We start from the raw sequence: 57,501 nt of genomic DNA, 5'->3' as shown, positions 1-57,501 counted from the left end.
AGGGGATAACATAAATAAAAGATTGTTATTAGAGGAATCGCTATGGATCGCTGCTGTCTTTGTTCACGTCCTATGAGCTAATTCTAGCCATATTAATGGGCCTTTCTCAGAAAACTAATGGAAAATTTAAAAAAAGAAATTACCTGTTTTCAAAGCCAATATGAAAACTAAAATAACCTTTTCAAAAATTCTTTATTGGATTTTGCAAAGATAAAATTATTGAAAAACAAAAAAACCATGAGATCTTCAAAAATGGCTTTTGTTGGGGATTACATTATTAACAACCTAATCATGTATGAAAGATATGGTGGACAAAATGCATACTCCTCTTCTGCTACAGAAGCATCTGAAAGGAAGGAATATCTCTTTCGTCTGTGACTCGACATGCCGCAGATAAGCAGCAGCCACTTCTTCATCCACTTCTGTGATGGGCACGTTGTGACCACCTGCAATACACAAAACCCAATTCTCCGCCTAAGAAGAAGTTTAAGTTTGGGGAAGTATCTTTTATATATATATATATATATATATATATATATATATATATATATATATATATATATATATATATATATGTGTGTGTGTGTGAGAGAGAGAGAGAGAGAGAGAGAGAGATTAATAGATGCTAGCCACTTAAATTTTAGATGGATGAGAAACAATCTCAGTCATTAATCTTTTGTAGATCGATGGTTGAGAGAAGTACAAGGATAAAAAGGACAATAATACTAGATAACTAAAATGGCCTATCACTTTTTTCTCATTGGTTTTCTCTTCATGGTTGATCCGCAAAAGATCAAGTACTGAAATTGTTCCTCATCCATCTAACATGTAAGTATATATATATATGTGTGTGTGCGTGTGTGTGTGTGCGCGCGTGTGCATGCATTGCTCATGCAATGTTTCTGCTGTAAGAGTGTGAATGAATCAGATTTAGATAGATATAAGTCTGGACATTTAAAATAAATGAACATCCAAATTAAGAAATCAGATCAAATTCGGATTTTAAGAATAGCATTGCATCACATTCGGATTCAGTTTTTATATAGATGCCTGGTCGATCTAAGAAACATCAATATAGCCAGTAAAACTTTCCTATATCTAGCATACACAAGTGTAGCTCTTGATATTTTCACATATCATAGTACGGTTCAGACTGCGTCGTGAAATTTAAAATTCGGTTTTAGATTAGATCAGATTGTGAAATTAAAAGTTTTGGATTCTTACATCGTACAAGATTGTGATTCATTGATATTTGTATCCAAACATGTGAGCATATGATAGATCAGATATAGCAAATGGTCCAGCGGGTTTTTCTTTTTTTTTTTTGCCTCTTAAACTTTAAGAGTATGACGTGCATATATTTTTAACAAGAAAACAAATTTTAGATTATGTGATGCTAACATCATCTTAAGATCTTTAAAAACTAACAACCCAGAATATGATCATTCTTAGGACTTAAAAAATGTATATTTTCACTTTCAGATCAATAAATCGTCATTTCACCATCAATGAATCATGTCGAACGCATGTGCAAAGCAACATGGACAACATGTTTTCTTGTTGATCGCTCTCATTGCTTGCCGATAGAGCGAGAGAGAAGGGAGGAGATTGGAGAGGGGGTCCTTACTGGGTGTAGGGATGGTCGTGACCTTCTTTCTGACGTGAACGAGGATGAAGGATTGCCCTTTTCCGATGATGTGGTCCGCCGCCCACTTGAGGGCGTGCTGACTGTTCTTGTCATTGTCAATCGCCACCGCCACCAGCTCTCCCCCTCCATCACCACCACCACCGCCGCCGCCGCCGCCGCCACCACCACCACCGCCGCGCCACATCTCCTCCTCCTCGTCCTGCTAGCACTCTGTCCCCTCCCCGCAAGGGCCTCAGAGAGAATGTACATGAAAGAAAGAAATAAATACGGAGGTTCTTGTGGTTAGGGGATTGAGGTTGAGAAGTTGGGTGAGAAGAGAGCTAAGTGTTTTTGTGGGGAGGCAGTCGACGGGGGATCCTGAGCCCCACATTTCAGGGCAAATTGAGAGAGAGATTCACCTCTGCTCTTTGGTGATCCTCATATTTTTCTGCTGGTTGCTATTTTTGCTCTCTCTTTCTCCATCTCTCCCTCCCACACATGCAGATTCAGTAACCTTTCCCTCTCATGCAGGGCCAAGCGCCTCGTATACCTAAAATGTCACATAATTCTAAGTCTGAACAAAGTATCATTTTGGCCCTACCGTCCCTCCTGTTGATCTATCTGACTAATGGTTTGTCGTTCTTTTTGGCCCTACCGTTGCTCCTCTTGATCCAACTCGTAAATCCGATCGGTGAATAGTTTGAATAGTTTGTCGCTCTTTTTGGCCCTACCATCGCTCCTCTTAATCCAACCCGTAAATGGTTTAGCTCGTTTCTGAAAAAAAAATCCTTACTCTACTCCTAAATAAATTCTGTTATTGAAGATAACTCTCATTTTTTTAGCTTTCAAATTAAAGCTTTCAGTGACTTTCTCTGGTGTCACAATTGACCGATCCTAAAGTTTAGCTGACATTTTTCTTGAACTGTGGCTGCTGGGATTTGGTAAATCAGGTAGACTGAATTCATTGTCCGTTGACCTTCACGTCGGAGTCGTCAGAAAAAAAATAGCCACGTATCCGAAAATGAAGAAGTTGAGTATCCTATCAGGGATTACGGAGAAAATTTTGGACTTTAAGAGAAACTATTCCTTACAAAAATAGGGAGGCTCCCGCCTTCGCTCTCTCTCTCTCTCCCTGAGAGTCGTTGCTTGGGCCATCAACAGTCGCCCTTCCGTCCCGTCCGGTGGAGAAACTCGTGGCCGCTCTTCTCTTCTTCCCCTCCTACAACTACTCCTCGCCTCTCCCTTCTGCAGTTTTCTTTCTTTCCCTTGTTCTTGATCGTCATCGATCATCATCATCTTTCTCATTCGGTCTGGAGGTATCCTCACTTCTGGTTTCTTCTCCGTCGATCCTCCCTGGCGACTCGCGTACAATGCCGATCTGAGTGGCTCCAGCAAGGTTTGCGCTCCCGTCTTTGGCTCGCTTTCTGCGCCATCGGATAATTGTCGGTGTCTCAGGATGCTCCCGTCCGGGACGCTCGACTCATTTCTCGGCGCGACCAGCGACGCCTTCTGCAGCCCCCTGGCGGTCTTCATCCAGATTCAGGTGCTTAGCTTTTTCGTTCTTCTTGTCGTTTTTTCGTCCTCAATATCAACCCTAGATGGCGATCTTGGAATTCTTTACTTCCAGTTGCAGATGCTTTATTTTTGCATGGTCATTTTGGATTGACCGTTAGTTTTCGAAGAAGATGGATGCTTGATTCGATCTTCCTGGCCGCGATGTTTATTGAGTGAAACGTTGTTTTAAAAGGCACGGATGAATTCTATCTAAGGATGGATCATTAATTTAATTAAGTGGAACGTGGCAAGGAAAGTGGTGGATGAATATTTTATACTTCCTTAATCGTTGTTTCGTCGAGTAGGACTTGTAAGGGATGAGCGCGTGTTCCGTTATCTTAGTGGAACATAGGAAGTGAACTGGCAGACTGTCTCGAGCCTTCTATTTTTTTATTATCTGAAGAATTCTCCAAAAAACGGGCCTATTCTTTAACCTTTATTTGGTTATTGTTGGTGAACTTTGCGTCGGTGGCTTTGAATATTCAAATGTTCTTTTATGAGATGGGATAGCCTTTGCAAAGAACTCAGGCAGTTTTTCCTGGTTGATTTGTCTGGCATGGAGAACACATTTGACGCTCATCCCCGGTTCTCTGAGGTAGGTTGAAGTAAAAAAAAAACAGCGGTTACGAAATCATGTTCATTTTGAACGTGAAGGTTCACTATAGACTAGGTAGGATTCATGGTTTAATAGTTTCTCACAGGGTTTGCAACTAGCTTTCTGGCAAACAAGGTAGGCTTTGCCTTGGCCGGTTGGTGTTGTTCTTTGCTGAAGAGATGTCCTAGTCATTGTGAATAGCAACATTGCCTGTCATTCGCTGCTTTGAGACAGTATTTTGATTACAACATGGGCACTATCAAGGTTGGTTTCTTTTTTCCCTAATAACGCATCGTAGTCAAAAGAACGTCTCCAGAAATAAGTAAACCATAGCTCTCATAAGTAGCTTAGCAATATCATTACTGAGATCCCTTCTAATTGCAATAATTTGAGGTGGCATGTGAAATCTTTGAAAAATCGCCAAGCAGTGGTGAGCAACTGGACAACACAAAAGGTAATAGAAAAGAGTGCAACCTAAATCATATCGAGGAAGAATGAACATGTCAATAGGAAGCCAGTTGGCACAATGCCAATAGTTAAGTATCTTGAAAGCAGAAGTCTGTCAAAATGAAGGAAATCCTCTATGGAAGCTTTTTTTTCTTTTACAACCTAGCAAGAGCTCAGTTCCTTAAAAGTGTCATTATGCAAGTTCCTTAATTAATTATTGAAGTTTGGGAATGATGTACATAAAAACATAGTTATTATTTGATCATATTACTTTCATGGTGTTTGTGGTGAAACAGAGAGGATATTTGAGGATAAAGGAAGTGTTTAAGGCATCTATGCTTTAACTATATGTTTCCTCCCAAAAGAAACAATTCTGATTGGTTCCTTAAATAGCATTTGCAATTAGTGTTTAACTCGTTTAGTGTTCTTGTTTCCGTAACTTCCAGATTATCTTTTTGTTCCAAAAAAGCAACTCAATATATTGCACTCAATTCCCTTTACTCGATTTAATGTAGTGAACTACTGTGAAAGCATTAGAACTATTGTTTTTCAAGTACATCGAATGAGCTTTGCTATATTCATGTGTATCTTTTTTCAATTCCTCTGATGTTGTTTTTCGATTTAGGGATGCGTAATTTGTTTAACGCTTGCATTGGGCTGGACTTTGGCTGCATGTGTCAGGTACTTGTGTTATCTCTGCATTAGAACAATGTGTTCAAATTCTCTATTGATATGCAGCTATTACCTTTATCTTCTTAGGTGATTTAATAATCAATACTATTTTTCCTTGTTTGTTTTGTGACATTGAAGGAAAAGATAATCCTTTCCTTCAAATTATTGTCTTTGTCACCTAAATTCCAACGATTTTCTTGGATAGTTTTCTTGCTTAGAATTCAGGTTGAGCTTTTCTAATATGGTCCATTGTCAAATCCTTGAGGTACTTCAAAAGGATTACTCAGGCGTTGATCAATGGTTTTGATTGGTTTCTGAAGTATAGCATATTGTTCACACTGTCTGCAATCTTTGATAGTTCAATAGTCACAAAGTGCATTTTCTTCATGATATTAGAGCAGCAAAGAAAGCTGAGTAACTTGAGCTTGGCTTCAGCTGGACTCATTTGCTAAACAAGTGGAGCAAATAGTTCAATTCATGCAGATAAATCAGTCAAATTCGAGTTATATGCACTCAACTTGTTAATGCACAAGTATGCTCAAGTAATTGTAATGATGTATACGTAAGTCATACATGCTTTATAGTTTTTGCACAAATTACCCTTCTCATAATGGTTGTTTTGAAATCTTATGTTTCAATTGCAAAATCCATGGGTCACATTTGCTATTTTTCTATAAAAAAAAAAAAATTCACTTGTGTTAATGCATAGCTTATCTCTTGCTAGCCATGGTGTTGGCTTATGGATTAACTTGAGCTTTATTGTTTGCTCGCTTGTAGCCTGACTTGAGCCTAGTTGAGCAACGTTTGAGTTTTCTTAAACTTGTTCCAGCCAAGCTTGAGGGAAGCCTTACAAGAGTTGAGCCCTGTTTTAGCATTCCCAAGTCAGCTATAGTTCAGTTCATGCATCCCTACATGCTATACCTTTACAGAGTCAGACATTTATTTTTGATCTTGGTTATTGCCACTTCACTTCCTGTGGGTTCTCATCATACATGGATGTTGTATGTCTGTTAGGGCATTGAAAATTGATGAAGCTAATTACATTAGCATTAATTTTGACATCAGTTAGCCCATACAAATTGTCATGTTTCCTATAATTTTCTCAATTAGTTTACACACATATCATATTAATTTTGTTGATTCCTGTAACTTTTTGTGTATATAAATAATCATGTTGAGTTTTAAAGTAACTTGCATTTTGCAATTGCAATGTGGTTTTTCATTAGTCACTTATGTGCTAGGAGGAGTGGTTAGTTAGTGCTGATGGTTGATGTATCATTTTGTTTCTCATATAAAAGTTTCTTGAAATAATTTCTTTAGATATGAAGTTGGAAAGAGTAACAATGAATATTGTAGTGTGTCTCATCACTAAAAATGTATTGTTCTTATGAAGTAAGATGTATAGAAGTAATGATAAAAATTCACAAATACACTGGATAGTGATGTTAACTGAAACATGAGAGTGATAAGAATAACACAAACACTAATTTAATACATAAATTGCAAAGCGAACATATCCATGTTTATCCTGACATGTTCTTATCCTTTTCCAGGAATAGAATGATTGAAAAGATTAAAGATCGAATCCGGATAGGCAATAGCTTTGCATTTCTGTGTGATGATATTAATGACCTTGATCACTACAACCAGATAAACTTGCCAAGAGTATCAGTTGTCATGCCCCTGAAAGGCTTTGGAGAACACAACTTGAAAAACTGGAGAACTCAGGTTACATTTCTGTTCGCTGAACTCTGAATTGTTTCAAATACATTTTGCTTCAGGTTGTATCGTATAATGAAATAAATATCTCTATATCTGTGTATAATTAGTTAGATGTTCCCCAATTATATGAAATTTTTTCTTGATTTTCGTGCACTAAATATACTGTGATGTCAAACCAGCAGCTAGTTGGGTCCACAAATTGCCTAGTTGGACCAGTATCTGCTTTGCAACTAGTCCCTGTTACAAGTCATCTCACAATCCTACCTGCTTATATTTTTTTGTCTTCTGTTACTTTTTTGCTTTAATGTTGTGTCTATGTGCCTCCTGATTTTTTTTTTTTTGATCAACTGACTTGGAGCAGCTCAAACCTACCGATCTTAGGACCTTGGCTGACCTGAGTCCAACTTTTGATTTTGTAAACTTAACTGGTCAGCCTTTTGGTCAAATTGGCTTTGAAGACTAATTCTATTCTTTTCACTTTGTGCAGATAACCTCCCTCTATGGTGGGCCATTAGAATTTCTTTTTGTAGTTGAAAGTACTGACGATCCAGCATATCATGCTGTTTCCTTCTTGATTTCAGACTTTAAGGTGCCTTTGCTTTTCATTATATGTCAATGGTGTTTCATAACATTGCATAATATTACAGACTTTTTTGCAAGATATTTAAGCATGTAGGGTTATTTATTAAATGTGTTACTAGTATAAATAATGCTAATTTTAGGATTTTCTTATTTTTAAGGTGAAGCCTGTAAATGTTTACGTAATGATTTAGTATGAGCTTTATGCACTGTGGTTTTGTATCCCCCCTCCCCTCCCCACCCACCTCAAAAATTGGACATGAAGGTTTCCTCTCATCCGCCTTAAGTAGTTATACTAAATAATTGGAACTTCCAAATTTTGCTCCAGAAAACCCCACAAGGATCTACTCCTTTCTCAAGTTCCCAATGAGGACCAAGCCTCATTGATTTCAATTTTCCCTTTATTTCCTCAATTAATCACTCAATTACAACATAAATGTGAAATTATTTAGTAATCTATTTCCTTTTGAATGATGAATCCTCTTAAGGAAGACATTGAAGCTCACAAAGGATTTACTTGTCTATACATCGTTGCTTTAGGTTCCCATTTTACCTCGATGATTATGCCATGTTCTTCCTTGAAGCATGCGTATGATGGATAGACTCTCATAACTGTTGCTAGCTGCTTCAATTCTGATGGAGTTTTTGAGACCTAAACGAACCACTATCTGAGTGAATGTCATCATGTTTTTATTGCTAACAAAAGTAAAATACTGTCTGTTTTTTACTTTAGTAGTCAATTATAAGGGTTCTACCAATTTGATTATGTCATGGGTTTGAATATGACATAAAAGCTTGATGCAATCTGGATTTGATATTTACTTCAATTTCTTTTCGGATATAAAATTTGCTCTCATCCATTGAGAATGTGATGTCAATAGACACTTGTAAATCAATAAGGAAATGAGTTCCATTTTTGTTGGCTTCAAAGAAAAGTGAGCGTATGAGCAACAATTATTGATTGAGTTCTCTTTTGCAGTTTAGTTTTGTTAAACCAAGGTCATGTGATTCCCTTTTCCTTCCTTTCATATTGTATATGGAAATAAAGATTCTTGTATTTTTACTGTGTATTGAGACTTTTGTATTTCCTTTTAAAGATGCTAGTATGCATCTCACTGTTGTTCAAAGTTACTTTGATGCCTATTAAAATGCATGCTGCATATTGCCTTTACTAATTGTTTGTTTATCCTTTCTGATGTTTGATTTATGACTCTTTCTTGCTAGGATTGCATTGATGCAAAGATTGTTGTAGCTGGATTATCAACAACTTGCAGTCAGAAAATTCATAATCAACTTGTGCGTGAGCATGTCTTGTTTTCTTAGTATATATAGGTGATTAAGTTTTAAGATTGTTGTTAACCAAACAATACTTGTGTCTTGGCAAAGTGGGTCAATATTTCATTTTTGTTTTCTGAGATTGTCTCTTATTTGTGTTTGTCTTTTGTGCAACAGTCTTATCTTTTAATGGTCTATCAAGTTTTCTTCACTTCCTTTTATGTTTCATGATGTTATAAACTTTTTCTTATCTTTGACATTTTGCAAACTTAAGATTAGTTAACAATGTCTAGGCAACATATAGGGATTCCAGTTAATGAAACAAAGTTTATAGTGACTTCATTTGCAGGGATAGTTAGGATATTGCTTTTGAGTCTGCTCTTTTTCCCATATGTTGATGCTTGATTCTTATAGGAACATTTTAATTTCTTTTGTCATATTCATGCCTGAATAGGTAGGTGTCGAAAGAATGCATAAAGATAGCAAATATGTCTTGTTCCTAGATGATGATGTTCGGCTTCATCCTGGGACCATTGGAGCGCTCACTGCAGAGATGGAGAAGAACCCCAAGGCAGGTTCACACCATTTATAGTGGGTATGAAAAGCTTTCTATAAACACAAAGTTTGCTGACATGTGCATGTCACACAGGTTTTTATTCAAACTGGATATCCTCTTGATTTGCCCTCTGGGAGTCTAGGGAGCTACTGCATTTATGAATATCATATGGTATGTAACCAATTATTTTATATGAATCCCTCCATTATCAGTTTCATTTATTTTAGTTTGAATGTAAGTAAACTTCGAATTAGGTTTTGTCTTTCATTTCTCTTCTCTATATTGCTGAAAAAGAAAGAGAAGAAGGACAATTTTCATAACTAAAAATCTACTAGGTGGTCTATATCTATAACTAAGGGGGTGTTTGGTTACTTCAAATTTATGATCTATGGATCTGGTGTGTCATGCTTTTGCTATGTGCAGAAGATCCACAAATCTATGATTCATCAAATGAAGGATCTTAGATCAGATCTAAGATGCACACTTGAAATCTTTATTTTACTTTTTGCATTGGGAAAAGTTAAGAACAGAGCGGGGAAGGTCTGATAGCTCCATGGATCTCAAATGCTGAGGATCTTAGTTGAGAGTAAATTAAGGGCAATTGAATGACACCTAAGTGCCTTTCCTTTCTAAATGAAAAGTTCTAATGCACATGATGAGTGCATTCTTTTACTTGAAAAAACTTCAGGGCTTATCCTGTTGTGGCTTCTGGATAGAAGGTAATAACGTTTGTTAGTGTGCTGGTGGGATAGGGTAAGTTTCTCTAAAGCACTCTTGGGTCAACACAAGAATGGTTGATGAAAGGGAGACACATGGATGATGAATATAGGAACTCTTGCCAGAAACTAGATGGCTTTGTTTTTGTCTTACATAAAGGGGGAGGGAAAATGGAGATTACAACTGCCCTCCTTGAAGCTATAAACTGTCAGTTCCTGCTAACCAGGGGAAATTGTGTTAGATGTCATCACTCACATGGCATACTTCACCTTTGTTTGTTCTCGAAATGACTTGGAATCCTTGAGTTTTTAGATATGTAGAATTTTGAGGTTCATCTTCTTGAATTTATATTTTCTTAGTGTAACTTTATGCATAATTATTGATGGTTAATGCAACTGTAACTTACTTGTAGCCTTGTTCAATGGGATTTGCGACTGGTGGAAGAACATTTTTCCTGTGGGGAGGTTGCATGATGGTAATTATTCTATATCTATTTCCCTATCATAACGATGTAAGATAGCTAAAGAGATGCTAATCTAAGTCACATCATATGCCACTCAGATGCATGCAGATGATTTCAGGAACGACCATTATGGTGTGGTTACTTCTCTTAGAGATGGTGGATACTCTGATGATATGACCCTTGCTGCTGTAGCAGGTAGCTTGTCTTTATCACTTATGACTATGTAAAGTTTAACTTGTGTATTTTGGCATTAATTGTTTCAGTGACTTCTATATTGTATTGACTAGAACAGACGTTCTTGCCTAGTAGATTCTTTGCAGATCTGAATATTGTTGTCAATAAGCTTTTACTGTTTGTTGGAGAAAAGTTTTACTGTAGGACTTTTTTGGATTTTACTTTTCCTTTTTAGTACTAAGAAGCGTTAATTATAATTTCCTTTCTTTGGGTTGTGATAGGTGCACATAAGCAGCTAATAACTTCACCACCAGTTGCTGTCTTTCCTCATCCACTTGCAAGTGATCTAAGTTTTGCAAGGTGCATAAATTTTTGATATTCAAAAAATGAGAAAAAATTTAAAAATTATGGGGTGACAAATCATATTGCATGATCTTCAATGCAGATATTGGAATTATTTGAGGAAGCAAACATTTGTTCTGGAGTCATATGTTACATGGGTCAATTGGATTATGAACAAAGCTTTATTTGCTGTACATTGTTATCTGTCCTGGTGTTTTGTTATGCCATATTTTATGGCAACAATTCATGTTGCAGCTGCAGTAAGAGTTGGACATTATGATTCCTTAAGAAAAGAGACATCGTACAATTTTGGTGGGTATCATCTCTTTTGGCTTTGTTCTGTTAAGGTCTTGGCCCTAGATTCTTTTTTCTTAATCCTATGACTTCCAAGAGTTTTTTTTTTCTACAATCAGATCCTTACTCTGAGTGCTATGGTACAAGAAATCCCTTTGCTTATTACCTTTATCTCAAATACCAAATAAACTATTTCATCATAATTATATTGAAGTAAATTTATTGAGTGTGAGCTTCATAAATGAGATTGCTGTAGATCTATTTTTGCATTTTCTTTTTCTTACTCTAAATTATTTGTTGAGCTGACCAATCAATTACTGTTTTGGTTATACTACTCTTACTGATTTGATTAAACAATGAAACTCTCAATGTGAAAAATTTGTAAATGGACGTCAAACATAGCATCATGCCACCCATCACCATGCAACATTGTATCTTTAATGCTATTAGATGATAAACAAGGAAATATTTTTGTTCAGGTTTATGGCTTGTTGGATGCTTGGTTGTATCAACAACCATTGAACTTCTTTCTATGTGGAACCTCACGAAAGTTGAGATTCAACTGTGCAATATGTTATCACCAGAAGAACCACCAATTTTATTGGATTCATACAACTGGTGTCTTGTAAGTGGGCCACAAAGTTGTTCTGCTTCTTCTGCCTGTATTCCCTGTTATTTTTGTGAGAGTCTCCTCTCTTTTTCCCTTGATCTAATCAACATGACTTTGTGGAGCAGGTCTTCCTTGCCATGTTAGTTGACAACTTTTTGTACCCAATCTCAGCTATGCGTTCGCATTTTACACAGTCCATAAATTGGTCTGGTGTTCGGTACCACCTGAAAAATGGCAAGGTGGACAAGGTATGTAATATTAATTTTGTTACGCTTTTAAGCTACAAATTCATGCACTATCTTGAAAACCAAGCCTTCTATCTTGCGTCTCATGCAATTGCCATTAGTTTCTTTTGTTGCATGTTTTCTCTCTCCTCTCTCTCTCTCTCACCAAATGACTAAGCTTGGGCATCGGGCTCGGGTCGGCCCGATTAATTATTTTAGTTTATTTTTATTTAATAATGATGTATATTTTATTATTAAAAATATATCTTATATTCAAAAAATTTTACTTATATTTAAAAAAATTATTTTTTATTTTAATCAAGCTTAGGTTCCAGGCATCAGGCCGGGCCCGGGCCCGGCTCGATGCCCAGGCCTACAAATGACGGGCAGTGCAACTGATTAGGTTGGTGGCATGTGGTCACCACATCCCCAATTTGAGATTATTACTTGGTGCTATCCTGACGGTATTGATAAGTGTTGATCTTGGAATTAAGGGTATCACTGTGGAGGCCAAGAGGATTAGTTCTTGTCCTCTTTTCAACCACGCATTGCCATGCCACTTTATGTTGTTTATGCTTTTCAGATTGATCGGATGAAGGAACCTGTCCTGTCAGACTTGGGCGGAAAGCATCTATATAATAAAAAAGGCCATCCATTCAGTGCTTCTTTCCTGAAATCGCTAAGCAGGAGTTTTATGCAACGACGACAACTGAAGAAACATGGTGACGATTAAGGCACAAGGTTTTTACAATATTCGAGTTCTTTCCTGGATATGATATCTGAGCCTTCAGGAATTTTGTAATACACATTTTGTCAGTCCTGTATTATTTGCCAAGTGAAACTTCCCTATGGCTACTCATGAGTCCTGAGAAGCTCCTTTCTTCTGTATTTTTCTTGGTTCCATTGAGGTTCAACCTACCTTTTTGTTTTACAGTTGATCGATTCCTTTCAAGTCCTTCCCTAAACTGGATTGGACGTCCATGTCTGTAAAATTACTTAAGCCGGGATAGCTGAGTTACATCATTCTTTTCATCTAAGTTCCCCTACCTTGGCTTTCTGAAGGTACTGTTAAGTCTGGCATTCTATCCGTGGAATTTGTAGTTGAATCTTGGATTTGGGTTGATACCCATGTCCATTAATGACCTTTCAATCTCTTGATTATTCAATTCTTGGCATTGGCATGTGGTTCTTTGCCCTGTTTTTCATGTGATCTGGTATTTTTCTCTTAAGATGTGATATCATCTCTTTTAATATGTCTTTTAGCAATAGGCAGTTTGGATCGGGTCGGATCTAATCAGAATCCAAATCTAAGCCGCCTCTAGCTTCGGATCCAATATTTTGTATGCATGTAGCTTTGAACTCAAATTGTAATTCTGACTCAGTTGCAAAATTGCTTGAGCTTGAGGGAGATGCTTGGGCCCTCGTTTCTTCAGCAAGCCCACTTGGTTGTCTTCAGATCCGGGTTTGCAATCGAACAGATCCGACCAATTAAAGTCACCACGTGCCTGGGTCTGGGACTCCTGCCAATCATCTGTACTTTGCATCACGTGGAGAATGTATGTGGACCGCAGTGATAGGAAAAGGGTAACGCATTCGAATAGAAAGGTTGTTATTTTGCTTCAGACTACATATCATACTAGTCGGCCTAAGTGATAAATCAGATACAGGTAGCATTACACAAGATAGGCCCGCCATCATAAAGCTATGGTGGGTCCTAAATGCCTGAATCACGCATCCACGCGGCAGCAGGCAAAAGGAGGAAAAGATTCCGGCAGGCAAGGCCGCCTGACTACATAAGCCGGAATTACTTGGAGCCGGAGAATTCGAAGTCCCCGCAACCGGCCAATGGGATGGACGATCAGAAGTTCCAGAGGGTTGTCTGGAAGTATGAGCTGCCGACGGAATCCTCCCCATCATCATCGTCAGGTGGCGGCGGATGGGGGAATTCGGCCTCTTCCGGAAAGCCTTCGTACATTGGATATGCACCTAAATCCGATCCTCCGCTTCCCGAATCCGTCACCAGCGACTCCAGGAAAGACCAGCACTCGTCGCCACTAGCAGCCGTTTTCCCCTCGTCTGCTGGAATGGTGGTGGGCTCCCCCTCGTGTGCGAACCGTGCGGCTGCGGCCTGAATTTGCGAAGGACTCAGGGTTGACGCCTCCGGGATGTTCGGCGGGTTCCCCGGAAAGTTCAATTTCCCTGCTGGTCCACGAAGGCAGAACACCGCCGCATCATAGGCCCTCGCCGCCTTCTCAGGTGTGTCGTACGAGCCAAGCCAAATCCGCTCTCGGCTGTTCGGCAGTCGGACCTCCGCCACCCACTTCCCCCACTTCCTCATTCTCACACCCTTGTACTTGGGACTACCCTCGCCGGAGCACTCTGCTTTCTCCAACCCGCTCATTGGCCTTTCCACCTTTTCGGACGACGATAGTTTGACCACCCTGCCTGAAAGTAACCGCCAAAAGCAGAAAAGAAAAAGGAAAAGAAATTTTAATGTCAAAGACACGATCTCGTTCGAATCTCAATCCCCCAAAACAGGCGTCCCCATGGCCGTCCTAGCCAAGACTCTCCTGAAAATCCTCAATTCTCAAGCTAATAACATCTATGAAATGAGAACAGACACTGACCAACTTGACAAAACTCGCTACCGCACGCCATTTCAACCTTCAAACCACCGGAGGAACACGCACTAGCCATAACCGATCTCCAGCAACCAAGAAACCTCCCAACGCGTTTCTTCTCTCTCAGGCCGTCGGGAATCAAAGAATGCAAAACCCACCCAATTGACAAAATTTCCGGCCTACCCTAGTCCCGAGTGAAGATTTCGACACCAGGTGTTGCAGAGATTCCACAGTTTGAGTGACTAGCAGAAACCGTCTTGTGAACGGCAGAAGCTCACTGGAAGAACTTCCCCGAAGCCGCCGGGAATCACAAAATCGAGACGGGACGAAACTAGAGCAGCAGTCGCTGATCCGGAACTTGGCGATGGGGAAATGCCGCCGGAGGTCGTGATTTAACGTCGACGAAGTGATGTTTCAGAGTGCAACAGCCTGAGTATTCTATTTATAGCTTCCACTCTCCGCTCCTTCCCTCGCCCTCGTTCAACTTAGTTCTTCCAAACCGTGTTGGGACCCACCCTCTCGAGTGGGTCCCACTCCGCAGGGATGTATGTTACTCGGGGAAGACTACAGTCACACACGTCTCGCCATTTATCCACGTGAGCTATTTTACCTCCGCTACTGACGTGGCGTGCTGAGTCAACAACCCCTGTGGGGCCCACCTCAGAATTATTGACAAAAAGAATCACCGCGTAGCCAATTTTACTTTTAGCTGCCTGAATTAAAGAAAGTTGAAAACGTTGAGAGTTTTATCAATTTGCATCGGTATAGTGTCCAATGGCGGTAACATACTAGGCAGTAAAGTAAAGTGGTTCAGTCTTTTACTGCTAAACAGTAAAGTGGTTCGTGTTTGAATCTTGAAGTGGTCATTATCATCAAATAACATGTTTTGTAAATCTAATGAAAGAGTTAACTGAGAATCACTTATTTTTAAAAAAAAAAATAATAATAATTACTCATTTGACTTTTATACAAATGAAAGAGTTAACCTCCACGCCAAAACCCTTGTCTAAGAAATAAAAATTTAAAACAGTGCCGCCCATGTTTGGGAAGCTTCTTGAAATTTTCGGGAAGTAGATTGAAGAACAAACTTAAAATAAGACCCATATCATGCTCTTCCTCAAAAAAGTAAGTGAGAAAACTTTTTGATAAGAAATACAAGGAAACAGGGCTTTGACCTATGCCCTCCAACGCGGTCGACTCTCTGACAAGAGACAGATAAAAAAAAAAAAAGAATCGAATGGTCATAGAGCTGTATGACCTAGGAAAAAAAAAAAAAAACGAGCAGTCATGCATCCTTTTATTTTGGCTTGCTCTAGGAATTGGCAGCTTCTGAGCATTATTTAATCCTGATTGACACATATCCAATAGATGTAGATTATCAAATCATGTTTAAATTGTTGAATTAAACAAAAGTAACGAGAACTTGTAAAGGCAGCTGTGGGCAGCTGCCCACACAGACAAGCATAAGTAGTTGGCAGCTTCTAAGAATTATTAATCCTGATTGATTGACACATATCCAAAAGCTAAAGCTTATGAAATCATGTGTAACTTGTTGAATTAAACAAAAGCGTTGAAAACTTGCAAAGTCAGTTGTGGGCTCATGTGGGCAGCTGCCCACACAAACTCACATAATTTAGTTTGTTTTTTGTTCCCCCACGTGAACTACTATTTAATGCTCTTCGAAAACTAATTTAAGCATCTGAAATTGGTTCACAGTATATTACTATTCCTGAGCCGAAAAAATTTGGTTTTACCATTGATGTAAGAAAAAAAGAAAAGAAGAAAAACCTTCCTTGAAGGATTAAGCATTTCTTCCACTGGTAGAAACGACCATGTTTTTGACTTCCTTCTGCAAATTGAGTTTGTCATCTGCTTCACATCACTAAGGAATTACTTTCCAAGGAATGACTTCCCACTTTGAAACAAGGAAACACGGAAGATGCGCAATGTTGGCAATCTTGACTGGTTTCCCATTCCACACCCTGGTGTATTACAAGGTACATGGGTATTGATTGAAAGCATCCAAGTTTGAATGATCTTCTCACCATTTAAATTTAATAAGAGAGAAATAGAGAGAGACAACCCACAAAATAAAAATAAGTATTAAGTGCTGCCCAACAAAAAAGTTAAAGCCACCCTTCCCCCGACCCTTAAAGTACGGGGTTTACTTTCAGGATGCGGTGACACTTAGGCCTGGGCGTCGGGCCGGGCCGCCGGCGGGTACCCGGTACTCAGCCCGATCGGGCCTAGATCCGAGCTGGGAAAACCGAGTCCCGGGCCTAGCCCGGCCCGTCCCCCATCCTCTTCCTCCACCCGTCCCCCATCCTCCTCCTCCACCTCCGCCCGTCCCTCCCCCTCCTCCGCTGCCTGTCCCTCCTCATCCTCTCCTTCTTCCCTCTTTTCCCCCTTCCCCCCCACCGCCTCCACCTCCTCTCCAGTCTCCCTCTCCTTCTTCCCCCTTCCCTCAATCAGGCCGGGCCTGGGTTTTGGGCTCGACGGGCCGACCTGGGTGGGGTCTTACCGAGCCGGCCCGACCCAGCCCGATGCCCATCCCTAGTGACACTTTCGCTATACTTCAATACATATATTAGTGTCTTTCATTTTTACAACTTTGAAATAATGAATTATGATTACTTAGAAATGAACCCCTATTCCATTCATTAGTATTAAACAATTATTACCGAAGTACATTTCAATTGAAATAGAGAGAGAGGGCCATTGATGTGAGTCAATTTTACTAGTGCCAACTCACCAATGGAAGCAATTTCTTGATATAACCATATGCGGTTTGTGTTTCTTGTGTCTCATGGATGCTTCTGCCTTCTTTTTGTCACTTAGCCTGCAACGATATCCGCCTTTAGCTGGTCCGAGTACGTCAAAATAAAAAATGTCACATGAAGAGTATGTTTTTTACTCTCCCTCCTAAAGCTGACAATATGTCACACACACCTAGATTTCTTTCTTCTTCATCTTTTTTTTTTCCTTATTATTATTATTATTATTTTTACAAAAGAATAAAAAATGTACAAAAAATGAGAAAAGAACAAATATTTCCAATAAAAATGATGAAAGCATCTATTTTTTAAAATCACTCGAACACCCTCCATTTCTTTTCCGAACACACTGCTCCCTATTCAAACACACAACTAATGTATACCGTAAATCCTCATTTAGTGGCCATCAGCTACATCCAAATATATTATATCACGAGTAAAGAGTACCACGTGACGCTTTTCATTAGCCTAAAAAAGAATATGAAGCACGGGTCATCACATCATTAAAATTAAAGTACTGAAAACCATAGTTTAATGTTACAACATACTTTATATATATATATATATATATATATATTATCCACTAGCATCAATGTGCTTTTTAATTTAACAAAACTCCACGTGCCGGATGATATGATGCTTCCGTTCATGTTCCCAACTTAGCACGTTTAGGTGACTAATCACGCTACTAATCTTCGATTTAAAAAAAAAAAAAAAAATGGAATCGCGTACTTTCGCAAAGCTACAAAAAACATGTGGTTGGTGTGGACAAATAATTCCGCGCTTTAATGAGCTGGATTTCTGTTTTTTTCTAAAAACCGTTTTGATTTTTCAGAAATTTAAAAAGTGCTTCCAATTTCGAATATTTACATTTGACTGCCCGTCGAAAAATTAGATCAACAACTCTGAAACTCGAACACGGTTTCGTGAATTCAACTACTTAGAAACCTGAGCAGTTTATCGTGAAAGATTCGATCTCTCACGTTGACTGTTGACTGCGCTGGTCTCGTTTTCGCCTGAACCTCTAAAGCAGTCAGCGATGGAAAAGAACCATTATTTTACAGGACGTAAAACGGAAAAAGAAGGTCAGTTTCTCCTTTTTGGAGAAAAAAACAAAGGTCAAAATTTAGCTACCAAGAATGAGATTATAGCCGTATTTTACATCTAGGATCTTTCTTTCCTTCTTCCTTCTGATGTGGACTCTAAGAACTCAATAAAACAATACAATTTTCAATTAACATCACATGCTTCTTTCAGACCACCAAGCACAATAAAAAAAATAAAAATAAAAAGTGTGCCGCCAGTAATTTCTTTTTTTACACTATCGTGTCCCTCTTTCCATGCATGCGCTCACACGCATATGCACTGGTTTTTCAAGTTCTTTTTAGTTTAAAGTTAGGGAGATGGGTAGTAGAGAAGAAACAAATTTAACCCAAAAAAAAAGTAAAGAAAAAAAAAAGGCCAACATTTTAACGAAGGTCGAACTCGTTCAGAAATTTAACACATTCTTTTGCAGTTTTGAATGTGAGAGTCTTTCGTTCACCAAATGAGACTTTATCCGAACATGAGCGTGCAAGTTTTCTTATAATTCCTCTTTATATAAATGTGTAAGATGTGGTAGGTCAAGGTCAGAACAATTCTGTCCAGGACAGCCTGGACCGTTTGACAGGTGACGAATCTCCGGTCAAGATCAGACGGTGTTTCAAAATTCATCCCAACTCGACAGGTTATCACAAATTATTAGAAAGTTCTGAATCATACAATGACAACAACCCCCTTTGGGAAACATAATTCGTTTCTTTCTAAGAAGAAAGCGACAACTTTTTCGAGATGAATTTGTCATTCAGTCATAAGATGAGGGGGCGAAGATGAAGAAGTCGTGAAAAAGGACAGACGCATTGAACACGCACATAAAAGACCGGATGGAGGCGCCGCTGAATTTTTTCGAGTGGCAACTTCTCGGAAAAGCACCTGAAAAGTTTGTCAAAGGCATGCACCGTCGACGGCGCAATTTTCCGTCGCGCCGGATTTCGGCGGAAAACTCATTCAATGGATTCGAACTATGTCTTGCTATTATTATGATATAATTTCATTCATGTTTTTTTCTTTTATTATATTGCAACAGTTTTTTTTTTTTTTGGTAGTTTATCACCAATTCGAATCTCAGTTTTTCCAGTCAAGAACACGTCCAACTCTCACACCTAATTCGAGCTTTTAATTTGTCGGGTTGGAGTAATCTCTTACGACCTTGTTTTCTACTATAAAAATATTAAGAAACCAAAACAATGAACTATTTAACTAATTTTTTTTTATAAACCTTTAGAGGTCGTTTAGAAAAACTAACAATTTGTTAATGTTTCACGGATCTACCGCAAAATTTATAATAAATGTATAAAACACTTCTTAGACCACTCTACAAATCTACTCTAATTTTTTAGGATCATCTCATAAAACAGTAACAAATTTTTTTATTTTTTTTATTATTATCGAACAGGCCTTGTCGAAAATCTTCAAGATCAGATGAAACTCTTCTCTTTATGAAAAGTAACAAAATAATTCGATTGAGACGAACAACAATTGCATCACAAGATCCACGTTTTCATGAAATGAGGTAGGTGGTGATCCAATTCATTCGAGGTGGAACGGAGAAACAAATCGCAACCGATCGAATTGTGTTTTCTTCTGAATTTCGAATTCGTCTTGCAATAACATCAGTGTTGTGAGTCGGGCCACAATTACATATATCCAGTAAACCAACTGCTTGTCTAACTCTTTTCGAATTTGTTGTGTCATTCCGCTTCTCAGTAACTCAAATTCAAAACTAGCTCCAGGTATAACGCAAATCCGGTAGGAAAACGCTCCTTTCCGGCTGGATCGCATCCAAATTCAGGTTCATATCCGTCGTGCACCTTAATTGCGAAAATTATATGCATAATTAAAGTACAATTAATCTCAATATCAACAGTTTACAGTACGTATTGATTGAATTGTTTCAGCAGACATAAAGAATGGCATTAAAAAATGTGCCAAGGGTTCGTTTCCTTCCGGTAGGAAGCCTAAACTATCGGTCGCCGGAATTTGGCGCGAGTCCAACTTAGAATGTCCAGAGCAGGGGCTGATGCTCTGGATATCCCAGGCCGCCTGCCTCCTCCTCCTCCAGGTCCACCACCGGAGGCAAGGCGAAGTCGCCGGAGAACTCGTCGAATGACATGGAACAATCCCTACTGAGGCTGAACCCGCTCTCACTGGAGTCCTCCAGCAACCAATCCAAGTCCGGCCAGTCAATGCCCGCGCTCGAGCTCCCCATGCCGCTCTCGGCAGCCGCTGCTGCCACGTCGGACATCTGAGACGACTCCGACGCCGACGGGTGCTCCCTCGCGTCGTCGTCGGAAGCGTGGGCCGCCGAATTGGCGAATTGGGCAGCGGCGGCCTGTATCTGGGTGGGGCTGAGGGACGAGGCGGCGGATATCTCGGGGGGGCTGTGGGGGAAATTGAACCTCGCATTGCGGCCGCGGAGGCAGAACACGGCCGCATCATAAGCACGGGCGGCCTTCTCCGGCGTGTCGTAGGACCCAAGCCAGATGCGTTCGCGGCTGTTGGGGAGCCGGATCTCGGAGACCCACCTGCCCCACTTCCGCTTTCGCACTCCCTTGTACTTCACTCCTCCAATTTCAGCTTCCAAGTCCCTCTGAGAACGACCACTGCCACCCACAGGCTTCGCCATCGCTTGTCTGTAACTAGCGGCGCCGGAAATAAGCGGCTTCGGTACTTGGGTGAGTTCCGGTTGGTGTTTGCTGCTCCAAGGTAGTGAAGTGGGGAGTGTTGCTGTGTCGTATTTATATTCAGACTGTGGAGATCTGGGGGCGCAGTGGACTGGTGGGGGCGGAGAGGAAGGGACGAGTTTGAAGCGTGTGTCGTGTGTCTAATTCGGATACGGGGACAGTTGAATTCCTTTATTTGCTGTCGTACCGCGTTTGCGCGGTATCAGATCTTTCATCACGTGTTCTGATCGTTCTCGTCCTCTTGTGAAGATGAGGTAGTGTCTCTGACTTTCTCTCGGGCTTCCACGAGCCTTCTTTCTTTCTTTCCAGTGTCCGTCTACTCTCCTGTGGGGCTGTGGACTGGCTTTTCGGGATTACGAAAGGGAGGGTACTTTATTCGATTTTTCAATCACGCTCCATGAATGAGCTAATAACAAACAAGTCCTCATTTTTTTACTGTACATCAAATTGGTGCTTCAGTTTTTTAGACAATTCTCAAATCACTGGCTCACAACTAGGGCGTCGGGCTGGGCCGCCGCCGGGCCGGGTTCGGGTCAAATATTTTCTTTATCGGGCTCAACTTGAGTGAGCCCGGCCAGGTTTGAGATCTTAACAGGTTGAGCCCGGTTATCATTCGCTAGGCCCGTTAGGTCTTCCTTCCTCCGCTGCGCCCTGCCGCCCTCCCTCTCCTTTTGCATTTTCTCTTTCGTCATTATCGAACTACGCTGGTCTCTTCCATGGCTGCCGTCAACGGCGTTGTCGGCGACAAACCCGCCGGAGAACAAGCCCACCGAAGAGTACCGAGCTTTCGGAAGCATGTTGGTGCCTGGCGAAGATTAGTTTTGCTAGGGTTTCCCATCCTTTCTTTCTGTTTGCGTTTTGGAGTTGGAAATGGCGAAGATCGCGTACATCACACTTTGTTGCTGCACGGGAGAGCCACATTGAAAATCTCCAGCAGAAGGAAGAGGTCGGGGAAGGAAGGGAGCGGACAGCTGCCTTGGTCGCCGTTCGGGAACAGATGGAAGCTGATGGGGTCATTGGCAGGGCGGAGAGCCGATGGGGAGGAGGCGGAGGCGGAAGCGGTCGTGTGGGCATCGGGCTGACCCAGCAAGACCCGGGCCGGCTCAGCCCACCAGTTAACAAAAACGGGCCGGGCTGGGCCTCGGGCATGGTCGACCAAGCCCGCTACCCGGACCAGGTCAAAATTGCCCTTTGTTGGTTCAAAAAATAAAGAAAAAAAAAATTAAAACACCAGCAGCAGCGGTTTCTTTTTTTTTTTTTTTTATGAAGTCATAGATATTAAACACGTCTGGTTGCGTTGACAATAGCACAAGTCAACTTGGATATTTAATAAACCTAGCCACAAGTTAAGGTTGACCCAACTCACCCAGCTTGACTCGCCCTTGACTTGGCCCAACTCTGCAGTTACTTATATTATGGTTATTTTAGAATTTGATCGAGTCGACGAATCAACTAGCTGACCCAATAAACCCAGTCATCTGCCAATTCAAGTTTGAGTCACAGGACTATGAATTAAGCTTCAGTCCATCTCTCCATGTTGAACTCTTCGCTGAATAGTAAGGTTTGACAACAAGCCATAAGGGGAAGGGGTAGGAATTTTTAGGTAATGGGTCAAATTAAAGTTTTAAAATTTTAACAATACTATCTAATTTTTTATTATAAAAAAGTTAAACTAAAATTTAAAATTTTGATTTTTTTTTTTTAATCTAGAAGGAGAAGGGGAGGGGGTCAAAAACTTGAAATTTTGGATGTAAATTTTAAAATTTTAGTTTAACTTATCAAGAACTTATAAAAAACATAGTTCGGCCCTCCTGCACTTTTTCCAAAAAAAACAAAAACGAAACTTCCGAAAAAACCAAAACTTGTATTTGAGGAGCTTCTGCCTGGCTCCCCGGTTGTGGCTTTCTTTTTTAATTTTTGTCTGTGTTTTTTTTCATATACATATGGGCAACTTCTTTATGTGTCTATTCATTTCACGTTCGCTGTCAATCAAGCCGTCGTTTGTGAATTCTTTAGAAAAGTCAGGGACCGATTTGATGTCCTTTTCAAAAGGTTGGTGCCTATTTGTTAATGTCTCTAACGTTCCCTTCTAATTTTTATTCTAAGAACGAATCGCTCGTAATTCCAGTTAGGTGCCTCCTGTTGTCATTAGGAGAAATAGAACAAAGTCCAGAAACTACATGAGGGGTTTGAATGGTGGAGGAGAACATCTTCCTAATTTGAATTTGAATTCAGAATCAAATCAATATTTTGTACCAATGTCCATATACGTTTAGATGTATTTTTAACATAAGGTAAAGTAATTTGGATTTGATTCTATATTTAAAAGAATGTTTTCTTATTCAGATACGCAAGTAAAGTCAGATTTGGATATGATATATACTTTCTTTCTTTCTTATTCGAATCCAAATATGCAGACATCCGATTGCTTGCATTTTGCGAATTCCTCCACCAAATATGTTGCATAGGAGGCTGTTTGACAATAGTAACAAACTGCTACTGTCGTATGAATATAGATCTCCGGAGATAATAGCTAAAGATATCCTCAAGGAGTAGGAGCAGTTTTTCTGCAAACAGCTGATCAGTTAGGTACCTCCGTGAAAAATAGTTCATTTGCCTTTGTATTTATTGTAAAAGAGGGGTTAGCATGTGAAAGGGATGTCTTTTCCCCATCCTTGTTTGTCTGGTAGGAGCATGAGTTAATGGTGAGGAACGTGGGGAGATTAGGACTGAGGCTCTGTCTCTCAGGAAAGCTGCTTCTGGGACCCAAGTTCCTCTCAACGTGTGGCCTTTTGATTGGGTTCGGTTAGTCGTGAAGCGCGCACAATTTCAAGCCACTTGTCCCCCAACCTCTCGTCGTTTGGTTTTGATTTTCTAGATGGTCGTGCTCGCCGCATGACGCACGTGCTTGAATTTTAGCGTGATCATGATCAAAGGTGTAACTTAGAACTTTTTATTTTTATGAGAGAAGTAGAATTATAGTTTTAGCGCGATCATGATCAAAGGTGTAACTTAGAACTTTTTATTTTTATGAGAGAAGTAGAATTATAGTTTTAGATTTTTAACAAGAATTAAAATTACCTTTTAAAAATTTTTAGGATGCTGGTAATGGTGATTGATGGTGCCATTGCGATGACATTGTTTAGGATGACTACCAGATAGAATTTGAATTGGACGTATCTTTTGCCATATCCAACTTATCTTTCGATTGAAACAAGAATGAAATAAAAAAAGTCTATATTGTATCCTAATCTGGCATGAATTGAATCTTGAATCTCACTCCGACTTTTAAATACACAATTGAATCCGGATTGCATTATGATACTTTAAAAAACTGACGTTTAAGATGTATGAATGTTAGATATAGGATACCTATCTAAAACTTTATTTCAATCTCAATTCGATCGAATATTTACTCATAAGGGTCATTTGAACAATTATAATATATGGTTGAGAGAAAAATAAGAACAAAAAAGTAATAAATATTTGCATCATCTATTATTAGTTCATATTTTTTTCTCCTTGTTTTAGTTCTCAACCATCCATCACCATAGATCATCAGAAGAATTTTAGAGCGACTCTCATTGAAATATGTGAAGGAAAAAAACTCTCCCATAAACTCGCCTGAAAGCGGTCAACTTGTGGTAGATAAGGTGGTGGAACCGTCATGTTCGATTCAACAAGCGATCATAGTAGGGTGAGTTTTCTTCCTGTACCGAACCGAGTAGAAAAAGATACTACGTACCGAACCGAGTAGAAAAAGATACTACTCATGGACGTCAATGTCGTTGAAACTTTTTGAATTCATATTGAAAGGAAAGACCTACGCAAAGCAAAAAAGGGGAGGAACAGATTAAGTAGCCCCCACACTTTGCAGTGTGCTCCACCATGCTCAGCCACTTGAGCCCACTCAATGACTCAAGGCTTTGTCAAACACTTCATTGTTGTGAGACTTCTTGGCGAGTCAACGGCCCACTTTGATTTGGTAACCCATTCAACCGTCGCCAAACGGCAGGCACAACGGTTAAAAGAATTGGGTTCGTTGACTCCAAGTCCTTTTCAAGCGTTGACTACTCCCATGGTGTGTGTGTATGTATAATATATACACACACACAGAGAGAGCGAGAGAGAGAGAGAGAGAGAGAGAAGTTACATGAAAATTCTGTGAGATGCTTCTTTCAGTGCGTTAACGTCACCGAATGGCATGATACATAAGTGCAGTCTCCATTAAGCTTATAAAAGAAACGCGTAGGTTCATGCACTGAAGATAGTGGAGACCAACATGCATGTTGCACTGTTAAGCTATGTAACAAGGACACAGCAAGAGAGAGAGAGAGAGAGAGACGCGGAGCAGAAATACATAAACCTTGTCTCTGGGTAGGCAAGGTTGCACTCTGCGTTTGAACTCCCAATGTTCTTCAACTTAAAAGTCTTTAAGTTAATCCACATACCTAAGCATGTAGAACTCAACTAAAACTTACAGATTCGCAGTAATAACATAATAAGTCGGTGTTTGATTCTTTAAATAGAATTTAAGAAGGCACGTTTTCTGCATCTTTTACTAGAATAATTCACCACCGATTACGAAACATTCTCACGGTTTCTATTTCCAGTGTTTGGTGTAAAAACACCTTAACATGCTGTTCCTACTGCATTAAATCACTGGGCTACTTTCTCATTGAACTTACTAAAACACGGTTCCTGGCTTGTCTAGTTACTCACCGCTTTGCTTCTTGAGCACATTGCTTCCTTCACCTGTAAAAGTAAAATCTTGGCATTATGCTCCTTATCTGACAGTCTCCACGTACGCGAGAAGGGCGATCCTTGGGTTCCTTGCTGCCGTGAGAGGTGCTCCTTGTATGCATGGCAGATCGCTTAACTCCAGTGCAGATTCCCTACGGAAGGACCAGGACCTCATGCCATCAGAATGTACCACCTCTGGGAATCAAACAGAAGACATGCCACCCCTAGCTACACATCATTTGCCGAGGGGGGAGAGAGAAAGAGAGGTAACGTAACCACCCCGCAGAAAATGACCTGATAGGTCGATCAGGTCTGACAATGGACCAGCATGGGAAATGTTCTGGAAATGTATCTTTTCCATTTGCATGAATTATATATAAAGGTTTGTAGTTGATAATTCTTTCCCCAGCATATATTAACTAATTGCCTTTCCCATGATTTACTATCCTTAATTTTGTGCAGCTCGTCAAATAACTGTTTAGCAAAGAAAACTGCTGATTGAAAAAAAGAAAAAAACGAAAAAGACAGGTCACACCAGTGGGAAAGCAAGAAGAAACCACTGAAGCAGAAGAGTGAAACTTGAACCAATCCAAAACTGAATGATAGACAATTATTAAACCAGTTCCTTCAGAACAGGCCAATTGTGTTAAGCTAAACAAAGATCAAAGCGTAGAAAGGGATAATTTTATATTTATGAACTTGTATATAGGCATGTATATAGTATGAAACTATCAACTCTGGTCATCTAAATTAAATTGCAATTATGATCACTTAAGTCTCAACTTGTGCTGACAGACAAGAAATCGAACAAGTTATTTAGCTTTAAGCTCAGAAAGTATGAGAAGAATCCACATAAACCACCCCTCTCACTCATTTCTTGTGATAATATTCACAGTCCACTCTGAGTGAGCAAGGATAGTTCATTCTTGATTTTCAGCTACAGTTTTCCCTGTTATCTGTGGTCCTCCCCAACATAAGAAAGAACAGCTAAAGCAGTTGACACTATACGAAGATAAGTAATAGATACTAACAACAACAATAATAATAATAAACAAAGGAAAACATACTCTCATTTGGGCAACGTAAAACCGGTTTGTCAAACAAGGATAACCTTAAATAGCTCTTGCAGTAACTGTGTTGTCTTCAACACTCAGGACAGGAAGCTACCATCTTTCTTTTATATGATTCTCTTTGTGCCCTTTATTCATAATTTCCTTCAAGTCGAGGCTATGTCAAAGAGATGGAAGACAAAATGGGCTACTCAATGAACGGCACAGTTCCTAGGGCAAGCAACCACCAAGAAATAACATTTCATAAAGAATGAAATCAACTTGTACCCTTGAGATATCTAGACACATGAACATACCACTGTTTCATCTTATTAGAACTTAATAATTCAAGTAAAACAATCGGAAAAATGCAGTTTATTTTATAAAAAATGTGCACCCCACATCTACTGCAGACTGCTTAGCCACTTGGACATTTATACTCATGTTTGACCACACGAAAGCGTATGTCATGCAATCTCTAGAATCTAAGGCAAGCAACTTGGATGGTTAAACCGCATCAAAATTTTGTTCATGTTACTAAGGCCACAACATACCTGTCCACGTGGTTGAATCAATAGGAGAAATGCAATGAGCAGATGAAAATCTATGTTGTATCCTGGATCCTCCTCTACATCAATATCAGCATCGTTGAGATCATGCCAGCTACGGCTATCGACACAAAGTCAGCTTTACACTCTATTTTTTCTGTTGAAGCTAACTAACAATCATTTTACCTTCTGCTTGCTTCAACGCTCAGTTGATTAGGCATTAGCAAGTACATATTTTAAAAGGCAAAATCAAGATACGTGTTTCAAATCTTGAATCCAACTGTAATTGAATCATTCATTTGTCATAATCTGAGATGAACAGCCCACTAACCATGGTTCATTACAGGAAAACCACACTAACCTCTTGTAAATTATATGAAATGAACCAACCAATCTACTACTGCTCATGCCATTTTATACAAAAAGAACGAATAAATCTATGCATATAGGAACACGATCTCATATTTGACCTGTAAGAACTGCTAATAAAGAATATTGATAGACATAATTTCCTGTTTCTTAGCCCCATAATTTAATTAACGATAGAATGAGTACATGATTCATGAATAATGAAACAAAACCACAAAAATGATTATGATAACCTTATCACCATTTTATTCTTCTTGCCAGCTGACAATAAAATCACCTTTCCCTCAACAATATCGTCTTCTTCAATCACCTTATTCTCACTATCGATCCTCCTATTGTTCAAGTACAATCCCCCCTGTTTCAATAGGCGGCGGGCAGCTGACTTGCTGGAGAGCAATCCGGAAGAAACAGAAACATCAACAAGAGAAGTATTTAGTACTTCGTTGTAAGAGAGTGCACATGATGGCACATCCTCTGCAATATCTTCAATGGTCCTTGAGTCTAGTTTTGTCTCGGCTCCAGGTCTCAATGCCTCTGTTGCATTCAGGGCTTCCAACAATCCCTCATCGCCATGGACAAATCTAGTCACTTCCTCTGCCAACCGCCTCTGTGCTGAATTGGGCACATAGCCGTCCTTTTTCATCCCTTCTTCCAATTCCTCAATCTCTTCCATACTTAAAAAAGTCAGAATCTTCAAAAAACGTACAACGTCAGCATCCGGAACCGAGAAAAAATACTGATAAAATTTGTAAGGTGACAGCATCGATGGCGATAACCAAATTGCCCCGCTCTCTGACTTCCCAAACTTGGTCCCGTCACTCTTCAGTAGCAGAGGAAATGTAAGACCATATGCACCATCAATCTGCAGAATCTTTCTTATCAATTCAGTACCAGCAGTGATGTTCCCCCATTGGTCGCTCCCACCAATCTGAACTTTCACTCCCTCATTCTTAAACAGGTGAAGGAAATCATACCCTTGCAACAACTGATAAGTTAATTCAGTATAGCTCATTCCTTCATCTGAATTCAACCGCTTCTTCACACTTTCCTTAGCTATCATCGTCCCTACTCTTGCGAATTTCCCGACCTCCCGGAGGAAATCCAGGAGCTTAAAATCCTTCCACCAATCATAATTGTTCAATATCGTGACAGCACCTCCGCTACCCACGTGCAAATTCAAATCCTGCCCCCTACTGAAGATTGTATCCAGGGTTTTTTGTATTCCTAGAACGTTTTTCGCAAGAGTTTCTTCGTCAAGGTCGGGTCTTTCCACGCTCTTACCAGAAGGGTCACCGACTCTTCCAGTAGCACCCCCAATTAAGGCAACAACCTTATGCCCACATTTATGAAACCATGACAGAACAATAATACCAATCAAATTCCCCAGATGCAGACTTTCTGCAGTTGGGTCGAAACCACAATACACTCTCAGAGGATTGAGAGAGGGATTAGAGGAAGCTGACCTGATTTCCTGGCTTGTAACGGATTCAAGGAGGCCTCTTTCTTCAAGTATATCAATAACATTGGGGTTCCTGCTGGGTACTCGCGCGGTGCTTGAGGTCCGAACTGGTTGGGTTTGGGACTGAACGATTCTGAAGTATCTGGAGGAGCGAACGGGCCTGAAAAAGTAGTGGGATTTGGGGGTTTTGCCAAGAGAGAGAGGGGTGAAGTGGTGGGCGATGAGGTTCCTGGAAGCAGCTAACATGGCGGACGGGCTTGTGCTCCCAGAAGCACTACTCTACCACTCGTTAAGAAATGCTAGATGAAGGCAAATCGTGTAAATCACGACATTCGGTCGGCCGATATAACCTTCAAGAACCGTGATGCTGAATGAAATCGGAAATAACGGTAGGTCATTCCGGTGCTGACGGCAGTGAGCCTGATTATGTTTAGTAAGATTTTGCTTATTTCATATATTGGCTCTAAATATGCATGCTGATATTTCATACGTACACTTTCCTTATATTTATTTCGTTTGCAGTCAGAATGGATTGAAAAAATCACGCGAGCATTTATCAGCAAGCTTGTGAGCAAGTACTTTGCAATTATAATCATTGGTCCTTTAGTTGACAGCAGAGAAGCTCCGACGGACAAAAGTTTCAAGCTTAAGATGACACTCTCATCTAACGCAATTTTATGACAACTTCGTTTTATGAAAAGTTTTTTAATGAGCTATAAAAAACCTTGCCTTTTGTCTCGGTGATGCTCTCAAAGCCTAGTTTTTGAATAAGATGACCAAGCCTTTTCACACCGTTTTACAAAACCAAGTTTTGTCAAAACTGAGTTTTCTTCTAACCCAGTTTTGATTCTAGCCCAGTTTTGATTCTAACCCAGTTTTGATGACACCCAAACACTTCAAAAACGTAGTTGTTGAAAGCAAAACCAAATTTTGACTCCAAAGGTCTTGGCCTGTCATTCAAACACTGTTTAAAAACCGACAGAATAACCTGCCTTGTTAGATGAAGAAGAGATGAAAACCCAAAAAAGAACAAAAGCTTTCTAGTTATTAGGTCGAAGTCATGTTGGCTGCATGGCTTCAGGTAAAACGTAAACTTTCTAGGCATCAATTTGACTAGGGCTTCCTATCTACCACCGGAAGAGGGTCTAGAGAAAGCCCGAGGTTTGAGCAGCCGCTTTTCTGGATCAAATCGTAGCAGCTGTTTCCAGTAGGCTGAGCTATTCGGGTTGTGTCTTACGACTGTTTAGGGTTGATCATGGAACTCAACTTGGACCGTTATTGTTGCTACTCATCAAAACCTTAGGGAGGCGCAGGGCTATAAAAACTGCCTGATCCAGATCAATTTACATAAGCGTACCACTTGGAAAAGAACATGATATTTAATCTTAATCAATATCCCATGCGCTTCCCACAACACAGATGGTAAGAGAAATTTGAGGGACATGGAGTTAAGGATGCTTGTGTTACAAGTTTTCCCATGATCTTATCATCCTTGTAAGGCCTGGTGTCCGCCCACCTTAAATTCAAATAAAGTTATTTAGTCAATAAGGTTTTGCAAAAGTTGCTTTGCTGGCAAACTTCATGGCATTCCTCTAAAGCATGCAATAGTTGACACTTCGATCTGTTCTAGAAGTTTTCAAGTTCATAAGAATCAAGACACGCATGTGTGTCTTGCTCCTACGGTTCCCTGAGAAATGTTTCCGGAAAGGCCTAGCATAAGATACACCACACTTGTGCAGTTACACGTCATCACGGAAACAAATGATCCAGGGCCGTGCAGCCTGAAACCATGACTACACAAAGAAGCAGAAAGGCTAGACATGGGGTCACCGGCCGAGTGGGAGCAATCTACAGCTGGTAGGCAAGCAGCGTGGTTCGATCCCCATGAGAGTCCACTGGTGCAAAAGAAGCATTAGGAGAAAGTAGAGTCTCCCCGGAAACATGCCATAATATTAGGAGAGAAAAAAAAAGGAAAGGTAAGTAGAAAAAGCCGCATTAGCAATTGATAGAAACAGGATGTCACTCAATAACCCTCGTACATCTTTATGTTGTACCTTCCTTGACCCCCAACTTCTTCTACCCTCGATGAAAATCACAAAGAAATTGGGAAAAAGCCTTATTAAGTTGCAGGCTCAAGATAGAACGGCCATGACGTCGGACGCTCTTAGAGTAATGTACTCCGTGCCATCACTGCCCTTGAAGTCGTTCCCTGCGTATTTAGAATAGAGAACGGTGTTCCCAGGAGTGACTGACAACGGCTTCCGGCTACCTTCTTCATCCAAAGGTCCCGGTCCGACGGCCACGACCTGTGTGCATCAACAGCAGCTTTAATTCCTCGGGAGATACAGAAAAGAGACAACGAAAGCAAGAAAAATGGAGCCTTCTAACGTTCAAAGACGTGATTAGTACAATAGGATAAGCTTAACCCACCGTGCCAATTGAAGGCTTCTCCTTGGTTGCCTCGGTTAACAGCAAGCCTCCAGCTGTTTTCTCCTCTGCTTGTGCGACCTATATGACAAGATACAGGCTTCAGCATTCGTCTAGTTCCTCAACACATCATAATTCGTGTCCATTGGCTATAGAAGCCACGCCTATACGGGTGACACGCTTGCAGGGGAGAAATATGGTAAGGGACCGGTAAAGGGCAGGCAAAGGTTCTCTAACATGTCTGAATTCAAAAAATTGCGACAATAGAATAAGAACATGAGTCCTCTTCCCTCTTCGACCAAAAAATAGATAAAGTTGACTATACAGAGAATATGACAAGAGTTCGGTTCTTTTGGGTTTGAGGATTGTCCTAAATTAGCTGGCCTTGGGGTCCAAGCGTGATTTAATTCTTGCATTTTCCAATTTTTTCGTATGATGAATGTAAGAAAGGGCTAACCTTGATCAAGACACGGTCATTGAGAGGTTTGAGATCCTTTATCTCATCGGTCTCAAGAATGCCCACAATGTCGTCCTCCTTCAACAAAAGGTGATTGGTTCCATTAAACTCAATCTCAGTGCCAGCGTACTTGGAGTATACAACTTGCGCGCCAGCCTATTCCAAAAGAAGAAGGCAACAATTAGCACTGGAACATGTATATTAGGCTATTATCTACTCATTACATGAATGCGTGTCAATCAACGCCACATAGTAACATAGTAGAGGAAGTAGTAACCAAAATCAAAGTAACCTATCCTTCACCTAACAGAACTTGCAGCTGCTTGGTAGTTGGACCACATTATATAGCAGCTCTTTAGTATAAATTATCAGAAGCGAAATAAACTATTAATCGCCTATCATAAATTTTAGGTCAAAGTAGCATAGGTTCGTATTAACAAGTACAAAGATTATTTAGCCAAAAAGGAGAAAAAAAAAAGACCTCCTCTTAAATACACGCACGGCATTTTAAATTATACAGGTTCAAACTTCAAACTCGTATTCTTGCACAAAGTTTTAAATAAACTAAATTAGTAGACTGTACATCACTTTTAGTTCTTCTTTAACAGTTGAGATATCTGATGAGATTGCAAGCTAGAAGCCATTTGATTATCATTACCAATGAACCAAACTTCTATAAGCTCTCACTTCCCAACATCATATCAACTAATTCAAATTTTCCAACACTTCCAAAATTTTTTGTGCAGAAGATCCTTGTCGAATGTACATGACAGATTGCACATGCTCCAGGTATCCTGTAGCATATGAAGCAACGGTAAAACTTTTGTTAAAAACCACACCAGTCTAACAATCATCTTCACCTTGTGATAAACTCACGGCAGGAAAACGTGCTAAAAGCCTTATGGCACTTCCACTATCAGAAGAACCTAATCCTGTTAGGTTACTGAACTACCATATAAATTATTCTGACCAAAACTTGAGTCACCATTTTCCTCAGAATCCTCAAGCGGGTCCAAGTCCCACTGGTAAGGAAGCTTCTAAAGCTCTTTTACGATGTGGTATTCCACTAGATTCAAAATGCTACTATGTTCCAAATTACAAAGATTAACCGTCAGAAGTCAGAACCTTCAGCAAGTCACGATTTGAAACAAATGTCCTTATATCAATGTTGGAACCTCAAAGCACCATTTCGACTCACTTTTGCAAAGATTAAGAAAAAAGAAATCTTCAACCAAAAGAACAGATTAACATCATGCTCCTGGAGGATCCAAGCACAGTCTTCATCAAGTAAAAAGATGCAAGCATGCAAAGAACAATATTTTCCTTTGAGATACTAAATCTCCTTGTAGTCGGTGCACAAAAGGAAAACACACACACAGACAGAGGGGGAGAGAGAGCACCACAACTGTGGCTAATACCTGAATTCCAACTTCAATTTTGTTCTTGCCAACAGTTCTGCCCTCGCCAACAGCCACAACCTCGCCCCCTTGAGGCTTGGTCTGGGCAGTAGAGGGGAGAAGGATACCACCAACCGTCTTCTCTTCCACAGCCTTGATTTTGACAAGGACACGATCACCCAATGGCTTGACACTGGTATACTGTTAAAGCACAACAATTCAAGTAAATTACATGGAATATCAAAACTTTCAATAAAATAATAGCCATACATCAAACAATGAGAACAAGCCTAACCATCACACTAAAGTGATAAACCAATTCATGACCAAATCATAAAGCTCAGAGCAGAGCACCCATACAAATTGCAAGAGCAAACTACAATGGGAAAGCAAACAATAACAGGAATCACAGGGACTAGAAAAGCAATACATCCGTACAAAGGGAGAGGTTGAGAGACATGCTTCTAAAGGGAAAACGTACAGAATAGGAATGTAAGAAACCATAACGTGCAAGAAAATATGACCTTACCAAAGAACAACAACAATAAGACTCAAAATGGCTGGTAGATAGAGAAGCTAACAGCATAAAAAAATTTGCAAAAAAGAAATCAATTGCAAGTAGAAACTTGATATCAGCAGTGAAGGTTGAGGAAGCAAGCAACCACCTACCACTGACATGATCAGTAAAAAGCTAGAAGCACATTTTCTACAAATACATGTTGAAGACATGTGCATCAAATTTTTAAGAAATAAAAAGCACTCCTCCACCGCTGCATTGAGAAGTTCAAGGGGAACAGACTGTACAATAGTTTGAAGGGCAGCCAATAACTCAAGAAAATAAGGCACACATAGTAAAGAGAAACATAACAATCACAAGTAAAATCCGTATCTTCTCAAACCAGATAATGAAGATTCACCAGATAAAAGTAACGTTAGATATCACATACAGCTAACCAGTCGGAATAATGTATACAAAAGATACACCCCGCAGACCAGCCTTCCTAGTAAAGTAAATGCAACCCACACCGACAGACCAAATTTTTTTGTCCTTTACAGTGGGGTGTAGAACACAAAGTCCAATACAAGGGACAGAAGAAGTTTAAACAACTCAAATCCTCCGAGAATGTTACCCATGCCTCTTCAACAAGAGCAAAGTCTGAAGCAAAAATTACAGAACTTCTCATTCACCAACCAACAGTTTCAAACAATTCTAACAGGGGCTAGTAGAAACTAAAAACGTACATCGCACAAACTAAAAAAAAGTCTTCGTCAAACAAATTCCACTACATAATCAGCCATCGACAACCGTACAATGTCATGAGAAGCATCAGCAAATGAAGACACCAGAAACCTCAATTTTCAGCAATTTGAACGCCAGAAAAACCAAACCTTCCATACCTTAGGCGCAACAACGGTCGCGGCCCTCACAGCGAGCCCTCTGAATGAGCGCTTTGCGAGACCTACACTGCTAGGGCTGAGAGACGCAACCCTAATCTCCGACGGCCTCAGACCTTCGAAGGACGACAGGGTAGCAGAGGAAGCACCGAACCGGATGCTAGCCATGCCGCAAGGAGAGAAGGATCTGCACAGACAGAGACAGTGTTAGGGACAGAAGCAAAAGCCAAAGAAACGAGAATTAGGGCAGAGAAACGAACCAGAGATAGAGAGCGCGAATGCGGAGTGAAGAAGCAACAACGAAGAGGACGACCAGAAAGATAAAACCTAAAACCCCTCGCTTCACTGTACCAGCATCCGCCCTTTATTAGCACCGTCGCCGGTGTTGAATTCCCGTAATGCCCGTCGCCACTCAAATGGAGCAACAAATTATTCCTCTTCCTCCCAGCGTCGTCATGCCATTAGGTGATCCGGTGAAGGGCAAATTTGATAACTGGCTAATGGAGAGTTCCAGAAGCTCGTAGCCCATTCCGTGTCGCGGCAGGAAGTCCCACTCACGGCCTCACGTGATAAGGCGTCGATGGAACGGAGCCCGTCGGACATACGGATATCGGATATCCGATCGATTCGATTCGAAAAAATCGGATATGGATAAAAATTTAATATTCAATTAAGAAATCGGATCGATTCGGATTTAATAAATGACATTCGATTGGATTCGGATTCGGATATACATGAATACCGGATCGGATACGGATTCGGATCGAATACGAATTCGGATCGGATACGAATTCAGATCGGACTCATTTTTAGACAAATATCCTCTATCTAATACTTGAAAAATGGCAAAATCCGGTTCAAAATTCGAATTTGGATTCAGATATAAATATAAAAATCGGATTCGGATTGTAAAATCGAATTTTGGATTCGGATTCGGATATGACTTTGCTTTATTCGAATCTAAATATATAAATATCCGAAAAAGCGGATATGGTTAAAGATGTATCCGATCCGTTGACATCCCAAACATGACATCCCCTCATAGAACTTTTACCCGATTATCGATCGGAAACCGAATCCGCTTAGTTCGATTTGATTAAAGCGTCGGTCTGCAAGTTTTGAGTTCGAGTCCTCGGGCCAAACCCGAAATCCAACAGGAAACGGTCCCAGTTAAAAGAAACCTTACTTTCACATTTTGTGCTTAAATTTGCACTCTGACGGGTTCAAAAATGGAAATTGAAGATGCTAGTGTGCATCTCATTGTGGAGCTCCACGTATTATTGTCTAAAAACTATTAAAACAGGAAGATTCATCCATTGATTTTGAAGCGAAGTAGTTCAAAACAATTAAGAATTCCACAAACAACCAGATTGTATCAGCTGTTTCTCCAGTAAAAGACAATGACATCTATTACCATGGGATATCTATTACCATGGGATTTGGTTCACCACAATAGTAACCTTAATTTATATATCTCAGATAATATAGACAATTGCCCAACTGAAAAGCCAACCAGGGAACATAGTCAAATTGGCAGCAAACTGTTAAAGGAACAAACAACAATTCTTTTCATTCACTTTAAAAAAAGGGTTAGAAGCAACAAGAAAAAAGACAATGATTCACGTGGTTTGGAGCAATAATCTCTTACATCTACGATCACACAAATCTTTATTATTCATACATACACAGATGAACACAGACACTCAAAAAAGAAGACAGAAAACTGTGGTTCTCCTCTCAACATAAGGATTAGGGCAAAACTCGTATTTGTATAAACTGACATAAATATCCTTACATAAGAGTGTCTAGTATGGATCAAGTTCCATGCACCAACACAAACATTCAAATTCTGAATGTACCGCAAGAAACTTATGGTGATGTTTCAACACATCGAACAAGCATTCGCAAGTGATGTTTTATTTTGGTAATGAGAAACTCGTGAGCGACAAGATATGCAAATGCTTACCCTGGATTGATCCCATCCGTGTTGGATGCTGCATCGTGTACAGGAGCCAAAATTGTGACCCCTGAGATGTTTACGTTCTTGCAGTCAAAGGGGTGCAGAGTCCAAAAAGGCGAATTTTGCAGAGTGATATTTGAGATCCTTATGTTGTCGGTTGATGATGATGATTCAGAAGTTTTTGCCACCATACATGAACGGGGAATTCATGGCCCTGTCCATCAATCGTGCCATTTTGGCCTGTTGTTCAAGAACAGCAACATATCAGGGCCTTTCATCTCCACAAGATTACAAGCTCTGTGAAATATTAGAGCTAGTAAAACTTGAATATGTTGTTGCATATGCTCCTGATGCTAGTCATTGCTACTTAATTACGTTCATGTTTCGTTTGATAAATCATGAATTTTGGTGTGGGTCTCTTGCCGCTCTGTGGATTTAAATCGTTGGCGCTCAACAGAACACCCTTACTCTTTTCAAAGCCGCTTATGATGGTTTTAGAATTAGAAGTAAAAGAAATTCAGAATCATAAGTATACCAGTACTCACTGAGAGATTCTTGAGCCTTACGCCCTGTTTGGTTGGAGGGAAAGGGAGGGAAAGGGATGGAGGGAAAGGGAGGGAAAGGAATGGAAAAGGAAGGGAAGGGAAGGGAAGAGAAAGGGAAGGGAATAGAATGGAATGGAAAGAGGTGATTATAAAAGCTTGTTTGGATAAAAGTGAATGGAATGGAAAGGAAACGATACAATTTATAATAATACCCTCAATAGTCAAAAGGTTGGAAGGAAAAACGTGGAGGGGTATTGTGGGCAGTCAACATTTTTGTACTTACTCCCTTTCCTTTCCCTCCCAATCCGTTCGATTTGGGAGGAATTGAATTTACACTATACAATCCTTTCCTTTCCTTTCCCTCCCCTCCCATCCAAACAGGCTTTCTCTCTTTCCCTTCCTTTCTCTCCTTTCTAATTAGCCAACCAATCAATCCCTCCCTTTCCCTTCCTTTCCTTTCTAATAGACTCTCGACAATCCTTCACATTTTAGCCATGGATCCCTTCCCTTTCCATATGATGGCGATGCGGGCATCAACGGCCAGTAGTCTTCATCCTGCAACAACAAATATCCATGTAACACTTGTTGACAAAGAAGCTTCGTATATTCCAGCCTAACAACCCATGAATAAATAAAAGCACTCCAGAAGAGAAACTGTCAAAAGGAAACAAGCTGCATCCATAATATTGACAGTCTTTTCCTTCCAAAAATTACCAGAACGCCGTAAGCACGTGATTCTTGAGCGAGAAACCACATCGTTCTACCGAAGAAATAAAGGTGCGGAGTCCTCAAGCCAGAACACAACTGCTCTATGTACTTCCATACCTCCAAATTTTGAAGCTGGTGGATGCATAATCATAGTAAGCAATCCTCACTGTGTGCACACAAATCACAAAAGTCCAGTACGAAAAAAAAACAACAGAATATAATTTACATGCATTGGCTCGCCTTGTTCACTAAAATTACAGCACTTGCTCCAAACCTGTGCCACCGCGTCAGAAAGCGCACGAAACTTAATTCCGTGATATTTGGTTTTGTAGTACAGATATTGCTGCAAAAATTCAAATGCTACAAAGCATACCAGGTACGTAGCCTAGATGGATTATTACTAGTGTCCTTGCAAGATACACGCAATGTAGAGCTGGTCCATCGAAAACAGAGGCAGAGCCACATGCAGGCAGTTGCCCACACAAGCCCAAAATTTGTTTTAAGTTTTCACATGTATTATCCGATGATTTGTTTATTCATATTCTTTGTGCCCCTTAGTTAGTTGCCTAGTGCCCTTTAATCATTTTATTGTGTCAATGATCTTTTAGATCAATGTCCCATGGCCAGGACTCTCTGGTTCCGGCCCTGAATGATAAGTGGTCGGTCGGACAATAGAAGAGCAGATGCATCACTCGTGTTCGAAGGCTTGAAAGCAATCCATAGAATAGAAACAAGGTAGCAGAGCTATGTAAACAATCAGTTAGTAACATAGCAAGATAACTTCGAGAGGCTGAGGGAACACTGTCCAGATTGTGATATCAAGCATGAAGCGGAATGGATCTGTAATCTGATTGTTCAATTGACCTAGCAAGACGGGCGAGTTGTGACACCTTCTGGGTACTATTTGCAGCCAAGCCATTGTTGAGACCAAATAGTTAGAACGGCATTCACTTGCATTAATTCATCATGCATGTATCTATGCGGGAATGAAACAACTTCTGGCTCCTGTTGAATTTGTAACTTAATTTGAACATTTTTTAAGAAACGAAGGCAAATTTTATTACTTTTAACCAATAAAAAGTATTGTTAATGTGTGTTCACTTCTGGCATTAGGGACATTCGCCCAAAATGATGTTCATGTGAAATTACATTCATAAGTATCTGAAAATTCGGGAAACACGAGATTTTCCATGTTCTTCGATGCATGCAGCAGAGAAAATTGGTCGTGTTTTCATGTGCTTACAGACGGACATGTACTTTTAGCTCCTGTCATTTACTTGGTCTCTGTCATCCTTTTGGATGCAGACTGTAACTGATATGGACGTGCAAACTGGCACATTACTCGCAAAATGATTGTCAGTTTAATATGTGGAAAAGGTGGATTCACACGGAAAGATCCACGCTTTATGATTGATCGGTCTCTCCATGCACATGGTGCAAAATGACGAACTAAATGCTCTAGATTACTCCAACACCTTCCCCTTGTTGCATGATAGCATTATTCGTCGGAAATTTGGCTTCCTTTTTCAACGATTTTCATTGTAAAGAAGGCGCCAATCCGCACACGTATAGTCCGAGCAGTGCAAGCTTTTAAAATGGTTGCTGCTCTTACATAAGCTATGTTTACATCTTCCGATATATTGTGATGCATCTTAGGCAGCTTAATGCCAAGTAAAAAGTACTGAATAATGTTCTTGAGTTCACCAAAACGATGTAACGTTTTCCCCCTCACATAAACAGGTAGACAACACCGGTTGTAAGAAAAACAGAGGGCAGATTGTCCATAACCTGTGTCCTCATGAATATAACGTAAGGCATCAATCCATAAAGCCGAAACCACGTGTTAAAAATTTTTATCTTGGATACCAAACAGATGCAATATGTGTAGTCGCCAATGCAAGTTTCCACTGGACATGCAGAAGAAACATATAAGATCACCAAATGAGTCGAATGCCACACTTTTGAAGCTCATGTAGATGTTCCTGGTATCATGATTGAAGCCGGTTGTCTTTGGGGAAAGGGAACCTGTAGGTTTTTAAAAGGAAAGGACAATTTGAGGCACGTATTGTCTGCAATATAAGTTAGCTAGAAGAAGCCTAGAAATGGTGACGAAATGGCTTTTTCACTCAACTGGTAGGGGCAACTTGTGAAAATTACCTAGCTCGTAGGGACATCACAAACCGAAAAGCACAAGAATGTCACTAGCTGCAAGGACAAAGTTAGGAATAACACCCTAGGGGACAAGGGGAACGTTTGGGGGCCTTATCAACGCGAAGTTTCTTCCCGTGAGTGTTGGGTGTTTGGAAACTTTAAATTTTTTATCAAAGCTTAGAAGTGTTGTTCTGTGCGGTGTAAACTTTATTTGTTGTCTCTTTGGAAGGAGGCTTGTGTGAAACTTTCAAACTTATACCAATGATTATTAGAACCAGTACAGATCTACAGCTGTGATATTGAGGACTGGTAAGTGATATGGAGACAATAGCGGTGGTTTTGGCCACCGTTATATTTAATCTATAGCGGTGAATTGTGTCACCGGTATATTTAAAAATAACTACACACAAATACCCCGCGGGATACGTCACCAAGGTCATTTGACGCACGACTCATGTGCGCCAACCCTACTTATCGCTCACGTCACACTCTCACTGTTTTGCGATTAATGCTTGCATTTTTCCTATTTTTTATGCCATGGCTATATTACGTCACACTCACTCTCTCTCGATTAATGATTGCATCTTTTTATGTTTTTTTACCCCTAGTTATTGTTTCGTTCTTGTTGGTAGAATTTAACTAATGCTAGATGAAATCAATGGATATTGGATTTATTGAACAATGTATGTTGAATTAAATCATGGAATTTACAGAATATTGGATAAAATGATATAACTTAGTGAATTTATTGAACTTGTATGTAATTATTGAATGAAATAGGTGCTCCCATAACTATGTTGTCTAAATTAAAGAAAGTAATTATTTTTTCTATCATTTGCAATACTTATAAAGTATTAAATGTTTCATAAATTTTGTTATAAAATTATTAATAACCGCTAATTACAATTTCTGTCTGCATAACAAAACATCTCTCTCTCCCTCTCCCTTTCTCAATATCTCTCTTTTTTTAAGGCTTATGACTTGTTCATTCTAAGATAATCAGTCATGTGTTGTGTTTATCAACAATGTTTACGTCGTTCGAAGCCCATTCAAACGTCAACAGATGTATTTTCAGGAAAAAAGACGTTATTGAAAAGAAAGCATTTGTGATGAAAACAACAGATTTTCTTTTAGCTGTATGTAACAAACAACACAAAAAAATAAAAAGAAATCATCTAAATGACATTTTCTCAATAAAAAGTTAAAATTCAAATTCCATGCAGTCAACATCAATATGGATCATTTATGAGAAGTAACCCAAATTACAATTATATAACTATAGAAACCTGACAGTTTATATGCACAGTTTCTGAACCCATAGATCTGCATTTATAGAAAAATACATGCATCAAAACCCTCAATAAGCAACAAATTTCAATATCTAAGGGCATGAGTAACTCAATAAGTCGTTTTTCCACGTTGAATTTCACAATAAGCTAATCATAAACCACAAAATGCAAACGAAAATCCAAATAAGAAGAACAATGCATGGTTGAGAGCCATCAAACGAGGGAGACCAGAAATCTATGCTCTGCTAAAATCGCAACAAAACCGACAAAATAACAAAGCATACGAGAAGGAAGGAACGGCATACCAAATACAATCCAACCAATAACTGAACAAAAATAAAACAACAAGAACCGGCAACTAAAACAATAAAAGCTTTTGAGACAATGGACCCTAGCCTCCAGCAGCAACGTCTGGACGCGAGAGAGAGAGAGAGAGAGAGAGAGAGCCTTTTGCCGACCCCAAAGGTTCTGATCATCGATGACTCAATAACACGCACGAGGGAGAGAGGGATTGGGAAAAGACAAAGAGATAGAAAGAGATAATGCTTGACAAAATGAGGCAGAGAGGGGGTGGGTCAGTGGTGGCCTGGTGGGGGAGGTGTGGGGAGAGAGAGAGAGAGAGAGAGAGAGACCTGATGGAGTTACCGGGGGAGACTTGCTGGTAGACGACCGGCGCCGGAGGATAGCTGTTGCTCCTCCCATAAAACTCTCCGTCTCACTGGAAGAAGAAGGAGATGCAGAAAAAAAGGAAAAGCCCGCCTCACTGGAAGAAGAAGGAGATGCAGAAAAAAAGGAAAAGCCCGCCCGACGCTCGAGACTTTATGGTTCACGAATTGGTTTTTTTTCTCAAAACCGGTCCAAGAGCAAGATACAAATCGAAATAGTCTGATATATGGAACTGCCCTAACTGGCGATATTCCAACCCGACCCAGCGATCAACCGAGTTGACCGATCCAACCCGATTGGCTTTTCCCACGAAAAACAATGACTTCAAAAAAAACAACAAAGAGGAACACACACTTCCTATAAACGGAATCCTATGAGTTTTATAACTTTTTTTTTTACTAACAAATTTAATTTTATAATAGAATCTATAAAACCACTAGTAGAAACAGACTTGTATTATGATATTTTTCATTTCAATATAAGCTACTTCGTACAAAGGTAGCTGTGGATTGATCCTTCCTTTTTCGGGGGACAACATATTTGTTTGTTGGTACTTGTTTCTGGAGGTGCTGTGTTTCTAAAACCCAATATAGAGCAAGTATGAGAGCATTTCTATAGATTTTGATCTTTTAACATGCAACGTCATGTTAAGGCAATTTTAGTCATAGGAGGTTATATGCATCCTATAAGAGGGAGGAGTTAATATACATCACATAAGAGAGATATGAGTCGGCCATGAAAGCCCCCCATTGACAGGAGGGTGGGCCCTCCTGTCAACTGAGGTAGAAGATGTTTTAAGTGGTATAATAATTTTTAGGTATTCATGGAGTTGAACATTACTGAAATTTTTAATTTTAAGTGTTATTAGACTGCTCATATTTTTTACTTATTCCTTATTCATGGATTTGGTGTTAATTAAGCTATTGAACATTACTGAATGTTTTAATTTTAAGTGCTATTAGATTGCTCATATTTTTCATTTTTTCTTTTGACTTGGATTTGGTGTTAATTAAGCTATTGCACCGTAAACTGACGGCCTTTAGCCTTAGCAACTAGCGATATTACCAACCTATCTATCTATTTATCAGGAGTTTGAAACCATAATGTTTGTTGATTTCTTAAGTTCGGTCACATGAATGGAGAAAATGTGATGCGTTAAAGTATTACCTTCTCATAAAAAGAACAAGAAAACCATGTTAGTGGGTGTTTGTGAAGCAGTTTCTTAATTTAACGCACTGAGCTACCAATCAAGTAGTATATATACTGGATATATAAGCAGATATAACATTATTAGATATATCATCTTAAAATCTAAAAAAATTTCTGCCATTTTAAGCGAGACCCATGGTGCACTTAGGAGGAATTAAGCTACAGTTGCAAAAGCAAGTTAGGCATCGAATAGTCAGTTTCCAAAAGATACCGTCATTCAGTACTGAATTTTTAACCTCTTTCAACTTGAAGATTTTCCACCACATATTCTCGTACCACTGTATAAAAGTTTAATATTTGACCACAACTGACTTATCAAGGTGACAGGACGTGCATGACTCTGCCCTTTAATGGGTGCTTTAAGGGAGTGGCTCAAGTTCATCCAGCAGGCAACATCACGACCTAATGGTGGGGATGCAATATGGTTCGGAATCCAAGGGGAATTAGTTGAAAGCTGGGTTGAAATAGAACCAAATATAACAAATTATTAAACAACCTTAATTACTGTATCCAACCCATTTGCAACCGTAGTTAGTAGCTGTTTCTCTGTTGCCTTCCTCATTAAAAGAGCATTACATTATTGCTTGCATGGTGAGGGGCCACGAAATAGTGGCCCGAGTCATTCAATAATTTGTGGATGATGAGATGCCCCAACTGGACATGCTATGCATTAGAAGAGGATAAGAATGGCCGAGGTACTCACGGTAATTCCAAGACGTTACATCTAATGTAACTGATGTTGGTGGTACCCTGAAAATTTTCAAGAGCAACAAGAGAGCTCAGGGCCGGGTTTTCCCTTCAAATCTGCAGAAAAAATGAGAGGAAAAGCTTTGGCTCCAAATTTTAAGACGAAGAACATTAAAATACCTTTAAGATATTTAATGTTTTTGTAGGAATTCAGGTATCGTGACTCTGAAAGGATACTAATATTCTCGCATTGATTTTCTTTTTGTTCGTTAATTCAACGGGCCGGTAAGAAATTTTTTAAAAATGAAGCACCATTAGTTGCTGTTTTAGACGCTTTTCAATTGATATTTTAATCTGGTAATAGGACAAGAATACCTCCCTCTCTCCAATTCATAATGCAGTAACAGGAATCACCTTGAAGGCAAGAAGCTCTAATCACATTTTCTATTGATGCTTAAGAATTTCTCATATACACCACTTAAATCGAAAATCAATGACAACTAATACAGAGCCGCTAGATAAACCAGTAAGAAAGAACACAGATAAATACTTGTGCTGCCTTGAAGCTTCAAAATTTCTACTATACAGTATTCTTTTGCAGTGACCAGAGGGACAGGCAACATCACCTACCTCTGTGGAACTACCTTTCCTCCATTAGTCTGCATTTAAAAGAAGGGACGCTGCTGCTGTGATAAACTGCAGGGAAGTGGTGATCTTCATATGCTCTGCCCACTTCAAGTCATCAATAGCACCTTAAACCTCCAGCATGCAAGGCTTGATATCACCATGGTGCACTCATCCATCGCCTTGTTAATGATCAAATGAAGCGAGAGAGTGATTGCCTGAGTTATCCTCGCAGTAACCCCGCCACATAACATTCTCCTGCGACCCACTACATGTCTGGTTTGGTATCTGCATGTTCCCCAAATCACCATCAAGGCTCATCTGCTGGACTTCTGCTGTGGAAAGTATTTTGATGCTCTGAACGCAACTCACAAACTCTCTGGAAAACCAAAACATCATTCGGCTAAATTCAGAAACCATATGAACATATGTAGGACACTTTTAGCGGTAAATTGAGGTTGCTTGCAGCAATGGCTGTAGCAATTGCAGAAAAACCACCAGGATATATGGGTTTGAGACACAAGCCAACAGGCAAGAGAGCATCTGAAGACAACGAATGCACTGTTCTTTAACGAGGGTCCAAGCACACAGTTTTTTTAAGGCCTTACAAACTGCCTAATTGAAAAAGCGTATGAATACAAGAATAGAGGCAGTATTGCAGAGCTGAAAGAAGAAACTTACTCCCAAGGATCATCTCCCACGAGCAGAATATCATTTTCATGGTCCAAATATACTAGTTTCCAGCAACTAGTCTGTGGATCCTCTAGCTGCCCTTGAATTCCAAACCTGCAGGCAAGGTCATGACGAAGCTCATCATAGCCCTTGTACCGAGTTACATCTATAGACCTCCCCACTGAACCACGCTTATACACCTGTAAAAGTAGAGGATTTGAATACACTGCTAACAGAAAGATTCAGTGCAAGACAAGCCAAGACTTCTTTGTCATAGAAGTTTGCATGACTGGGGAAAGCTAAAGCATTCTTTAGAAGCTAAAAAAATAGGATGAGAAAAATAAAATAAAGGTCATCTGATACAAATACTCAGGGCAGGGTCGACTTGACCTGCAAAGATCGATAGTCGTACCAGCCTACCAGGACTGATGAACTTGATAAGCCTGGAATTTGAGACCAGTAGTGTACAAGAAAGGTTCGAGACCAGTAATGTACAAGAAAGGTCAAATGAGATATATGGGTAGAACTCCTTTGCAATAACCAAACAGATGCTCACTAGAGATGAACACTTGTTCCAGCGTGCGAAACTGGCTGGTCATTCTCAAATTCTCTCAGGAAGAAGTTTCACTTGATCACAACAATGTATCAAATGCGGACATAGTCAAATCGACTTTATTCAGAAGCCAAAAAATGGAAAACTTTTCCTTGTTAGGTAAAACAGGCTGGTGAAATACTCGACAAATTGTTTAAGCATGAAGTCATAAATTTCTGGATAAATGAGAAATAAGATTGTCAGGTCTTTAAAAGATAGCACCAGTTTACACAAGAGAAAAATGAAGCTCTAAAATCTAAATATGTTGACTCATAAAAAAACATAAAAATTCATCTCACATGCACAGTCTCGGTGCTGCAATACACAAAGCAAATTAATTTCTTACATGCAATCACGGTGTTGCAACATAATGTGATGAAAAAGAGAAATACAAACCATGCATACTTGCCTGTCATGTGACTTTCTATTAACAAATTCACAAACATCATTTCTAAGAGGCCGAGTAACATACCTTGGTGAAAGTCCGAACCCGCTGAAGGGCCTGAGGTCGTGAACTTTTGTTAATGAAGCCTGCTTCATTAACTGCGGCACCATTTGAACAGCCAGGCTTAAAGGACATGTCTTGAACCCCAAAGGACTGAGAACATATTGCTGATGTAGATAATTCAGGCTCAATATCTCTTGGAGTACTATAACCAGAGATCAAATTTTGGAGGTCCTTTGCAGAACCAAATCCATTAGTGAACAAGGTATCCGACTCCAAGCTAGCTGGCAGAGGGCCATCAATGTTGACACCAAAGAGAAGATTATTTCGAGGGTCAACCTGAATGTCCCCATCTGGATTGCTGTCTCTGAGAATAGCTGAAGATGGTGGAAAAGAAGTGGTACGCACATTCTGTTGCCCACCTTCCAAGCAAAATGATGTACAAGAAGTTGCATCCAAATAGTCAGCAGTATTGTTTCTCGAAGGTAACTGGGATGATACTTGTTCAATTTCCTGTTTAGGAAGGAACTCATGCTTTATCTGTGGATTGGCCTTCAGCTGCAGAGGTTCTTGAACTAAATTGTTGTTCACAGTACGTTTTGGATCATCTATTCGCACTGAGCACTGTTGTCCTCTGTTAATGAAGCTTGAAGACGCAGAGCGATTATTCGCTAAAGGTGAGGTTGAGCTCGACCGTGAATCATCATCTGTGAATACTGAATCAGCCCGTGCAGGCAATGACGCCTTGGTTGGAGCTTGTAGGTGGCCAGCTGAGACGGGCAATAACTGTGAAGACACAGGCAATAACTGTGATGACACAGGCAATGACTGTGGTGGTGGACTAACCAATTGGCCTTCTTGATGTGGTGGTCTTGGTGGAGGTTGATTGGGCAAAGAATGAAATAGCTCAGTACCACCAATCTGATGAAATGAAGGGTTCATTTGTTGTTGCTGTAGCTGTTGTAGTTGCTGTTGTTGTTGTTGTTGCTGTTGTTGCTGCTGTTGCTGTTGCAGTTGTTGTTGTTGCTGTGGCTGCTGTTGTTGCCAGGGGGCTTGTTGTTGTTGTTGTTGTTGTTGTTGTTGTTGTTGTTGTTGTTGTTGCTGCTGCTGCTGCTGCTGCTGAGACTGTTGGTGTGCTGGAGAAATTAGTTGACTCTGCAGTTGTGCTTGAAGTGGAGGTATCTGCTGTGGCAGCAAATTTGTGCTTGTTTGTGATTGCTGCAGTTGCTGTTGCTGCTGCAATTTCTGCAACAACTGCAGCTGAAGCTGATTTGCAGCTAATGGCAACGGTTGTTGTTGTTGTTGTTGTTGCTGTTGTTGTTGTTGGACAAGACTTTGTTGTTGCTCTGGGATCTGCTTTTGGAATTGCAAACTTTGTTGCAGAAGAGAAGATTGGAGGGGATTCTGATTGGAAAGAAGTAATTGCTGCTGGTTCACTCCAAGCAATTGCTGCTGTTGTAGTTTAGACTGGATGAGATTCTGTTGCAGCAGCTGGTTTTGTAGCTGAGATTGTGTCAATGGTTGACTGATAAGGCACTGAAGAGCTGCTTGTGACACTTGTTGTTGTTGTTGCTGCTGCTGCAGCTGTTGTTGCTGTTGCTGCAGTTGTTGACCAGCGATTCCTGGTTTCTGTGTCTGTGTGTAGGGGTTTGCCAAAGTCCTATTTTGCTGTTGAAGACCATCTAGTTGTTGAGTTTGCTGCTGCAAGTTGGGTAGTCCAAACTGCAGGTTAGATAATGGTAGGACATGGCCCTGAAGGGCTAATTGCTTTGAAGGATCATCCACACCAACATTATGTAATTGTGATGGTGTGATGGAGGGAAAAGAGTCAGCTTGATTAACCGAACCAAGAATCTGGGGGTTCTGCTGCATATTCATCCACTGAACCAAACTCATACCATGTTGTATTGGGTTTTGAACATCTTTGATGCCAATATCATCAGTAAGCCAAGGCATTGCATTTTTAAAGGCATTCTCTATCTCTGACTCTTCACCTGAAGAAAAGTAAGAGATCATGGTTATAAACGATTTCCATGAAGCCTCACAACATCTCAAATTCAAGATAGACCATCGACTATTCGTCGGCAACATAACTGGAATGAGGCTTAAGATCCTGATGCAGGAAGAAACAAAGTTAGCAGTACAAAACAAGCATACATTATCATCTCTTAATACTTTTGACACCTTAGAAGAACAGCAGGAAAATTTTAACTACAAAGCCAGGATCTAGAGAGTCTATAGAGCCAAAGGTAGATCCAGATGATTGGTTGTTTGAATAATTTGCTCTTCAAATCCCAGTTTAGAAAGAATTAGGATTTTCAAGAAGAAATGATGACATTCCAGCAGTAACAGTGACAAAATGACAATGACAATGACTTCAAAAATACATGAATAAGCATCAAATATTGGCTCCCAATTAACAAAAAATTTAGTGCTTCGGCAACCTAAATAGAGGGGGGAAAAAAAAAAGAGAAACAAAACACACACAATACACAACAAAAGCAAGCACAAGACAACTAAGGCCATGCAATAACCAGAAGGTAATTGCTGAAGAAAGAACAAAGTGCAGAAAGACAGCCTGTTTATAGTTTTAAGATAAACAACAGGTAGTCCCAACATCTTACAACTCAATAAATAGCATGACAAGTGAATATAAGAATGCTGGAAAGGACCCTGGAGATCAATGCCGGCTTGACTAAGGGCCAGCTTAACAATATCAACCTTACAATCCAAAGTACCTGGCATTCCTGGTTGTCTGAAGCATTTAGGTCTAAAAAATGGTGGAGGACATAAGAAAAATGGAGTTATCACTGGTTCTATCTCCCAAAGGGACACACGGTTCTGCCGCTCACCAGCAGTAGATTCATCCCACCCGACCTGTCCATGTATAGGATGTCAGAAGAAGAACTGTAGGAGAATATACAGATCTTGAAACCCAGCATTTGAACTTTATCAAAAGAAATTTAAAGAAAACCTGAAGGTTACGCCAATGTGAGTTCTTCCATCTTACAGGATCCAAGTCACTGATACCTGTGATTGTACCCATATACCTCCGCACACTAGATTCCTCAGTTTCAAACATCATTCTGAATCGCATGCCAAGAGAAATCTGTGTTCCATAAACAGCTTTATGATATTTGGCCAAGGGGACAACAAACTCTGATGGGCTTGCTCTGTGGAACCTCAAAAATGTGGAAGCAACAAAAGATTAAAGAACTTTACACACATAAAAAAACAAAGGAAAGGCTGTGTAGCAATCCTAAGTTCCTAACCTTGGATTATAGAACACAGTGAAAGGACTATGGTTTGCAGCAGCATGTGCAGCAGCAGCAAGAATCCCTATATGCATACTGTCGCTGGACAGGACTGATGAGGAAATAGCTGGTTGCTGCCGATTAGCACGTCTTATGCCCAATAAAAGCTGTGATTTATCATCTCTGGTAAGAAAGATATATAGTAACCAATTAAAAAGTAATAACCATGAGCAAAAGACCTGAAAAGAAGACGAAGACTAAAAAGCAAGCCAAAAGTCACATTTGTGCTCAGGATCTTTACTGGAATACCTTATAAATAGTACAGAATCACCTGCAACGAGCCTCTTTGCACTGACAAAGACACTCCAACCTGTTGTAAGAAGATGCCGCTTTGGTTGACCTGGAAAATGTTTGCATACATACCCCATTATTCAAGAGATTGAGAAGAAAGAAGAATAGTAAGTTTGCAACTATGAACACAATTTGGTCAAGGGTGCATCAGTGTATTATTAGTATCAAACAAAAGACAATCAAGAGTTGCTTGTGCTTCAATGCAGGTATCCAGGATTTGACGATCTGAAAGTCACAAACAACAAAACAAATTAATTATGTACCACGATAGATATGCCGAAATGTCCATGAAACATCATGCAGGTCTTTGGCAGATAGCTCTTGAGCTGGTGGTTGCATTGAAAAATCCTGAGTAACCATGTCAACATCAGTATCACCCGGAAAATTGATAAAACATCTTACATTACATGAACAAAAGGGAAATGTCATACCAAAGGAGGGAAGATTTTTTCTGCTGCACGTCGGGGTACAGAAAATCCACCATGTGTGCTCGTATCACTGGCCGTAAGAGTTTTGCAGAAGAACTCTGTTGGCTGCCTGCTTTGCTTCAGACCAAGATCAGATGCCAGCAATGCTTCCTTGTCAAGCTGGATCACCAGAAAATGAACTTTTAAATTCTAAAAGCAATCACAAATGGCCCGTAAAGTACATTAAAAACATGGTTAAAAGGACAATAAACAAAATAAACAATAATATACAACAGCCAGATGCAAAATACTGTAACCCGTAGCATATCATGCATCTCATACACATAGATAGAAAAACAATGTAGCAGTCAGCAACACGAGATGCACAACCTTGTTTACAGGCTGAAGAGTCATTTGAGCATAAACCTCATCTGTTTCTGCATCAGCCTGCACAGTCAAATAAGAATTCTCTCAGCAACCCAATACAAGCATAAAAGAGAAGAATTATCAGGGAACACATATGCTCAAAAACTACCATACATGAAGGGTGACATTGTGCAGCATACAAATCAATTTTGAAGGAAGATTGGGGTAATTTGGGATGTGAGTATTGGCCCCTTTTTGCATCGAAGCTGCAACCTGTGATACAACATTCCGGACCCGTTTCAGCTCTCAATCCCCAAAGCAACAGAAAAATCTACATTGAATGCAGTACACACCTGCTCGCTGTGACCCTGGGGAAAGTACACTACAAGACTGCCAACTGGTGGCAATGAAATAAGTGGTCCAGCACATGCATGCCATAGCTCTGAGTTGATAGTTTTTCGTTCTCCTGCTTCCAGAAAATAAGATGCGGAATGACTATATAAAAGCTGTCAAAAGACTTAAAACATATGATTCCTAAATAGTACGAGAAACCCAAGGAGAGTTAAATCTGACAAACCAAAACAGGAAATAGTTGAATACATAAATGCTACCAAAAGTGTTAGTTTTATTTTTTCTTTAATGCGATAAGTTTAATTCCTTTATTTGGTATTAAAATATAACCTTCTCATCAGTTACATACTTTGTATGGTTCAACCCCCTGTTGCAGTCTGGCCAAATCCACCAAACTTACATCAACCTAAAGTGTGGTTATGCATTAGAATTGAGAAATTTCTTTTATCAAGATTACAGCACAGCGGGTGGTAATCTTCTATAAACCATAAAAAGGCTACTCAACCATTACCCAACTAAATGGAAAAACTCATAAAACACTTCAAGTCCTGTGAAATAGTGTAATCATTTCCTCGTTGAAATCCATAATGTGATAACCAACCAAGGCATAGATGTGACCTGCCATCAACCTTCTGGTTGCATACCCAAACAATTCGATCAGCAAGACGAACCTTGCAAAATTTTGTACTTTTAATGTTTCCCATATTAATCAGTTTCTCTAAGCAATTTCTACATAACTCGCAACTTTGTTAGATGCTCCCCTGAACGCGGTATTAGAAAACAAAAGTCTAAAAGTGTAGAACTGGAATTATGTGAAACAATTCAGGGGATCACATTTTTCACCAAAACCAAAATCATATGGCATCCCTATGCGGAAAAAAATATCCTGAGGAAAAACAGATCCGTTAACATTTATAGTGGCAATAAACTTCGCTGCACACCAAGAGAAATTTAGAAACAAGTTTCAACAATAGGTTCTCATGGTTGATAAGACGGTACACGAAAGGTGATCAACTTAATTTACAGGCTCTATCTTCTAAAGGAGCAATTGTTTCTGCCTTTATGATTTTGGCTTCTGAAGAAAAGCAACCTGGGTTTAGCATGAAGCAGGATTAAACGGGAAGGGAATTCAATGAAAAGCAGCTCAAAAAGGGACCAAAGGAAAATTTAATGGAATAAATTACCCATAAATTTTTATTTAAAAAAAAAAAACTGAGAAAAGTCGAGCGAGGAACTCAAACCATGAAAGAAAAACCTCCAATGCTTCTGCAGTTCTGCTATAAATTGAGGAAACCTTGTGGCTCTCAACTCCAACAAGAAGAAAAAAGAAAAACGAAAAGAAGGGATCTACTGGGTTTCAAAGGAATGAACCGGAGAGAACTCACCTTCACCGGAATTGGCCGGAGCAGCACCGACCGATGTAGGAGCTTTCATCTCAGGCGCTCGTAAATCACGTACCGCAGGATCGGTATGGCAAAGCATCAAAGGAGCAAGTTCCTGCAAACGTTGGCATCAACTAGAGAAATCTGATCTTTCCCATCCGGAGGAGCCAGTAATTATGTGGAAACTCTCCTCACGAGTGAGAAAAATACTCCTAACACCCTTGTCAGACGGCCAAACTCTTAACCAAAATGGCGAAATCAACGTCCAGAAAAGGGCTTCTGCCGATTCCGGCTTCACGGCTGTTTAACGCGAGCGTATGCCGTCAATTTATAAAACGACCACCGACGCCTTTATTTTCCTTTTGTGTTTGCTCCCGCCGGAAAATCCCCCAAACGACCGCCAGTTCCGGGATCGAAATCAAGAATTAAAAAAGCTTCCCCTCCGGAGAGCTAGAAGTGCCGATAGTTTCAACACAATCCTCCGATGACGGAACCCTCCTGAAAAATGACTGCCGGCTGCAGGAAGTATACTCAAAGCAAGCGCTGCTTCAGATTTCTCATCCCTTTCTCCAAACCAGCCGCGAGGAAACTCAACTTTTGTTTCACCGATAAGAAGTTCGGGTCATACTCTCTCTCTCTCTCTCTCTCTCTCTCTCTCTCTCTCGCACGCGCGCGCGCTCGCTCTTGTCTCTGGCTTCCCCTGCTGGAATTTACTTTTCTGGCAAGCAAGGAAAGCAAGTAGCCCTCTCTCTCTTTCTCTGTGTCAACTGAACTACTTGTACGAGTCAACAAGCGGCGCCCTCGGGAAACCAACGAGGGAAGTACCTCCCTCCGGCCGTCTCTAACCTCCACCAGCGAACCAGCAGTCCACCACACTCAACAGACTATGCGCCGACGCCGGACAGAGGCTCCGCAGTTCCAGAAACCTGAAACCCCACCCACAGAAAGGCCGGACCACGTTATGCCGGAAATTCTCCCGCCCGCCGCCGAACCCAGACACCAAGAAGAGCCCCAACAGCCGGAATGAATTAACTCAAGACCGTGTACAAAAAGTGTAAGCCGCAAGGAGAAAAGAAGAAAGGGCTTGAAAAAAATGGTCGCCGGAGGAGAATCCACGAAAGACACGGTCCACGAGAAGCTACCCCGTCGCCGGAAATTACACACGCGCGGGTCTAGCTGGCTCAGCCGACAAAGGCCGGACCGTGGCGCCATAAAAAAGGGGTCCCAACTCCGAAGGTTGATGTCAACACTTCGGATTCCGGATCTGGATCCAAGTCCAAAACAATCTCAAATCCGTTCAACAAGCGACCCGAATCCGAACCGGTCAACCCGCACACAACAATTTTTCAATTGTTTTGTGCCGATTTTCTAAAGAAATTGACTATACGGTTCAGATATGCATGTGCTGCCTGTTGAACCATTTAATTCTCTTATTTTTCCATATTTTCCCAATATAGAGATTCTGATATTTCTCCCGTAAAAAACAGAATGAAATTAACTCTTAGACAAAAATAGCCATGGTAAAAAATATCGGTGAAACATTATGTCAAATAAACGAAATATAAAATTAATAAAAGATACAAGTAATCGTATGAGAACGCGTAATAGATTAGGAGCGAGTTCGGATCCGGATGGTATCTTTTCGGGTCCAGTTTCAAGGTGGACCGAAACCTTATTGGCCACACGACGGTTAGGTCGGATTCGGTAAACCCTACATCCACGCCTGATCAAGGCCTACAATTTGTCTGAGACTGGATCTAAGGTGGGAGCTGTAAATCGGGTTGGATTTGGATTGGATCCAGCGCCTTTCATTTGCAACATATATAGATTACGGACCTCTTTGGATGTAATGTAACGCATCTTTTTTCTTCTGGACCCGGATCTGGAATTAGAGCACCTCTCTGGATTTCACATTTGGAGTTTGGATATGTCTTGAATTGAGTTGGATCCCAGGACACCCCCACGTCGCTCCCTCTCTCACCCTCGTAACCCCGAAAAGTTTGTAAAGATGAAGGCAACCAATAGCGATCGAGCAACGTGGATAACGATCCGTGAGGGAGACGGCCACTAATGCGGGCGGCCTTGGAAACTGGTAGAAGCGGTCTGTCCTCGATTACACGTGGATGGTTACTTCAAGCTGGGCTTTTTTATTAGGTTCATCCAGAAAAGTTTTTTCTGATCAATAGTGATTTTCCCTTTTTCCTGCCCTTCTGTGCTTTTCTATGCAAAGTTGGAAGCCCCACGTATTCTGGCGTAAAACCTGGATTCCTCACGTGTCCTACCTCGTTTAATAAGCCTATAAAGAAGTGTTAGATACATAAAATATTATGACTGATAAAATAAATTTGTGTTGTACCCACAAAGACTATGATGCCCTTCCCTAAGTACTAGAAGAGGCGAATTTTTTTTGTTCTTATTTTTCCAGGAATTCGGGTCGGGTCACCTGACGCGTAATTGTGATAGTATTTCATATTAGCAACTTGGAACATAATGAGACGATGTGTATTATTTTTTAGGCTTTCAAGTATGAGTCGGACACTAAGTTTTACAACAACCGCTAGGGTCTAATGTTGGTCAAACTCTAAAGTCAGACCTAAAATTCGCGTTTGAGATTTCAATATATATAATATTCATATTGACAAAAAAAAAATGACATGAAGGTAGAGGGAGAGAGTATGATCATAAACCAAATACTTCTTCTTAAGGGAGCACTAGCCTTCATTTAGCAAGCCACGGCGTAGTTGGTTGAACCAATAACTATTAAAGGGACAGTCACTGGTTCGATTCTCATTTGTGTTAATTTCCGGTGCAAAAGCAGACTGTGTTAATTTCCAGTTGATTAAGGCGCACAAGGATCGAGACTCCTGCACCGTTAATTCAGTTTATGCCTTGGAACCAATAGCCATGTATCGGGCTGCGGCGCACTACCACTTTGGGATGATAGCCGAGTAAGTCACGAGGTTTTATCCAAAGTTATCTTTTGACTTACATGTATTATTTGCCAAATCTTTCCTTTCGCAAACCTATTCCTTTGTTATTTTAACCATTATTAATTAACACCCTGCTATAGTTACGTTCTTAATGGATTAATGTTTATGTCATTAGGTACATAGTGCTCTCTGCCAACCTATTAATTAGTTTTTCATTTATTTCGCGTAATTATTTGGAAATTTCTTTACACCCAGCTTAGGCTCCTAATTTCGCGTAATATTGAACAGTTCATGTAATTTATTAAAGCTATATATATCTACATACATTACACATACGTATGTATGCGTGTCTCAAGAATCCAAATTGTAAAAACTTGACTCTTAAATTGGCTTAGAATATTTATAAACAATGTTTTTAAAATAGAAAAGATTTAAACACATCGATTCAGAGTAAAATAAACCAAGTAAAATAACATCGACGCTCAAACTCATGAAAAGATGACCAAGAGCAGCTCATCCACATGCAATCCTTCGATTTGTTTTCTTGATTAAATAAGAAGAGTGGCATTCTTGCAATACTCCCGCGGGGCCCGCGGGCAAATATGATATGCCAATTGGGCCTCCTGGCGGGTCCCACATGCTGCATTGGATGGAGACGGGAGTGAATTTGTTTTAGTATTTTTTCAAATTCCCCAAAATAAAAAAATGCGTAATTATTGGAGCGGGTCAGTATTATAATACCGTATCCGTGTGGGTGGTTCGGGCGCAGTCAGGCAGGTCGGCCTACGTGGAGCATCGGACGGTGGGGATGCGTCGACGCTCATGCCTTTCGCCGATCTCTGCCCGTTGGATGTTCCTACGGCGCGTGCCTCGCGGACAGACTGTTCAGAGACGGCGTGTCGCACATACCGGGGAGAACCGGACCCGCATAAGCGCAAATCTCCAAAGCGCCCTTAACCTTTTTGTGGTCAGTGAATCTCCCTTTTGCCCCTGCCTTCCTGTCGCTCTCTCCTTTAACCCAATTGAGCTTGAAGCAATAATTGAATTGAATTAAAGAAAAAAAACATATTGCCTATGTTTCTACAACATTTTTAGAGGTACCATGTCTATTTTTCTATTTTAAATATTTTCAAATTACTTTATTGTAATTATTTTTTACATGTTTTCATTATTATAAAAAATACAGTAGCAACAGATTTTGTTGGCTAATGCCATTCAAGTCCTGATTTTTATAGTTAAAATTATGTTGGATCTCTGGTCTGACAACTCAGCTATGAAATCAAACAGTGGATTTCACCTACCACGGATTTGAGATCAGATCAAACACGGTCAAAGGTCACCAATGAAATTAAGTTTGAACACACACGCTGCCAACTGCGTGCTGGGCATGGGCATGGCCCTCCCCTATTACGGCAACCTCCAGCGGCTAACTTTTTAGTGGGTCCGACGGATAAGCGTCACTAAAAGATATCAAGGCTCCTTTAGTTGGCTGGGTTCCGAGTTGGGACTTAGAAACCCCAAGCCGGAATCTAACTTTTCCGGCGTCCATGTTGCTAAATGATGCATATAAAGTTACCGGCCATAATTTTTGAGGTGCCGCTAATGTAATAACGTCTCAAAAGCGCTTGCTGTCCCTACTGTCGTTTCACGTATGGCTTCCTGCATCGCTTTTTCACTTATTGGTGAATGTGACATAAAATTGCATGCACACGCAAAAATACAAATCGTAATTATTGAGCCAAGGGTAAGAGGCTTCGGTTTGTGAAGTTTTGTGTTGAAATCTTATCTCAACACCTCAAGAAATACAAGTCAGTCGTAATCAACGAGCGAAAGTATTTTTTGAAACGTGATACGGAAGAGTCATCAAATCGATATTCAAATAATTGTGGGGAATAATAATAATAATAATAATAATAAGCGATATTTAGGGTTTTGTTCCAAAAATGGTCCTATTTTGCTGATTTCATTGTTCTCTATCACTTAACAGAGGAGTAGTGAACAAAAGGTGTCCAATTAAAAGGCCCAAAGCAAGTCTCAATC

General features: G+C 40.2%; 6 protein-coding genes across 8 annotated transcripts; 1 reads left to right on the top strand and 5 right to left on the bottom strand.

Annotated features, from left to right (window-relative positions):
* The first annotated feature begins 2,774 nt into the window (after nucleotides 1-2,774).
* LOC116264759 (uncharacterized) lies at nucleotides 2,775-13,323 on the top strand. Its single transcript, XM_031645136.2, has 14 exons — nucleotides 2,775-3,170; nucleotides 4,849-4,904; nucleotides 6,449-6,623; nucleotides 7,105-7,206; nucleotides 8,421-8,492; nucleotides 8,926-9,042; nucleotides 9,121-9,198; nucleotides 10,157-10,219; nucleotides 10,306-10,402; nucleotides 10,663-10,741; nucleotides 10,827-11,035; nucleotides 11,497-11,642; nucleotides 11,753-11,875; nucleotides 12,435-13,323. Exons 1-14 carry the CDS (start codon nucleotides 3,084-3,086, stop codon nucleotides 12,582-12,584), a joined length of 1,554 nt encoding a protein of 517 aa, XP_031500996.1. The 5' UTR covers nucleotides 2,775-3,083; the 3' UTR covers nucleotides 12,585-13,323.
* A 99-nt stretch (nucleotides 13,324-13,422) lies between these two features.
* On the bottom strand, nucleotides 13,423-14,903 carry LOC116264761 (ethylene-responsive transcription factor ERF017-like). The gene is made up of 2 exons (XM_050080644.1): nucleotides 14,479-14,903; nucleotides 13,423-14,296 (listed from the first exon to the last, which is right to left on the bottom strand). The coding sequence occupies exons 1-2, from the start codon at nucleotides 14,546-14,548 to the stop codon at nucleotides 13,710-13,712; spliced, it is 657 nt and encodes a 218-aa protein (XP_049936601.1). The 5' UTR covers nucleotides 14,549-14,903; the 3' UTR covers nucleotides 13,423-13,709.
* Nucleotides 14,904-20,160: 5,257 nt separating this feature from the next.
* Nucleotides 20,161-21,071, bottom strand: LOC116264760 (ethylene-responsive transcription factor ERF017-like). The gene has a single exon (XM_031645137.2). The coding sequence runs from the start codon at nucleotides 20,968-20,970 to the stop codon at nucleotides 20,341-20,343; it is 630 nt and encodes a 209-aa protein (XP_031500997.1). The 5' UTR covers nucleotides 20,971-21,071; the 3' UTR covers nucleotides 20,161-20,340.
* A 4,451-nt stretch (nucleotides 21,072-25,522) lies between these two features.
* On the bottom strand, nucleotides 25,523-29,609 carry LOC116265021 (tyrosine--tRNA ligase, chloroplastic/mitochondrial). Of its 2 annotated transcripts, XM_050080689.1 has the most exons (2): nucleotides 27,971-29,609; nucleotides 25,523-25,923 (listed from the first exon to the last, which is right to left on the bottom strand). In XM_050080689.1, the coding sequence occupies exons 1-2, from the start codon at nucleotides 29,440-29,442 to the stop codon at nucleotides 25,815-25,817; spliced, it is 1,581 nt and encodes a 526-aa protein (XP_049936646.1). In that variant the 5' UTR covers nucleotides 29,443-29,609; the 3' UTR covers nucleotides 25,523-25,814. The 2 variants fall into 2 exon arrangements, with proteins under 2 accessions (XP_049936646.1, XP_031501394.1); XM_031645534.2 differs by lacking the exon at nucleotides 25,523-25,923 and having other exon boundaries at nucleotides 25,958-29,607.
* Nucleotides 29,610-31,173: 1,564 nt separating this feature from the next.
* On the bottom strand, nucleotides 31,174-35,292 carry LOC116263761 (20 kDa chaperonin, chloroplastic-like). The gene is made up of 6 exons (XM_031643536.2): nucleotides 35,133-35,292; nucleotides 34,876-35,059; nucleotides 33,499-33,678; nucleotides 32,081-32,236; nucleotides 31,627-31,704; nucleotides 31,174-31,502 (listed from the first exon to the last, which is right to left on the bottom strand). The coding sequence occupies exons 2-6, from the start codon at nucleotides 35,038-35,040 to the stop codon at nucleotides 31,329-31,331; spliced, it is 753 nt and encodes a 250-aa protein (XP_031499396.1). The 5' UTR covers nucleotides 35,041-35,059; nucleotides 35,133-35,292; the 3' UTR covers nucleotides 31,174-31,328.
* Nucleotides 35,293-44,502: 9,210 nt separating this feature from the next.
* LOC116264947 (auxin response factor 19-like) lies at nucleotides 44,503-53,730 on the bottom strand. Of its 2 annotated transcripts, none has more exons than XM_031645417.2 (13): nucleotides 52,535-53,730; nucleotides 51,152-51,264; nucleotides 50,973-51,071; nucleotides 50,823-50,879; nucleotides 50,457-50,612; nucleotides 50,289-50,373; nucleotides 49,984-50,074; nucleotides 49,693-49,857; nucleotides 49,395-49,602; nucleotides 49,159-49,297; nucleotides 46,448-48,414; nucleotides 45,393-45,583; nucleotides 44,503-45,090 (listed from the first exon to the last, which is right to left on the bottom strand). In XM_031645417.2, the coding sequence occupies exons 1-13, from the start codon at nucleotides 52,629-52,631 to the stop codon at nucleotides 44,898-44,900; spliced, it is 3,561 nt and encodes a 1,186-aa protein (XP_031501277.1). In that variant the 5' UTR covers nucleotides 52,632-53,730; the 3' UTR covers nucleotides 44,503-44,897. The 2 variants fall into 2 exon arrangements, with proteins under 2 accessions (XP_031501277.1, XP_031501278.1); XM_031645418.2 differs by having other exon boundaries at nucleotides 49,395-49,593.
* Between the last annotated feature and the right edge of the window lie 3,771 nt (nucleotides 53,731-57,501).

The sequence above is a fragment of the Nymphaea colorata genome, chromosome 11, assembly GCF_008831285.2.
Source record: "Nymphaea colorata isolate Beijing-Zhang1983 chromosome 11, ASM883128v2, whole genome shotgun sequence".
NCBI classification, from domain to species: Eukaryota; Viridiplantae; Streptophyta; class Magnoliopsida; order Nymphaeales; family Nymphaeaceae; genus Nymphaea; species Nymphaea colorata.
This window is presented reverse-complemented; position numbering and strand designations above follow the sequence as displayed.

Coding starts and splice junctions, on each gene's coding strand:
- LOC116264759 (XM_031645136.2), top strand. CDS start 3,084: ATGCTCCCGTCCGGGACGCTCGACTCATTTCTCGGCGCGACCAGCGAC. Junction 3,171..4,848: donor CGGTCTTCATCCAGATTCAG/GTGCTTAGCTTT, acceptor TTTTCGATTTAG/GGATGCGTAATTTGTTTAAC. Junction 11,643..11,752: donor ATTCATACAACTGGTGTCTT/GTAAGTGGGCCA, acceptor TTTGTGGAGCAG/GTCTTCCTTGCCATGTTAGT.
- LOC116264947 (XM_031645417.2), bottom strand. CDS start 52,631: ATGCTTTGCCATACCGATCCTGCGGTACGTGATTTACGAGCGCCTGAG. Junction 51,072..51,151: donor CCCAGGGTCACAGCGAGCAG/GTGTGTACTGCA, acceptor GTTGTATCACAG/GTTGCAGCTTCGATGCAAAA. Junction 50,613..50,822: donor CTCTTCAGCCTGTAAACAAG/GTTGTGCATCTC, acceptor CTGGTGATCCAG/CTTGACAAGGAAGCATTGCT.
- LOC116264760 (XM_031645137.2), bottom strand. CDS start 20,970: ATGGCGAAGCCTGTGGGTGGCAGTGGTCGTTCTCAGAGGGACTTGGAA.
- LOC116264761 (XM_050080644.1), bottom strand. CDS start 14,548: ATGGCTAGTGCGTGTTCCTCCGGTGGTTTGAAGGTTGAAATGGCGTGC. Junction 14,297..14,478: donor TAGCGAGTTTTGTCAAGTTG/GTCAGTGTCTGT, acceptor GGTTACTTTCAG/GCAGGGTGGTCAAACTATCG.
- LOC116265021 (XM_050080689.1), bottom strand. CDS start 29,442: ATGTTAGCTGCTTCCAGGAACCTCATCGCCCACCACTTCACCCCTCTC. Junction 25,924..27,970: donor AAGAATAAAATGGTGATAAG/GTTATCATAATC, acceptor GTCCTTCCGTAG/GGAATCTGCACTGGAGTTAA.
- LOC116263761 (XM_031643536.2), bottom strand. CDS start 35,040: ATGGCTAGCATCCGGTTCGGTGCTTCCTCTGCTACCCTGTCGTCCTTC. Junction 32,237..33,498: donor AAATTGAAGTTGGAATTCAG/GTATTAGCCACA, acceptor CTTTTGGAATAG/GCTGGCGCGCAAGTTGTATA. Junction 31,503..31,626: donor AGAAGCCTTCAATTGGCACG/GTGGGTTAAGCT, acceptor TGATGCACACAG/GTCGTGGCCGTCGGACCGGG.